Genomic DNA, 72,089 nt, shown 5'->3' on the forward strand with positions numbered 1-72,089 from the left:
CAAAATATAGTTAACGAAGTATTCCCCATTCCAGGTCTTAGTTGGCAAAGAAGTCTTCTCCATAGAAACAGAAACAGCCCCAAGGACAAATTTATGGTTAGAATGGGTAAGATACAATGTACGAGTCCAGAATATCTCTGTAGGATATGTTGCTTGTGCTGCAGCGAATACACATCTATACACACATGCATTGTTTTTTCCTGATGACAATACTACTGTCTGTGTTATGAATCTGTTGAAGGGTTTAAAGCCCACTGATTGCTCAGATTATGTCTCACTAATTCATGAAGCACCTAAACTAAAGGTCCCAGGAGGGATAACCGTATTAGCTGATAATTATACCTGCTATAATTCCCATGACACTACAGGTACATCAGTAGGGGTCTTCAAGACAGGTTTCTGTAAAGAGAACAGTTCCCTGGATACTGATTTCCTAACTAAACATACACAGTATATGTACGACATTTATTGGTTATGTGGAGATGGTAAGCTCCGTCCTAGGTTGCCTAATACCTGGACAGGTCAATGCACCCTTGTTAAACTAGCTATGCAGTTCAAGATTTTACCTTGGGATCCAGAGACACCTGATGAATATACCAGAATGAGGAGAAGTCTTGATCAGCTCCACATGAGTTATGAAGAAGATCCATTGTTATATGTCGATGGCGTTGGAGTGCCAAGGGGGGTGCCTGACCAATTTAAAGCCCAGAACCAGATCTATGCTGGCTTTGCTTCTTTAATCCACAGGTGCAGATTAATAAGAATGTTGATTGGATGAATTACACATATTACAGTGAACAAAGGTTTGTCAATTTTACCTGTGATGCTTTGCAGGGTATAGTTGAGGAGTTGCGCCCTAACACTAGAATGACCCTCCAAAACCGACTAGCCCTTGATATGATCTTAGCTGAGAAAGGAGGAGTCTGTGGGATGGTGGGAGAGGAATGTTGTACCTATATCCCTCAGAACTCTGGGGTAAATGGAAAGACCATGATAGCCCTTAAGAAGATAAATGGGTTAGCAGCAGAATTAAAATCTAATGCAGGAGTAGACACATCTTTCTTTTCCGGTTGGTTGGGTGGGCTCAAAGGATTCCTCCAACAAGCTTGTCTAGTACTGATTGCCCTTCTTGTAGTTGGATCGATAATCCTCTGTTGTGTTATTCCCCTGTATAAAAAGGTTATCACTGAGGCAACTCCGACTGGCACCTTCCCCAACCAAGAAGTAGACCCACCAGAGTACGATGGCACTGATCCAGGGGAAATCTCTAAGTACGCCCCCTCAAGATGTTAGACAATACCCTATACTTTCAGATGATGCAAAGAGATTTAGTTTAGGGACAGCGGGAGAACTCCATGTGAAGCTAGTGAAGGGTTCAGCTGCCTGGAGGCCTCTCACAAGGGGAGAGCTTCTGAGGTGTCTGGATGAAGAAATCCACCTCCCCTTTCCCCATCACATGGACAGTCTCGAAGGATTTTTCTTTTTAGGGAAAAACTTAGTGTTTAGGGGGGATTGTCAAGGTAAAAATATACGTTTTTATACCCTTTTGTACTTTTATATATTCTTATGCTGTGAAACAATAAGTTTTTCCCCTTTGCTTGCTAAATGCAAATTTAACTGTATTTAAGATGGCTGCCAGTGTTCACTTTTGCCTTAGTTTTTGTACTTGCCAAGAATCTACTTTCGTTTCTGAAGCTAAAGTATCGTTTCTGGAGAAATGGAAACTTAACAAGATGTGGACAAAGGAAGATTCAACAGATGATGTCATAGCCAATCAGAGGGACTGAATACTAGATACATTGCTTAAACCCCGCCTAACCCCGCCCTCTGCACACCTTCCCCCAATGGACTATATAATGTTATGTATATGAAATAAACAGTTCAGTTGCTGTGACGTTACACACGAGCGTGCAATGAGTTTGAACCAGCATTGTGTCTGACTCATTCTTCACTTCGGTACCACTGCTTTAAATCTGATTTGGAATGACTGGTGGATGAAGGGTATTGTCGTGACGACCCCGACAGTAGAATCTTGCATTTCTCCTTGTTAAATTCCTTTCTATTCGTCGCTGCCCATTGTTCAAGCTTATCTAGATCCTTCTGAATCCTTTCCTTGTATTCTCTAATGTTGGCTATCCCTCTTGGCTTTGCATTATCTGCAAATTTGATCAGTTTACCTTCAGTTCCCTTATTTAGATAAATTATGAAAATATTGACCAACACTGGGGCCAGTACAGAGCCTTGTGGTACTCCACTTGAAATACTTTTCCAGTTGGATGTGCAACCATCTATTACCACTCTTTGAGTATGATCACTGAGCCAGTTATGAATCCACCTAACTGTAGCCTTTTCAATTCCATACTTGGTCATTATTTCAATAAGGATAGTATGAGATACTTTGCTGAAGTCGATATATACTATATCTACCACATTTCCCTGATCACCCAGTCAGTGATTCCATCAGAGACGAAAATTAGATTAGTCTGGCATGACTTGTTTACTACAAACACATGCTGGTTCTGGTTAATTACTGCATTGTTATCCAGGTACTAACATACATGCTGTTTAATAATTTGTTCTTTTATCTTTCCTGGTATAGAAGTAAGGCTAACTGGCCTGTAATTTCCTGGCTCCATCTTCTTTCCTTTTTTGAAGATAGGGACAACATTTGCTGGAGCGCCCCCAGACACAGGGCCACAGTTCACTCGGTACCGGTCCTTTCTGCTCGGTTCTGGGGCTGTCACGGTGGCTGGACCCGGTCGTGACCCTGCTAAGGGGCGTCCAATGAAAATGGTAGTACAGTCTGTCAGGGGTTCGTGACGCCACCTGTGGTGTTCGGTCAGGGTGACCGACGCTGCGGTGGGGTCCACTGGGGTGATGGAATAGCAGCCGGATGGTATACCTTCCCACAGGTGAAGTAAATCCCCAGGGTTTCCCAGTAGGGTGGATGGAGATGGTGTGAGGTGCAGGCAATAACGAGGACACAGGGTTGCAGTCTCTTTACCTTTTACTGAAGGCTTCAGTACACTCAGTCCAGAGCACGTTCAACTGGGCTATCAGATACCTGCCGGTCCGATGGGCACATCCAGAGTTTCCCTCGCAGATGGAAATCGTGCCTACCAATAGCGCCTGTGTGTTGTAATCCTACCCTGCTGAGCATTCGGAATAGTCCTCACAACTGCTGTTCTCGTTCGTTCATTCTCTACAGCTTCCTCTCTCTCTCTCATTCTTTGGTTCCAGATGTTGCTAGTTTCTAACGTCCCCAGATATGTTATGGCTAGGACGCCACCTGTTTGACGGGAAGGCTTGGAGGTCTTCCGGGACCCTAGAGACGCCCCTCTCCCAATGTTGCCCCCTATGTCTTCGTAGGTGTAGAAGGTAGACAGCCAACCTATGATTAACTGTCCAGCGGAATTTGAAGTAAGGCCTGAAGTCAGTTACTCCTACGGTGATCCGGCCACCGACTACGCGCCTCAGTAAGATGTTGCCTTCCTCTCTCGGCACGACTCTTACTGGCTCTCCTTTGTGCTGATCTCGTTTACACTGTTCCACAATATTCTTCCTTTCGTGTCTCTCTCTTAGGATACCGCCGCAAGGTGTGCAGGCGCGGCTCCATAACGTTCTCTTCTGTTTGCTAGGCACCTGCCAGGTTCCCACACCTGACAGGGACCCCCCTTTGTCTTTTCCCCGCAACACCCCCTGCCACGGGATGTTGCCTGGTTCCAACCCAGTCAGCTTCTAACTAACTTCCTCCCCAGCCCCTAGTTTTACCAGTGTGGGGAGTGGCCCAATAAATGAAGCCTTTTCCTCCCCCTAGTGGCCGGAGTGTGAAGTGTAATGTGTTCTGGTGATACCTGGTCAGGAGAGCTCCTTAGTGCCATCGGACGTACCGCTACTCGCCTTGGGGCCATACTGCAACGACCAGGTCTCTGGGGCGCTGCACTCCCCCCCCGGTTAAATCCAGTACTCCTGGACTGGGAAGAAGAACAACAATATAATGCAGTGAAAGACATACAAAATTTTGAATGCTAAGAACAAGTAAATAGAAAAGGTGCTTCCCTTTATGGGAGGTGAGGACACTTGAATGTTACAAACAAAAATAACAGTTAAATATTTTTAAATAACATTATGACTATAAATAACTCTTAGTACCCAGCCGGGTATGCTACTAAGTGCAAATTTTTGGAACAAACAGCTAACTCTTCCTTTAAGGGCGTATAAACTGAACCCACTAAAGGCCTACTATCAATTACTATAACAACTCAACTTTCTTTTCCGTTCTCACTTCACCAATGCAGGACCACCTAGCTCCTTTTCTGAGCCTACTGCCATTGCGCCGACCATCTTTCTACATCTTCTCAGGAGGACTCTATCTTTAACCCCTACGGGTTCACTTCAAACTTTCCTGTCCTCAATCTTTATTAACATTATTAAACTATCTAAATTCCTCAACATTATTAACGTTTCAACATGTATCAAAGTTATCAAACATTCCCTTTAAGAGGGACCCAAGTCTCTGGTGCAGATTCTCTTTCCAGCAAGCAAGTTCACGGCAAGCAAGTCCTTCTGCAGCAAGTCTTCGCAAAGTCTTCGCAAAGTCTTCCTCGACTTATAAAACCAGTAGGGGGGCACCTTTAAGAAGGTGCAACTATTTACAAAGCCAGTTTGTGAATCATTCACCGTCTATGATTCGGCAGTCTTTAAAACAATGATGAACAGTAGAAAAACAAACAATAGGAAAACAATAGGGATCCCGGGTCAACAAAGGGATCCCTAGAAGTTAACCCTGGACGGGTTGAAGGTAGCAGCAGGAAACAGTTAACTATTTACATATTCAGGTTTTCGAGGTTTAGTGCTGTAATGAGTGACACGACGTCGGCCGGTGGCGACCACATCCCATCCGGGGAAAGCCTGGCTCCGTGTCACCTTCCAGCACTGTCGTATCAGCAGCGATCTGGGTGCGAACGTTGATACCGGTGGCAGACTCCGCAAGCAGAGCACCACACGTCGGGGTGATAGTGCTGGGTCCTATGGGGTCAGGGGTCAGTGGAGTCCCGCCACCAGTTTCAGTCGTGATCGTCGATGGCGCAACCACTAGTGCACAGCGTTTGACTCTCTTGGCATACCACCCTCGCTCACTCCAGTGGCGGGTGTAGGTCACATGGTCCCCTCTGTACAAGTTGCGGAGTGGAGGGACACTGCGGGACTGGGGTTCCACGTTGCAGCTAGTCACATAGACCTCGGTCAACAGCCCTGGCTCTAATATGAAGCCGCAACCCCTCCCCTGGTGGAAGGCCAGCACAATCCCCTGTTTTATCAAACTCTCAGGGCAACAATTGACAAGGGGCACCCGTTCCTCGGGTCGGACGGTCTTTTCCATTCTTTCTCGATCTTCCCATTGCGAGATTAGACTTTGCCTATACTGATCCCAGGTGAGCCTGATGACGTAGGAGCCCTCCTGTCGGGACCCGTCTGGCTGAAACCGGGGGGCATTCCACTCAAAGACCACTCCTCTGGGGCTGATGTTGATCGGTATACCCAGCGGTGTCGGTAGTGGGGGCAGGATCCCCTTCATGGCGTACAGGGCCGCCACCACGATCTCAGTAGCGGGACACCAGTCATCAATGGGCTGGGGAGCGGTCGCCGGAGCCGGAGCGGTCGGTGGGGCAGGGGCGCGGTTGGTACCTGCGTCTGATGTGGTTCCACCTATGTCGGTCGGCTCCGCTGACGAGGACGCTGGAGTCTGCTGCGGCCCGGACCACGGCTTCCCTTGGGCGGCCTTCCAGCACAGCTCTGACTTCCATTTCCTCGCCGTCGCCGACCCCCCGTCTGGAGTCGGGTGGCCCAAGGCCTCCTCCGGCAACTCCAAGGGATCCGGGTCCCCACACGACGGCAAGCTCTGGGTCGGCTCTGCTGGGCTGCGGTGCTCCGGGGTCACTTCGTCGTCGTTCGGGTACCCACTGGTCATCAGCTCCGCTCCTGGGTCTGCAGCACACGCACGAGGCTCCATCGCCTTCGGGGGTTTGAGCTCCTCCATTCCTGAGCTCGTCCTCCTGCAGCCATAGTCGGAGGGGGCGGGTCCTGCTGTTCGCGCCGTTTTCTCGATCTCCTCCCATGACACGCCCTCCTTCTTCTCCTGCGCTCCTCGTGGCGCAGCAATGGCGGCGGTTTTGGCAGGAATCATGCGTCAATAGCAATACACAGTCCTTGCAATAAATCACAGTCCAACACGTTTCAATCACAGTTCCAAGGCACACATGACCCAATTCTTCATGCTTAAGCACGATCCTGTTCGTGACGCCAAGTTGGAGCGCCCCCAGACACAGGGCCACAGTTCACTCGGTACCGGTCCTTTCTGCTCGGTTCTGGGGCTGTCACGGTGGCTGGACCCGGTCGTGACCCTGCTAAGGGGCGTCCAATGAAAATGGTAGTACAGTCTGTCAGGGGTTCGTGACGCCACCTGTGGTGTTCAGTCAGGGTGACCGACGCTGCGGTGGGGTCCACTGGGGTGATGGAATAGCAGCCGGATGGTATACCTTCCCACAGGTGAAGTAAATCCCCAGGGCTTCCCAGTAGAGTGGATGGAGATGGTGTGAGGTGCAGGCAATAACGAGGACACAGGGTTGCAGTCTCTTTACCTTTTACTGAAGGCTTCAGTACACTTAGTCCAGAGCACGTTCAACCGGGCTATCAGAGACCGGCCGGTCCGATGGGCACATCCAGAGTTTCCCTCGCAAATGGAAATCGTTGCCTACCAATAGTGCCTGTGTGCTGTAGTCCTACCCTGCTGAGCATTCGGAATAGTCCTCACAACTGCTGTTCTCGTTCGTTCGTTCTCTACAGCTTCCTCTCTCTCTCTCGTTCTTTGGTTCCAGATGTTGCTAGTTTCTAACGTCCCCCAGATATGTTATGGCTAGGACGCCACCCGTTTGACGGGAAGGCTTGGAGGTCTTCCGGGACCCTAGAGACGCCCCTCTCCCAATGTTGCCCCCTATGTCTTCGTAGGTGTAGAAGGTAGACAGCCAACCTATGATTAACTGTCCAGCGGAATTTGAAGTAAGGCCTGAAGTCAGTTACTCCTATGGTGATCTGACCACCGACTACGCGCCTCAGTAAGATGTTGCCTTCCTCTCTCGGCACGACTCTTACTGGCTCTCCTTTGTGCTGATCTCGTTTACACTGTTCCACAATATTCTTCCCTTCGTGTCTCTCTCTTAGGATACCGCCACAAGGTGTGCAGGCGCGGTTCCGTAACGTTCTCTTCTGTTCGCTAGGCACCTGCCAGGTTCCCACGCCTGACAGGGACCCCCCTGTGTCTTCTCCCCGCAACACCCCCTGCCACGGGATGTTGCCTGGTTCCAACCCAGTCAGCTTCTAACTAACTTCCTCCCCAGCCCCTAGTTTTACCAGAGTGGGGAGTGGCCCAATAAATGAAGCCTTTTCCTCCCTCTAGTGGCCGGAGTGTGAAGTGTAATGTGTTCTGGTGATACCTGGTCAGGAGAGCTCCTTAGTGTCATCGGACGTACCGCTACTCGCCTTGGGGCCATACTGCAACGACCAGGTCTCTGGGGCGCTACATTTGCCCTTCTCCAATCTTCTCCAGTATTTTTCAAAGATTCTGGCTAGTGGTTCCGCAATTTCCTCTGCTAACTCTTTCAGTACCCTAGGTTGTAATTCATCTTGACCACGAGATTTAAATTCATTTAAATTAGCTAAGTGTTTCCTCGCCATCTCTCTGTTCTTTAATGTTATCTTCAAAGGTATCATATTGAAGTACATATGACGCTTTTGATTGCATTTTCTGGCAGAGATGCAGAAACCAAAAAAGCTATTTTGATGTTTAGATTCTTTTTCTTTATGCTGTCTATCTTACAGATATGGCAAATACCAAACATGCTTCTATTTGATTTTTTAAATCTAACCCATTATTCTATTGACTTTGAGTCTATTTAACGTCTTCATTTTTAAATAAATAATTTTTATTTTTGTTCTCTATTTAAAAATGTTGTCCCTGACTCCCTTAATACTCTGTAAATCATGATGTCCGTGGTGACATTTTTTTTAACAAGGGTGCTAATGAGATTGTAGTTTCCTATTCACTTTACTGATACTGTAATATGCCATCTAATATGTTCATGTCTTTTAAATTACCCTTGAATGTGAACTCTCCTCACAACACGGCAGAGAAGCAGAGAAAATATGATTACGCTTATGAGAGAAGTGCAAGTAGCGGGATTTAAGACAGGAGACGTTGGCTGCGGAATAAATTTAATTATGTTCCTAATATTAAAAAGCACATCATTACTGGAGGCAGCCAAGAGATCCAGCTGATAAATTGTATCCCTTTAATTTACAATCAAAGAAGAACAATTTTCTTTGCTGCCAGCTCTGAATCTCCATTGAGTAAAAAACAAGCACAAGCCGCCTTGGCACATACACATGGACCCAGCTGACTGCTCCGCCATATTCCTCTTGATCCGTGTATTATGGCGAGCGGTGGGGGGTGGGGATTTACAACACTGATGAGAGTTTTTTTTTTTTGCCGTCAATTATCCTGGTTTAGTAAAAATCTTTTTTTTTCTTCATGGAATTAATTAATGTTTTTATAACTCGGGGAAAATAAAAAATTGCCATTATTCTGCCTCTGCAGTGGTTATGTATCAATGGCGAGGGGCTGCTTATCTACCGTATGTCCAATGTGGATACCAGATGCATGTTTTCCTTACACACATTAAGGAGCTGCATGCATTAAAAAGGGGTTGTCTGAGGTTAGAGATTTTTTTTAAATTAATCCCTTAATGACTGCCATTCCGCCTTTTTACTGAGCTTTTGAAGTCAAAGAAAAGCACCACCTGACGGCCTGACAGGCAAAAAAGCCGCAGGTTGCAGGCATCTACTATGGAAGACACCCTGTTGCCACAGCCATGTTCCACGTTAGCGCTGATAGTGGTCATTTAACCCTGTATATGCTGCAACAACAGTAACTAATTGGTTAACAGAGGGCTCAGAATGAAAAAATATCAGCACCTCGTTTAGTCTCAAAGGTTGCCATGACCATAAGCTCAGATATCCTAATCGGTTAGGCAATTTTTAAATGGAAAAAAATTACATTTTTAATGTTTTTCACTCCACTTTGCATTCATTCCTGTTAAAGGGAACCTGTCACCATTTTATTCCGATATAACCTACAGCACTCTTTTGACCTTTCCCGGCGTATGTGCGCTGTAGTACTTTGCTCTGCCCACGGCAGGACAGAGAGAAGTGCGCCTGCACAGGAGCATGAAGGAGAACACTGCTCTCCGACTCTCCGCTCAATTGTAATTTTGTGACAGGAGAAACAGAGACCCGCTGAAGAAGCTTTCCCAAATTTAAGAAAAGTGACCCCTGTAAAAAAAAAAAAATCAAATCTACTAATGTTATAATAAGCTTTACGTTTTTACATACTTTTTCTAATCTTAATTAGGGCAGTTAGGGCTAGGTTTAGAATTAGCGCCAGGGTTAAGACTGGTTTTAGGGTAAGGACTAAGTTTAGGATTGCAGCTAAGAAAAGGGTTAGGACTATGCCGAGGATAGGATCAGGGTTAGAATTAGAAATAGTTAAGATAGGGTTAGAGTTCTAACTAGGTTAGGGATAGTGCTAGGGTTAGGGATAGTGCTAAGGTTAGAGTTAGAACTGGGTTAGGGATAGTGCTAGGGTTAGGGATAGTGCTAGGGTTATGGATAGTGCTGGGTTAGGGATAGTGCTAAGGTTAGAATTAGAAATAGGTTAGGGATAGTGCTAGGGTTAGGGACAGTGCTGGGTTAGGGATAGTGCTGGGTTAGAGTTAGAACTAGGTTAGGGATAGTGCTGGGTTAGGGATAGTGCTAGGGCTAGAGATAGTGCTGGGTTACGGATAGTGCTGGGTTAGGGATAGTGCTAAGGTTAGAGTTAGAACTAGGTTAGGGATAGGGTTAGGGATAGTGCTAGGGTTAGGGATAGTGCTGGGTTAGGGATAGTGCTGGGTTACAGTTAGAACTAGGTTAAGGCTAGTGCTGGGTTAGGGATAGTGCTAGGGTTAGAGATAGTGCTGGGTTACGGATAGTGCTGGGTTAGGTATAGTGCTGGGTTAAGGATAGTGCTAGGTTAGGGATAGTGCTAGGGTTAGGAATAGTGCTTGGTTAGGGATAGTGCTGGGTTAGGGATAGTGTTAGGGTTAGGGATAGTGCTGGGTTAGAGATAGTGCTGGGTTATGGATAGTGCTAGGGTTAAGTTAGGGTTAGAGTTATAAATGAATTGCATTAAAAAAATACCAAAATGTAAAGTAAGTAAATTAATAACAGCATAAAACAATATTTAAAAAAAATAATGGCAAATTTAAGCAAAAATGTTATAATGTTATAATAAGCTTTATGTTTTTACATACTTTTTCTAATCTTAATTAGGGCAGTTAGGGCTAGGTTTAGAATTAGCGCCAGGGTTAAGACTGGTTTTAGGGTAAGGACTAAGTTTAGGATTGCAGCTAAGAAAAGGGTTAGGACTATGGCTAGGATAGGATCAGGGTTAGAATTAGAAATAGTTAAGATAGGGTTAGAGTTATAACTAGGTTAGGGATAGTGCTAGGGTTAGGGATAGTGCTAAGGTTAGAGTTAGAACTGGGTTAGGGATAGTGCTAGGGTTAGGGATAGTGCTAGGGTTATGGATAGTGCTGGGTTAGGGATAGTGCTAAGGTTAGAATTAGAAATAGGTTAGGGATAGTGCTAGGGTTAGGGACAGTGCTGGGTTAGGGATAGTGCTGGGTTAGAGTTAGAACTAGGTTAGGGATAGTGCTGGGTTAGGGATAGTGCTAGGGCTAGAGATAGTGCTGGGTTACGGATAGTGATGGGTTAGGGATAGTGCTAAGGTTAGAGTTAGAACTAGGTTAGGGATAGGATTAGGGATAGTGCTAGGGTTAGGGATAGTGCTGGGTTAGGGATAGTGCTGGGTTACAGTTAGAACTAGGTTAAGGATAGTGCTGGGTTAGGGATAGTGCTAGGGTTAGAGATAGTGCTGGGTTACGGATAGTGCTGGGTTAGGGATAGTGCTGGGTTAAGGATAGTGCTAGGTTAGGGATAGTGCTAGGGTTAGGAATAGTGCTTGGTTAGGGATAGTGCTGGGTTAGGGATAGTGTTAGGGTTAGGGATAGTGCTGGGTTAGAGATAGTGCTGGGTTAGGGATAGTGCTAGGGTTAAGTTAGGGTTAGAGTTATAAATGAATTGCATTAAAAAAATACCAAAATGTAAAGTAAGTAAATTAATAACAGCATAAAACAATATTTAAAAAAAAAATAATGTCAAATTTAAGCAAAAAGAAGAAAATAACTAGATGGTCAAAATCTATTTGCATTAGTTTTATATGAAAATACAATACATATGCTTGGAGGAAAAAACATTGAATACAACTAGCGGGTGGAAAGGACCCAGGGAGTACTAATGATCCAAAGGTTACATTGCTCAAAACACTTCTTAACTTGGGCACTGGAAAACCATGCTATGCCACTGGGTGTGTTCTGCCGCCACTATGAACAGCGCTTGTCGCCAATGGGTTAAATTTAAGGAGAGGCTCAACAAACGCCAAGTCAAATGAGTTTACCCTTCTGCAGTAATACCTGAATGCAAGTTTACACTGTAAGGTCTTTTTAGCAAAAGGCGCCACTTATTTATCTGTAGCTGACGGTTCATCAATAATAGCTGTGACCTTACCCCTACTGTGTCTTATAGGAGACGTAGCAAGGTATGTAATAAGGAGACTAATTCCTACCACCATTACATTACCCAGGATAGGAAATCTGTGACTTTGGGCTATGTTACCACAGAGATTTTTTATATGGATTTTGGAACAGATCTCACCTAAAAAACCACATGAGAACCAACTTCCACTATTCATCGAATAAGTGTCCTATTGATTTCAAAGGTAAAATATACCTATAGTGCACATGGCGCTGTTTTTTCAGTGTGGAAAAAGAAGCAATATGTTAATTCTTTTGTAGTTTCTTCATGAAAAAAAGTAGTATTAGATCAGGTGAAATATATATAAAAAGTTCCAGTCACAAAAAAATGTGAAAAAAATTATTTTTTAACCCCTTAGCCCCCCGGGCCATTTTCCGTTTTTTTTTCCAGAGCCACAACTTTTCTATTTTTCCGTCAATATAGCCATGTGAGGGCTTGTTTTTTGCGGGACGAGTTGTACTTTTGAATGACACCATTGGTTTTACCATATCGTGTGCTGGAAAATGGGAAAAAAATTCCAAGTGCTGTGAAATTGCAAAAAAGAGCAATTCCACAGTTGTTTCTTTTTTTTTTTTACCACGTTCACTAAATGCTAAAACTGACCTGCCATTATGATTCTCCATGTCATTATAAGTTCACAGACACCAAACATGTATAGGTTCTTTTTTATTTAAGTGGTGAAAAAAAATCAAACATTTGTTTTAAAAAATGGCATAATTTTCCAAGACATGTAGCGTTTCCATTTTTCGCGATCTTGGGCAGGGTGATGGCTTATTTTTTGTGTACCTAGCTGATGTTTTTATTGATAACACTTTAGTGCAGAATGATCTCCTGTTATTGCATTTTATTGCAATGTTGCAGCAAACAAAAAAATGTAATTCTGGAGTTTTTAATTTTATTCCTGTTATGCCGTTTTAGTGATCGGGTTAATTCTTTTCTTATGTTGATAGATTGGGCAATTCTGAATGTGGCGATGCCAAATATGTGTATATTTGATTTTTTGTATTGTTTTATTTTGAATGGGACGAAAGGGGGGGTGATTTGAACTTTTATATTTTTGTATTTTTTTTTTTTTTAATTTTTTTTTAACTTTTTTCAAATTGTGTGTAGCACAAAATAAGGTTAGAGTTAGAACTAGGTTAGGGATAGTGCTAGGGTTAGGGATAGTGCTAGGGTTATGGATAGTGCTGGGTTAGGGATAGTGCTAAGGTTAGAGTTAGAAATAGGTTAGGGATAAGGCTAGGCCCGTGATCCGTGATGGAGTGACCGATGGGCGGGATAAATGACGCACTTCATGTAAGTGCGAGTTAAATGCCGCTGTCAGAGATTGACAGCGGCATTTAACTAGTTAACAGAAGCGAATGGATCACGACTCCGCCCGCAGCTGTTGTGGGCACATGTCAGCTGTATAGATCAGCTGTCATATGCCTAGAAAGGTGCTGGTTCAGTGGTAGAGCCCGCACGAAACAGGTCACGGATTTTGATTTCTAGGAATAACACAGAATTCCAAATCACAGATTTCAACACTAGTACTACACAAGAGATAATTTATGTCATAGAATGCCCTTGCAAAAAACTGTATGTGGGACGCACAAAAATAAATTAAATAAAAGAATAACTCCGCAATATAAGAAACAAATTTGACGACCACCCATTATCAAAACACTTTATGGCACTTCATGGGGGCCCCTCATGATGTTAAAGTAATGGGCATTCAAATTATACACAAACATTGGTGTAGTGGGGATTTCCTTAAACAGATGTCAAGAGCAGAAAGCTGCTGGATGTTCCAACTGGATACACTGAGACCTAAAGGTCTGAATAATGAAATTGAACTGTTCACTTCTGAGTAATTTACATATGGATGAACTATGGATTTTTAAACCTGTACAAATGCATGTAGGACCATCCCTGATGAAGGAATTCCGAAACGCATTGTTTTTTTGGTCCTCTTCTCACTTCGTACTTTACTGATACCTCGTGACCGCCGGAGTCACGTGTTTGAAGACCTCAGGTCTTAACAGGTCCTGGAAGTACCCCATTGAGTATACTGGCACCTCCGGACGTGATTCATTGAGCACTTGTTACTGGCCGGGACAGTGCTCCTAAGACTACGTTGAAGCCGCTCATCATGCCACCAGCTGACAAGCTTTCACCTCGACCCACTTGGGCATCTATGGTTGCATTTTACCGGGACTTCAGAATCAAGTTCTCCACAGGCACAAACCTCGATACCACCCCACAGTTAACACACTATTATAACTACAACTCTGGTAGTGGGAAACACCCATGTTTTGTATTTTAGTGAAGTAATGATCATTATTGACTGCATTCAGATTTACCCCTGAAGTCGCTTATCACATCATCAGCCGGCGACTTTTTCCCTTAGTATCCATCCATGTATTTACGGCTGTAACTTACCTCACAGAGAACTCAGAGGTCTGCCACAGGCACAAATTCTCTTATATTAATGTAGGTAATCCAATTCAATAGGTCTTAACCTTTTGAATCTGAAACATCTCTATGCACCTTGAATCACAGTGCATCACTTTCTCCTTAAATGGAATCTGTCAGCAAGATTACACACCCCAAACTATGTGCACATGTAGCTCTATATGCTCATGACCCCAAAGATAAAAGTCTACGGGGGTCAGATCGGGAGTCCTTGGAGGCCATTCAACTGGCGCATGACGACCAATTCCCCATATCCACCGTCCTACGCAGATATGGGAAATCAGTCGGTCCAATAGTCGTCAGCGACTCTCCTCTGCCTTCTAGGTCGGATCATTTTCTCTGGAACAGTCTCTTCCGGGGCAACTTCTTCCGGCTCACATTCAAACAAGATCGCCGACCTCCTCTGGTATGCGATAATGTAGGACGTTGCACACAAGGTTTTCTTCTGGACCCCACCTGTTCCAAGGTGGGGTCACTTCCGGCCACTCCACCATCTCTGAGTCAATACACCTACGAGGGGCGTGAACACAGTTGTCGTTCTCCATTTTGGCGCTAGTTTCCGCCATCTTTAAGGTCGCCATCTTGGTCACAAATAAAGTGTCAGTCACATCCAATATACTAGTCACATCTAGGATATCGGTATCTTCATCTTTCACGGCATTCCCACGTTGCAAGGCTGCAGGATCCTGCCACACTACGTCAAGTGTGAAGGGTGGCAGGGCCGTAGTCATGGCATGCAATAACAGCTGCTGGAGCACACCCTGGCCACCCAACACATGAAAACAATGTCCCTTTGTCAGCGTACTTGTCTCTCCATTCTCCGAACCTCTGGTCTGTTGTAGGCTCACTCCCAATGATTGCACACAAATGGAGTCCAGTTCTAACTTTAAAGGGTAGCTTTACTGGTTTCTTTTCTCAGCACATCCAAATCCATTACAGCATCAACATAGGGTTCCACACAGTTTACATCCTTTGTTTTCCCTGTGCTCTCCCTCATGTCCTTCAGCACGTTCCCGGATCGCACTGTCTTGTCCGGTACTGCAGCATCCTCCCTACTCACTACTCTTAGGAGTTCTCCTGTTGGCTTCGCGCAAGACATAAGGGCATCTGCCCACATAGTAAGGTGCCACATGGTAGAGCCACCTGCGTTCCTTTGCTGCTGTGACTTCTGCTGTAATTTCTGCTGTCACTTTTACTGTCACTTCTGCTGTCACTTCTGGCCACTATAGGCCCTGGATGACTGGGCTATCACTTTAACGTTGCGTGGCCCACTGTACAGCCTAGGCTCCCAGGCCACCTGACCTGCCTGGGTTCCTTGGCCCAACTGACTACATTCAGGAAATACTCCTTTCTTACTCACAGTAGGCCCCTCCTATGTTAACTAGTTCCTAACTCTATGTTCCTATCTCTATAGTATTCTAACATACCCCCTCTAGTGGCTAACCTACATAATATGCTTTCTCTATCTGTACAATAGAAAGCATACTTAATAAATGTATACAGTATATATATATATATATATATATATATATATATATCATGCACCCGCACTTGTTAGGGATGTAAGACACATGAGAAAGGAGAGTAAGGCGCAGACCAGTCTTAGTACACCCCTTACGCATGGTTATTAGATCGCCCCTCAGTCGGCTTTTTTTTAGGCTAAATAATCCTAATTTTGCTAATCTCTCTGGGTATTGTAGTTCCCCCATCCCCTTTATTAATTTTATTGCCCTCCTTTGTACTCGCTTTAGTTCCATTATATCCTTCCTGAGCATCAGTGCCCAAAACGGTACACAGTACTCCATGTGCGGTCTAAACAGGGATTTGTACAGAGGCAGTATAATACTCTCATCATGTGTATCCAAACCTCTTTTAATGCACCCCATGATCCTGTTTGCCTTGGCAGCCGCTGCCTGGTACTGGCTGCTCCAGATAAGTTTATCGTTAACTAGGATCCCCAAGTCCTTCTACAAGTCAGATTTACCCAGTGGTAAATCTGACACGTAGAGAGCAAAATCTAATGTAATTCTTTCATTTCTTGATTGTAAAACAAGATACACATGAATTTCTTGCTTTTGGGGATTTGCATATTAAGGTGAGCTTTCTGTAATCCATTAAGTCACATTGAGCAGGTTTCTTAATTGGCTTGAAGATGCTGTGATTTATACTTATCTTTTCCATGGAAGTTCAAGATGCGGAGCATAAATGATGCCACACATGCCAAAAGGCAGAAGATGTTATTATTTACAAATGGATCAGTAGACGGCAAAGTAAGAGAAAGAGTCAAAGCTAGGGGCAAGGATTATGTGCAGCTAAGACACCAACAAAATCAGTGAACAGTCAAAATCTCAAAAATCTATTCCAAACATATAAAATGTTCTAATCACTGATAAAAAAGAGGCCTTTTAATACAAATTTTATATTTTTCCTGCTGCACTGTACAACATATAACTGTTCTAATATTGCCTTTACGTACTAGTATATAACTACTATAATACTAAGTGAATATTAATAGCAGCATTTATACAAACTTCAAAGGTCAATGCTAAAAGCTGCAAAAGGCAATATACACCCCTGGCAGTGTGATTAGTTCAGTATTTTTTGCAAATTTTCTGTCATATGTGTGAATTTCCACTAACACTTTGGTTTAGTGGTAACAATTATAAGTATATATCCAATTAGCGCAGAGGCATGTAATTAATTTGTACTCTAATACTACCGCTACTGTATGTTCAAAAATATAACTACTATAATGCTCCTCCTATAAGAATATAACTACTATAATACTGCCCCTATATACAAGAATATAACTACTATAATACTGCCCCTATGTTCAAGAATATAACTACTATAATATTTCCCCTGTGTACAAGAATATAACTACTATGTATAAGAATATCACTGCTATAATACTGCTCCTATGTACAATGTGAGGCAGTGAGGATAATTATATGTGAGGGATGGTATGTTTCCCCCAGGATGCGCATAGACACATTTTGAGGCCGCTGGAGCACATTGTAGTCACAGACATAGCTGTGGTTGCAGTGCAGGATAACAGTAAGTGTGGACTTGGTCAAGCTATTTGGCCAAGGCAGATTTAAGGAAACCCTGCATGGGCCTTTATTTTTGGAGTGAACTACAGGATGGTAATGGGGCAATTTACTCCCTCCAGCTAGGTCTTACAAGTGGCCCATGGATCTCATTTAAAAACCCTGCAGCAAAGATTGGGTGTGTCAGTGTTGGTTTGCAAGCTGCAGAGCAGGTGGCTCTGCAACACCCGGCTTTTGTGTGAAGTCAACACAGAGCCAAGGAAAGTGAATGCCTGGTGCCCCCTCATGGTGACACGGTGGTGCAGTCACCCACCGCAACCGGTCTCGGATACGGACTGTTTTGACGCCTCGGCTGCGATCTGGAGGATAGCGTTTGCCTTTCATTTGTGAATTTTGGACAATAAAGACATTTGCATTGAACTTTACTTACTGGGTCACTGCCTCATTACTGCACGATGTGAACACCGCCCCACTACAAGAAGAAAATAACTGCTATAATCCTGCCCCTATACACAAGAATATAACTACTATAATACTGATCCCTATATACAACAATATAACTACCATAATACTGCCTCCTATGTACAAGAATATAACTACTACTAGATGGTGGCCCGATTCTAACGCATCGGGTATTCTAGAATTTGCATGTCCACGTAGTATATTGCCCAGCCACTTAGTATATTGCCCAGCTACGTAGTGTATTGCCCAGCTACATAGTATATTGCCCAGCTACGTAGTGTATTGGCCAGTGACGTAATATATTGCCCAGCCACGTAGTATATTGACCAGTCAAGTAGTATATTGCCCAGCCACGTAGTATATTGCCCAGCTACGTAGTATATTGCCCAGTCACGTAGTATATTGCCCAGCCACGTAGTATATTGCCCAGCTACGTAGTATATTGCCCAGCCACGTAGTATATTGCCCAGTTACGTAGTATATTGCCCAGTCACGTAGTATATTGCCCAGTCACGTAGTATATTGCCCAGCCACGTAGTATATTGCCCAGCCACGTAGTATATTGCCCAGCTACGTAGTATATTGCCCAGCTACGTAGTATATTGCCCAGTGACGTAGTATATTGCCCAGTCACGTAGTATATTGCCCAGTCACGTAGTATATTGCCCAACCACGTAGTATATTGCCCAGTCACGTAGTATATTGCCCAGTCACGTAGTATATTGCCCAGCCACGTAGTATATTGCCCAGCTACATAGTATATTGCCCAGTCACGTAGTATATTGCCCAGTTACGTAGTATATTGCCCAGTGACATAGTATATTGCCCAGCCACGTAGTATACAGCACAGAGCCACGTAGTATACAGCAAAGACACGTAGTATATTGGCCAGTCCTGTAGTATATTGCCCAGCTACGTAGTATATTGCCCAGCCACATATGTAACAGGTTAAAAAATAAAAAATAAACATACTCACCTCCTGAAGGGCCCCTTGTAGTCCTCTCGCCTGTGTGCGGTGCACTCGGCAGCTTCCGGTCCCAGGTTTGGTATGAGCGCAGGACCTGTGATGACGTCGTGGTCACATGACCGTGATGTCATGACAGGTCCTTGTCGCATAGCATCCTTAGCACCGGAGCGTGCCGCTTGCACTGCCGAGGACAGGACGACACGTCGGAGGGTGAGAATAACGTTTTTTTTAATACTATTATTATTTGTAACAGTAGATCATTTTACGCATACGCATCATCAATAGTAAAAAGTTGGTCACACAGGGTTAATAGCTGCGTAACCGGAGTGCGTTACACCGCGCTCCGGTAACGCTGGCATTATCCCTGTGTGAGGGCTAACTGGAGGGGAGTACGGAGCGGGCACTGACTACGGGGAGGAAGGAGCGGCCATGTTGCCGCCGGACTGCGCCCATCGCTGATTAGTCGTGGCAATGGTCATGGGCGTTTTGCCATGACCAATCAGCGACTTGGATTTCCATTACAGACAGAGGCCGCGACCAATGAATATCCGTGACAGAAAGACAGACAGAAAGACAGACAGACAGACGGAAGTGACCCTTAGACAATTATATATAGTAGTTAATACTTCCCCCTATATACAAGAATATAACTACTATAATACTGTTCTCTATGTACAAGAATATAACTACTATAATACTGCCCCCTATGTACAAGAATATAACTACTATAATACTGCTCCTATGTACAAGAATATAACTACTATAATACTGTTCTCTATGTACAAGAATATAACTACTATAATACTGCCCCTATGTACAAGAATTTAACTACTATAATACTGCCCCTATGTACAAAAATATAACTACTATAATACTGCTACAAAGTACAAGAATATGACTATTATGCAGGACTGCTTTTGCCATTAGGACAGATAAATATCTTGCCACAGGTGGTGGTCTGAGGTGTCTCTCAGTGGATGGTAAGATGCCACCCCCTGAGATCCCAGCATAAAAACATTGCAGAGCAGGTTAGACTGTTTGGAGTAAGCTCAGAAGCTGGAGCTAAGCTCCAAATGCTCTTGTTAACCATTTAGATGCTGCTGTCAATTTGAATGGTGCAGATTGTCTAATTGTTTGCACACTCTCTTCCATCGACCACCCCATTACGCAATTGCGAAGGACCAATGAGTTCTGATGGCAGCTTGGGTCCTGCTGAAGGTCACCATTGCTGGCTTTTTGCCTCTGCTGTGACGCTCAGTCACAGACTGAACTTCCTAGGGGTCTGTGATTGTCCTATTTAATGCAGTCCAGTAGCATTGTAGTATACAGTCCTGCTAATCGTTATTCGCACTCATGAAGTTTGAGTGTATAAAGTGGAATATCTCCTGAAAAAAATGAATCTAGTTAAAGTTTTTTTGTATAGAGCACGCATGTTAAATACAAAAGAGCAAATGATAAACAATCATTTAAAATAAAAAACAATGGGAGGGAAAAATAGAAAAACCTAAAGCTTGCTGCGACACTGGTATTGGCACCCTTTACATTAAATTAGTATGGAAACACATTTTGACTCACCTGTGGTAAATCACAGATGATTATCACCTGTGATTAATTGTCAGTGCCATGCGATATGAATTAGTCAATGAATGATGACTTCAGTGTTTTAAAAAGCCACCTGTTAAAAAGCCACCTGTTCCTTTGACACAATGATGAAGACAATGAAGACAATCAGAACTGTTATTATTAGCAAACACAAGACTTCCAAAGAGTACAAGGCCATCTCCAAAGGCCTTGGTATCCCAGTTTAAACGATGCGCAATATTATTAAGAAGTTTGCTAAGCATGGGACCGTCAAGAACCTCCGTGAACGTGGGGGAAAGCGGAAAATTGACAAGAGTTGTCTTCGAAGGTTGGCGTGAATGGTGGAAAAAACACCACGTCAAACATCCAAAGACCTGAAGGCCAACCTGGAACAGGCTGGGGTTATGGTTTCAATACGCCACACACTAAACCAAGCAGAGTTTTATGGGCAAAGGCCAAGGAAGAAACCATTGCTGAAGAAAAGACATAAAAAGGAACGACTGATCATTGCCAAAGAGTACCTTGACAAACCGCAATCCTTCTGGGAAATTGTTCTGTAGAAAGATGGAACAAAAATAGAGCTTTTTGGTAATGCAAAGCAACCGTTTGTTTACAGACGGCGCAAAGAAGCTCATAAGGAAAAGAACACCATGCCAACAGTTAAGCATGGTGGAAGATCCATAATACTGTGGGGTTTCTTTGCTGCGTCTGGCACTGGAGGCCTTGATCGTATTACAGGAATAATGAAATCAGAGAATTAACAAGAGATTTTAGAGCGAAACGTCCTACCCGGTGTAAGAAAACTTGATTTGAGCTGAAGATCATGGGTCCTCCTGCAAGACAATGACCCAAAGCACACATCCAAAAGTACACAGGAATGGTTGAAAAATTAAAAAATGGACTGTTTTTAAATGGCCATCATGAGTCCTGACCTCAATCCTATTAAAAATCTTTGGGTTGAGCTGAAATCTGCCATTAGGAAAAAGAACCCTGGAAACATTAAAGGGCTTAAACAAACTGCAAAGGAAGAGTGGGAGAAAATACCAGCTACAAGAAACATTTGGAGGCTGTCATCAATGCTAAAGGGTGTGCAACTGGAGCGCCCCCAGACGCAGGGCCGCGGGTTACTCGGTACCGGACCTCACTGTCTCGGTTCTATGGTTGTCACGGTGGCTGGACCCGGTCCGTGACCCCGCTAAGGGGCGTCCAATAAAAGGGGTGATGAAAGTCGGCTAAGGTTTCGTGACGCCACCTGTGGTGTTCGGTCAAGGTGACCGACGCTGCTTGGGGTCCACTGGGGTGATGTGATGGCAGCTAGATGGTATACCTTCCCACAGGTGAAGTATATCCCCAGGGCTTCCCAGTAGTGTAGGTGGCAATGGTGTGAGGCGCAGTCAATAACAAGGACACAGGGTTGCAGTCTCTTTACGTTTTACTGAAGACTTCAGGATCCGCAATCCAGAGCACTGTTAACAGGGCTGGCTGAGACCGGCCGGTCCGAAGGCACATCCAGAGTTCCCTTTGCAGGTGGAAATCGTTGCCTACCACTAGCGCCTGTGTGTTGTAGTTCTTCCCTGCTGAGCATTCGGGATAGTCCTCACAACTTCTGTTCTCTTTCTTTCTCGCTCTCTCTCTCTCTCCGTCCCCCAAGTTTATCTGGATAGGACGCACCCGTTTGACGGGAAGACTCGGAGCTATTCTGGGACACTAGAGATGCCCCTCTCCACGCTTGCCCCCTATGTCTGCTTAGGTGATGTATGGTAGACAGCCAACCTATAATTAACTGTCCTGCGGTATTTGAAGTAAGGCATAAAGTCAGTTACTTCCTCTGTGTTCCGGTCACCGGCTACGCGCCTCAGTAGGAAGTTACCGTTCTCGGGGCACGACTCCTACTGGCTCTCCTTTGTGCTTGATCTCGTTTCTCACTGTCCACAATATCCTTCTCCTCTTGTCCTTTCTTAGGATACCGCCGCAAGATAGTGCAGGCGCGGTTCCGTTGCTTTCCAATCGTTCTACAAGTCCCCTGTCAGGAACCCACCCCTGACAGGTCCTCCCTGGACTCTCCCCAGGCTGCGTTCTGTTCTAACTTCCTATCCGACCCCTAGTTTTACCAGTGTGAGGAGTGGCCTAATACATAGTGCCTTTTGCTCCCCCTAGTGGCCGGAGTGTGAAGTGTAATGTGTGCTGTGATACCTGGTCAGATGAACTCCTTTAGTGCAATCAGACATAACATCACCCTCCTTAGCGGCAGAGCGACATTACTGCAACGACCAGGTCTCTGGGGCGCTGCACAACCAAGTATTAATTACTGTAGGAGTGCTTTTATTGCTGCACATGCTGCTCATGCTGTTTCTTCTTTGAAATTGCAACATGTAAGTTGAAAGACAATGTTTTATTGTTGTATTACTTTGGATGACTAATTTAAAAATCCTAAGGATATAACTATGATAAATTTTCATTTATTTCTGAAGATATTGTACAGTCTATAAAAAAAAATAAAGGGGTGCCAATAATGGTGAGCAGCAGCACTGTATAGTATGAGAGGATTGGTAGTCACAGGTTCACGTCCTCCTACGGGATTAAAAATTAATGTAGGGGATAAAAAAAGTTTTAACAAATTAGAATTTTCACCCTTATGCACCATTAAAAAGAAAGAAATGAAAACATAAATATAATTGGTCTTGCCACATCTGTAAAGGCTTGGACTATTAAAATTATCAAAATATAAAAGAATGAAACTGTATGATAAATCCTGTAAGAAAAAAAAATGCCAGAATTGTATGTTTTGGGGTTAACTAATTTCTAAAAAAAAAAAAGGCTATCAAAATATTTCATGTAGCTCAAATTGGTATCAATAAAAATATCAGCTCACCACGCAAAAAAAAAACCCTGGGACAGCTCCATGGACAGAAAAATAAAAACACGACAGACCTTAGAATAAGACATCAAAAAATATATATTTTTTAAGACTTCTGAATTTCTTTTTACCACTAAAATAAAAAAGATTGCAGAATTGTCTTAATTCATTGCATATACAATATAACTATTATACGTCTTCTACTGCTTGACTGTCAAGCAGGAAGAACCGTTTCTGGGAGGAGAATAGAGCCGGAGTGACCGAGGCTTCAGATCTACCATAGCTCTTCAGCCTCATTTACTATAAAATGAAATCACTGATTTCTCAGTAATGGAGGAACGGACTGGCCATGTAAAGGTATCGCTGGACTTGTCTTTGAAAGAACTCCATGCACATATATATAATTGATGAGTTGATATCCTGCTAATAGATTGTATTTAATTTTCTTGAAATTAAAAAATGATTTGATGTTGGTTGGTTGTATGACAATATAGGATTGTGGAATATATATAAATCTGCCGATAGCTTCTAACTGAACATCCTACACTTGCATTTCCCCAGGGGCTAAACTGTAGCTGATATAATTGGTCAAGGTCAAAGGTCTCATAACCCAAAACGAGAAGGATCCAAGACACCAATGAATGTACAATCTTACCTCAAACTGAGAGCTGGGACAAGAAGGTGATTCACAGCGCAAATCTGTCGCCTATTTCTGGTTATCCAGCCATTAGCTGCATCTTAGCTCCTTTCATGGGAGCTTATAGTCTAATGCCTATAGGGACGGCTTAAGCCCCACACTCACCCCAAAATTGTTTAATTTATCCTATCAGATCTCATTTCTCTAAAATTATGGAATGCCATTTCCTGCTTTTCTCCATATTCTACCAAACATACATGTTTATTGGGTTATGACGACAGCTTAAACTGATTCACCCCCTTTGAATATTTTGTAAGTCAAATATTATGAGATGCTTAATCTCATATCGGGATTGTGCTTAAAGGGTTTGTCCAAGTTTGAGAGCAAATTCTGCAGTCACTTTTTTTATTTCTGAATCTTGACAGCACGCTATGTGCACGCTGTGCCAATGCATGCATGATTTGCATACATGCGGTCACCTGCCGACTCGTCTCATCCAGCTTCTCTCAATAGAAGTGAATTGAGAGAGGCCGAGCGCGTCTAGTTGGCAAGTGACCGTATGTATGAGATTTACATACATGCGGTGATGTGTCCACTTTATCGCACCAGTAATACCTGTGAATCGAGACAGAGTGTGCATACCTTGATATCTTCGATACAATGTTTTATTCCAGAGAAATCCATACTTTTGTTATATGTAAATGAGCGGTTAAGCTATATGGGCCAGATGCAGATCTATCTGAGAATGTTCCTGCCTGGCAATAAACATATAACGTCTGACACTTTGCTCTTATAATCACACACAGCTCTACAGTGAGATCAGAACTAACACAGCACACCAGAAGTGAGCTGTGTCTCATTACAAACACATTTGCAGTTGTCTTCTCACAGTGCTGCCAACTCGGCTGTACTGCCCCTCCTTCCACAATGGCTGGCTCAGTGATGGAAGCTAACGCACTGTGAGAGAACTGCTGCAAATGTTTTTGGTGTGTTTGTAATTTTGTTTGGTTTAGGGAGACAGATTCCCGTTCATGATAAAAATCTCTCGCTTGCTATCACCACTAGAGGGAGCACACTACTGTTTATATAATAGACAAAGTACATGATGGCTCTTACCTCCCCTAGTGGTTGTTGCACACAGCTACAACTTTATCACTAGAGAGGAATGTGTCAACAAAAAAAGGACCTATTGTTTAAATCAGGTTTTAATGTTAAGTGTATTTTTAAGGTGAACCTGGCAGCTAATACATATTGCTTGCTCCACGAACAGCATGTATCAGACACTGACTGCATGAGTTCAGCTATTTAACTCTGAAATGTTACAGCATTTTAGAGAAAAACCTAGTCTGATAGCTGCTGGGGTCCAAGCCACATTAAAGAGAACCCGTCACCCCCAAAATCGAAGGTGAGCTAAGGCTTCTTTCAGACTTCCGTCGGTACACGGCCGTCGCTAAGCGTCGGTGCGACGTACCGACAGACGTTGAAGTTTTTTAGCACAACGTGGGCAGCGGACGCAGTGTTTCAACGCATCCGCTGCCCATTGTGAAGTCCCAGGGAGGAGGGGGTGGAGTTCCGGCCGCGCCTGCGCAGTTTAAAATGCAGGACCCGACATACGAAAAATGTTCCCTTGAACGTTTTTTTCGATACAGCGGCCCGCCAAATACCGACGCATCCAGTGCACGACGTATGGAACGCGTGTCCATAAGTCGCGATGCGTCGGTAATACAAGTCTATGTGAAAAAAACTCATCCTGCGGGCAACTTTGCAGGATGCGTTTTTTACACAGAACGACGCATTGCGACGTCTTGTAAAAGACGAACGTGTGAAAGTAGCCTTAGCCCACCGCCATCAGGGGCTTATCTACAGCATTCTGGAATGCTGTAGATAAGCCCCCGATGTATCCTGAAAGATGAGAAAAAGTGGTTAGATTATCCTCACCTGGGGCGGTCCCGGTTCTGTTCTGGTCCGATGGGCGTCGCGGTCCGGTCCGGGGCCTCCCATCTTCTTACGATGATGTCCTCTTCTTGTCTTCACGCCGCAGCCCCGGCACAGGCGTATTTTGTCTGCCCTGTTGAGGGCAAAGCAAAGTACTGCAGTTTTGCAGGCGCCGGGCCTCTCTGACCTTTCCCAGTCAGAATGCTGTAGATACGCCCCTGATACCGGTGGGCTTAGCTCACCTTCGATTTTGGGGGTGACAGGTTCCCTTTAAAGACTAGTTGGTCAGGTGGGCCCCTAACGGCTTCTTCTTGCCTTGGATTGACAGGTCTCTCGCTATACATGCACACGGGGAGAGATCTGTCAGTCATTGGCAGAGGGTGGGGAGATGCTGCTGGGTACCTGCCTTCCTTACTAGACTAGACTTCCGCACATCTCAGTCCAGGGTGGCTATTAAACTATGTTTTTCTCGGAAAATTGAACATATGAGGGAGAGAAAACTAATTATAAGGGGAAGAGGGAGAGAGTTCTGGCACCTCCACCTCCTTTGAAGTAGCTGCCCCCTGCAGTGACCACAAAATTAAAACAGGAAATTTGCTGGGAAAAAGACAAGGCTGAGATTTGTTTACGAAGAGAAGGAGAAGTGTGCTTCCAAGGCATAAGCTTGCTATGATCAAAGAAAGACTGGACAATTGCAATAAGACACTTTGTTTCTGGTGTCCAGTTATGAATATTGGGGTTTGCGTTGTTCCAATAATTATGGGAGATACATTTTCAGCGCCATAACAAAGGGAAGAACATAACACATTTATTCACATCACCGTAAGACTGGCAGAACCTATCTGACTTAATATTGATCCAATGATTGGTGCTATCCAGGTCATGTTTGATCTCTATATAAAGGTAAAATCACAATGTAATGATATTACAAATGTGCTCATATTCAAAAGTACCTCCTAGAATTTTCCATTGCTTTACCAGCATATACATGCTTTCCTTCTCCCTATTAGGTCCGTGTAAAGAGCACAAAGTAGCTCTTCCTTTCACTGCCAGCTCCTCCCTCCCCCCTGCATACAGCTGTAATGTGAAACCAGTGTGCTGTGAGCAGGCCTACTGAGCCATGTGTAAAAAGGCATGGTCTGGGGGGGGCATTCTCTTTGTTCTCTTAAACTGGTATATAATTGTGCAGATTAGATCTGGAAGCAGGACAAATACATTTTTTTTACACAGTGCTTTTTCTAAGCTCAGCTCCTGGCAGAATCTGAGAAACGCATTACTGCTTACACGAGTCACATAGCCAAGCCATGTTTAGACTTATATGTAATCTAATTTTGTGAGAAGTCATATAATACGTTCGCCGTCCTTCCACGAGCTTCTCCTCAAGAGATATGAGTAATAGAGTATTTCATAACTGTTCAGAGAGGGGAGTTCCCCAACCACTTAGTGAGTTCAGCACAGTGGGAGTGCCTTAAGTTTGAGCACAGAGGCTGGACTAGAGATCCAGGCTCTCTCTCCCTCTGTCTCTCTTGGCCTGGGAAGTCACCTAGCAGATACTGTGCCTGATGCATTGGGACATATGTTCCTCCACCTCCTTGCCGCATGGCTTACCATGGAATGACATAAGACAAATGTAAGTTTATTTTCATCTTTAATCCCTTTTATTTTGTAATCGTTCTGTATATACTATAATTGTCTCATCTTGTAATATTATAGTTATACCGTTTGTAAACACTGTCTATTTCTTTTTGGAGTAAAAGTTATAATATTTACTAGCTTATTTTTCCTTGCTCTAAAATGTACCTCCAAAGTCCTCTGAAGTTAATTACGCTACTGATTGGGTTGGTTCCTTACCTGCTATTAATCATAGGAATAGGAGCTGATGGCAGCAGAGTGTACTGAGCTTGTTGGGTATAGCGGGTCGTGACGGAAAGGGGTTTATAAGAGTATTGCCCAGCTGTGGCAGGGAATAGGTATATCACCCTCACGGTAGATCACTGAAGAAAGAGCTGGGGCAACCAAACACCCCCGGTTCATGACATATTGGTGGCAGCCGTGGGATAATAAAAAACATCCCCTCTGTGATTCATGACACGCCATTAGGAACATGACAGCAATATATACTGCCTAAGACCTCCAGGGGCGACGATATCCTATAAGTTGGAGAGCATATAAAATTCTAACAGACCTATTAAACAAAAAGGGGATAACCCCATATTGACATGTGCCCGCAATAGCCAAGAATCACGATTCCATCTGCAGCTTTTAACTAGTTAAATGCCGCTGTCAATCTCTGATAGCAGCATTTAACTTGCGCTTACTGGAAGTGTGCTGCTAATCCCGCACATCGGTGACCCCGTCACATGATCGCAGGTCACCAATGGGTTGGCATGACAACCAGAGGTCTGAAGCAGACTTCTAAGGTTGTCATTGCCAGATTGCTATGAGAGCTACCCCGAGGTCGGTGCTCATAGCAAGTGAGCATTTCTGCTACACACAGGTGATCTGATCATCTGATCATTCACCCCATTCAAAATAAAACAATGAAAAAAATCAAATATACATATATTTGGTATCGCCGTGATCAGAATCGCCTGAGCTATCAATATAAAAGAAGAATTAACCCTAACCTTAAACGGCATAACGAGAAAAAATTAAAAAATGTCAGAATTATGTTTTTTTGGTTGCCGCTAAATTGTAATAAAATGCAATAATGGGTGATCAAAAGATTGTATCTACACCAAAATGGTATCAATAGAAATATCAGCTCAGCACACAAAAAATAAGCCCTCACTCAGCGCAAGATCACAAAAAATGGAGACACTACATGTGTCGTGAAATGGTGCCATTTTTTTTTTTACTGAATTTTGGATTTTTTTCACCGCATAAATTAAAAAGAACCTAGACATTTTTGGTGTCTATGAACTCGTAATGACCTGGAGAATCATATTGCCATGTAGCATGTCAGTTTTAGCATTTAGTGAACATGGTAAAAAATAACATACGGTAAATGGAATTGCACTTTTTTAAAATTTCCCCGCACTTCTAATTTTTTTCCCATTTTCCAGGACACGACATGGTAAAATCAATGGTGTCGTTCAAAAGTACATCTTGTCTTATAAAAACAAAGCTATCACATGGCCATTTTGACCGAAAAATAAAAAAAGTTATGGCTTTGGGAAGAAGGAGAGTGCAGCGCCCCAGAGACCTGGTCGTTGCAGTATGGCGCTCTGCCGCTAAGGGGAGCAGCGGTACGTCTGATGGCACTAAGGAGTTCTCCTGACCAGGTATCACCAGAACACATTACACTTCACACTCCGGCCACTAGGGGGAGAAAAAGGCTTTATTTATTGGGCCACTCCTCACATTGGTAAAACTAGGGGCTGGGGAGGAAGTTAGTCAGAAGCTGACTGGGTTGGAACCAGGCAACATCCCGTGACAGGGGGTGTTGCAGGGAAAAGGCACAGGGGGGTCCCTGTCAGGCGTGGGAACCTGGCAGGTGCCTAGCGAACAGAACAGAACGTGACGGAACCGCGCCTGCACACCCTGCGGCGGTATCCTAAGAAAGAGACACGAAGGGAAGGATATTGTGGAACCGTGTAAACGAGATCAAGCACAAAGGAGAGCCAGTAAGAGTCGTGCCGAGAGAGAGAAAGGCAACATCTTACTGAGGCGCGTAGTCAGTGGCCGGAACACTGTAGGAGTAACTGACTTCAGGCCTTACTTCAAACTCCGCTGGACAGTCAGTCATAGGTTGGCTGTCTACCTTCTACACCTACAAAGACATAGGGGGCAACATTGGGAGAGGGGCGTCTCTAGGGTCCCGGAAGACCTCCAAGCCTTCCCGTCATACGGGTGGCGTCCTAGCCATAACATACCTGGGGGACGTTAGAAACTAGTAACATCATCTGGAACCAAAGAACGAGAGAGAGAGAGCTGTTGAGAACGAACGAACGAGAACAGCAGTTGTGAGGACTATTCCGAATGCTCAGCAGGATAGGACTACAACACACAGGCGCTAGTGGTAGTTAACGATTTCCATCTGTGAAGGAAACTCTGGATGTGCCCATCGGACCGGCCGGTCTCTGAAAGCCCTGTTAAACGTACTCTGGATAGAGGATCTTGAAGCCTTCAGTAAAGAGGTAAAGAGACTGCAACCTTGTGTCCTCATTATTGACTGTTCCTCACACCATCACCATCCACCTTACTGGGAAGCCCTGGGGACATACTTCACCTGTGGGAAGGTATACCATCCAGCTGCCATTCCATCACCCCAGTGGACCCCATAGCAGCGTCGGTCACCCTGACCGAACACCACAGGTGGCGTCACGGACCCCTGACAGACTGCAATACTACTTTCATTGGACGCCCCTTAGCAGGGTCGCGGACTGGGTCTGGCCACCGTGACAGCCTCAGAACCGAACCAGAGAGGCCCGGTACCGAAACGCGTGGCCCTGTGTCTGGGGGCGCTCCAACTTGGCGTCACGAACAGGATCGTACTTAAGCCTGAAGAATCAGGTCATGTGTGCCTTGGAACTGTGACTGAACCGTGTTGGACTGTGATTTATTGCAAAGACTGTGTATTGCTATCTGCCGCAAGATTCCCGCCAAAACTGCCGCCATTATAGTGCCACGAGGAGCGCAAGAGAAGAAGAAGGGCGTGGAAGTGGGCGTGAGTAAGCTGGAAAGCGCGAAAGATAATGGCCGCCCAGTCTAAATATTTCTGTACCTCGAGGACGTGTCCGTCAGCAGCAGAGATCCGCCTCCTGATCCTTAGTGGAGGGCGGAGACAAAGGAAGTGAAACCGCCCACGAAGGAGAGAGCGGGAAAAGGACAAGGAGGGGGAAGAAGTGAACCACGTGGGAGACGCCATGACAAACCGCCCGGGATCGGAGCGTGGGGTCGGAGCAGAGGACTCCCCCAGCTACCCAGAGAGATACCGCGGCCAGGCGTCACCTGTTGGCCCCGACTTCCTGCAGGCCGGAGTGGACGAGCTCAGCGATCAACTCTGGCGGACGCAGCTGAGCGCTGAGGCCGGGTGGAAGGAGACCATCATCAGGGGCCTCACCAGACGTCTGTCGGCCGCCTCGTCTGGTCCGGAGCAAGAAAGAAGTTCCAGCACTCCGAAGCCAGAAAGCAAGGCCCTGCCGGAAACCGAGATACTGCAAACAGAGATGACAATGCCACAGCGCAAGGCCCCGCAGTCAGCGTTCCAGATCCCAGCGGAGACGGAGCAGGCCGGCACCGGAGGGACCGCATCTGAAGCAGGTATGAAGAACGACCCTGCCCCAGTGACCAAAGACCTACTGGTAGGCCCCGTAGCAGCGCCACCTGCTGCCGTGACTAAGACTAACTCTGAACTGACAAATCCTAATACTACTACCACAGTGGGCATTATTGCCGCTACTGAACCTACTACCAAAACTGACATTCGAACCCAGATTATACCTGAAAAAACGATTAGTGACATTGATACCGCATCGGATGAGAAAAAAGATATGCAAAGCCATAAGATCCTCATCTGGAGTGAGGGAGCCCCTTATGTGGCACCTGGTAGCTGCCAGTATCCAGCTGGGCTACTCCGGTGCTACCCTCTGAGTTACAGCGCTAAACCTCGAAGAACCGAGTATGTAAATAGTTAACTGTTTCCTGGTTTTGCTGCTTTAAACCCGTCCAGGGTTATTTCTTAAAGGGATCCCTTTGTTTACCCGGGATCCCTATTGTTTTCTATTTCTTTTTCCACTGTTGCACAAAGTCCATCATTGTTTCAAAGACTGCCGGATCATGGACGGTGAATGATTCAGAACTGCTTTGTATATAGTTTGCACCTTCTTAAAGGTGCCCCCTACTGGTTTTACAAGCGAGAGAAGACTTTGCGAAGATGATGCTTCCAGATATGACGCAGAAGGTCTTGCTTTCGGTGGACTGGCAGACAGAGAGAGAATCTGCACTAATTTCTAGAGACTTGGGTCCCTGTTAAAGGGAATGTTTACATGATTGCTTTAATAAAAGTTGAACGTTAATAATGTTAAATTTAGAAAGTTTGATAATGTTAATGAAGATTGAGGACAGGAAAGCTTGAAGTGAACCCGTAGGGGTTAGAGAGAGAGTCCTCCTGAGAGATGTAGAAAGATGGTCGGCACAATGGCAGTAGGCTCAGCCAAGGAGCTAGGCGGTCCTGCATTGGTGAGGTTGGAACGGAAAGAGAAGTTGAGTTATTTAGTATTTTATGGTAGGCCTTTAGTGGGTTCAGCGTATACGCCCTTAAAGGAAAAGTTAACTTAATGTTCAGAATTTGCACTTAGTAGAATACCCGGCTGGGTACTGAGAGTTATTAATAGTCAAAAATGTTATTTAAAAATATTTAATCTTGTTTTTGTTTGTAACGTTCAAGTGTCGGAGGGGGTGTTTACTGAGTCATGGTAAATGACCTTTGTAAGGCTATGTTCACACGTTCAGGATTTCCATCCTTTTTTTTCCTGACTGAAAACGCAGGTCTCTGCAGAAAACGCAGGTGCGTTTTTTGATGCGTTTTTTAGTGCGTTTTTTAGTGCGTTTTTTGATGCAGTTTTGTCTGCAGATTGTCTGTGTTTGACAGAAATAAAGTTTACTGCAGTGGGGGGGGGAAAAAAAAAATGATGTCATTTCCTTGTCCAACCCTTTTCTTCTACCATCCTCCATTTTGGAACTTACACATCAAAATGAGTGGACGTGCTGAGCGTCGTCCAGATGACAGCCCACGGATCCAGCTCCGCACGCCACACCGGATTGCGATCCTGGGGTTGATGCTTCTAATTCTGAATCGACATGCACGTCAGGTAAGCAGATGTCTGTTTGTTTTATATATTGGGTTATGGATACATGTCCACGTTCTGGAAACGCTGTATGTTTGGCGCTGCGTGTGGCCGCAGCGCCAAACATGCAGCGTCCACATGTAACAGCATACTGGAGGTGATGTCATGAAATCACGTGTCCACTGTGTGTCATCTGTCAGCCCTGCGACTCCGGACATGCTGCGCGTCTTTTATGATCACAGCATGTCCGTGTTCCTTGTTGTGAAACTGCGGCTCCGCAATGAATAAAACAGGGCCCTATGCGTCGGGTGTGATGATGCTGGATTTGTACAATGAACACATCTGGCATCATTGCGTCCCAGAATGGGGTGGGCCTTCCTGAATGTGGACACGTACCCTTACATAATCGGCATTGTTTTCCAGGCATGTTTGATATATTTTTCAAATTGTCGTGTTTACAAAAAAATTTTTTATTTTTCTATTTAGCGGCGGCAGAGAAGACGTGTGCAGAAACGAATGTGGGTGCACCCGCTTGTAGAAGAGCGAACTGAGAAGGGGCACTTTCATGTGCTGTACAATGATTTGAGGAGGTAAGTAGAAATATATAGAATGACTAATTTACCTTTTTTGGCTAGCAATACTTGTGAAGTAACCCTTTTTTGTTGTTCTTTTGCAATTTTCAGATATCCTGAAAAATTTATATCGTTTTGTCGGTTACCAATTATTGCCTTTGACAGACTGCTTACCATCCTGGCACCCCATTTAACACTGCAAGACACGGTGATGAGGAAGTCCATCTCTGCAGAGGAAAGGCTGCTCATCACCTTGCGGTAAGTAACAATTTTTTGGGGGGAATGTTGTTAGGTCTGTATTTTACTTGTGTCTGTGTCCAGTATGTGTGATTAAACCCACCCAGTCCTCTTGTTGGACAGGGGGCACACATACATACACACACACACACACACACACACGTGAGATATAAGGCTGAGTGTTGCATGGTAAACCCCGGCCCTGCCGCCTGCACTCTGGAGCGGAGTCTGCACCCACATACCAATACATGGAGCCGCACGCTCCACAACGGAGTGCATGCAGCAGGTCCGGGGATTACCATGCAACACTCGGTCATATCTCGCATGCGTGTGTGCACAAGTCCCATCATGCCTTATTAATGTTTTTAACACACTTTGTGTTGTGCTGGGTGTTAATGCCAGCATTATTGAATGGTGCTGGACGCATATAATAGCGGCCTTAACTTGTGACATGTTGTAATTACCTTTTTGTGTGACATTTCTAATTTTCTTTTTTGTTTCTTTCCAGATTTTTGGCCACAGGAGAGAGCTATACATCCCTGCACCTCCAATTTAGAGTTGGTAAATCTACCATCTCTAACATTGTGAGGTGTACATGTACCGTCATCTGGCAGAAGTTGCAGCCCATGGTGATGCCTTCCCCAACCGAGGAGACTTGGCTGCAGGTTGCAGCAGGCTTTCAGTCTGTGGCCAATTTCCCAAACTGCATAGGTGCAGTCGATGGTAAACATGTTCGGGTTCAGCAGCCACCACGATCAGGATCACGCTTCTTTAATTATAAGAAGTATTTTTCAGTGGTCCTGATGGCGGTGGCTGATGCCCAGTACAAATTTGTTGCCATTGACGTTGGTGCCTATGGTAGTACTGGGGATTCTCGGGTGTTGCGAACGTCACAGATTGGGATGCAAATTCTTCGAGATGGCGGCACGCTCCCAGCCCCACGACCTTTGCCGGGTTCCACACATCCAGTGCCCTTCGTGATGGTATCGGATGAGGCGTTTCCCTTAACGACAACCCTGCTGCGCCCATACCCACGAAGGGGACTGGATGCCCGACGTAGGATTTTTAATTATCGGCTGAGTCGTGCACGCAGATATGTGGAATGCACCTTTGGGATCATGACTAGTCAGTGGAGGATCTTTCACACTGCCATTCAGTTGGACACAGACACCGTTGATGCTGTGATAAAGGCTTGCTGTGTACTCCACAACTATGCTCGTGAGTACAACACTGACGTTGATGTGGAGTACCAGCAGCCAGTATTTAATCCAGTGGTCAACGGGGGTCTGGGTAGGCCGTCCAACTCTGGTGTGCGTGTGAGAGAATCCTTCACTGACTACTTTATGAGTCCTGAAGGTGCCGTGCACTGGCAATACTCCTGTGCTGGTGTTGAGCAGCCTGACCAGCAGAGAAGGATGCATCTACACTGACCCCCCAAAAAATGTTGCCGACATCGCTGATAACAGTTTTGACAACATCCCGAAGAATGAGAAACGCCATCAACCAACACAAAAGTTTGAAAAAAATTTTTTTGTTTCATGTGACCAAAAACAGTTTTAAAAAATTGGTTGTAATATAAATAAAAAATCTATTTGGGTGTAATTTGTTATCTTTTTTTTATGTCTAAAAAATTGTTGGTGTTTTACGAAAATAATAGCAATATGACGTATACAATTGTTAACACATCAACACATAAACCACTAATTGATAGCCCATAAACCCAGGATAGCGGCCTTGTCCGCATTGTAATAAAGAAGAGAATATTTTGTGTGAAATATAATATATTTAAAAGAACACAAATTATTTGTAATCTTTACAAAAGATTTTTCAATTAGAAAAAAAAAAAAAAAACCCCTTTCAAAACCAACAGGCAACTGGAGCTAAAAAAAAAACAAAAAAAACTCTGTGCCACTGAAAACTTTTGCCCACGTTCAATTCAGAAATGTATATTCGGGAGAATAGAGGAAATTTGATCCCTCAGATTGATATGGTGCTGCCCCCATATGCTGCGAACTGCCTCTGTCTCCAGAACTTCCTTGGCTGTGGGCCAAATACTGGGGTCTGGTAGCTGTTGTTTCCGGTGTTCGGTGTCGGGGCCTGAAAAGTCCCAACACCCCCATCAGAACCTCATTGTAGGGAGAAATCGGAGCAGGGTCCTCCAGAGCAGTGAGGGACATCTGGACCATAGACATGAAAAGAGATTGTCTATCCGGTGGCAGGGAGCGTGTTTTTCTTGCGACAGTTTGTGCAAATGAGTCGCAATGGTCATCGGAACTAGATTTTTTAAATAAATCTAACGTGTCACAAGCTATTTGGACAGTTTGGTCATCTTGGTTCTTCTTTGGTTTTTTTTTTTTTTCTCTGCTGCCACCGGATAGACAGCTCTCTTCTCCACTCTCACAGCTTCTGCGGAATCAGATGCTTCAGCAGCTGCTGAACTAGATGTTGATGCAGCAGCTGCTGAAGTGGATGCTGATTCAGCAGAAGCTGTGGGAGTGGAGGTAGAGATGGTCCCTCCCACTCCAGAGGAACTGCCTGCTCCATCCTCTTTGTCGCTGTCCTCCAAATCAGCTACCGACATGTTTCCTTCCGTCCTGTTGGTGAAAAAAAAAATATTAATTTTTCGCACAACATATTATATATAAATAATCATGTGGAGTGGATTTTAACTTACTTTCTCAATGTCCTACTGGTCACAAGAAACTGCAGCTCTTCACTAAAGGGGAATTTACTTTTGCTTGGCGAAGAGCCACTCTTTGAACATTCATTGAGGAACTTTGTAAAACGGTCTCTGATGGAGCGCCAACGTTTCCTCACATCGTTATCTACCAAAAAAAGGTTACAAAATACAACAACATTTTTTGTGAGATCTAAACAAATTATATTTTTAATCTACTCAAGGTTTACTAAATAAATGTAATTAAAATTACCGATTTGCTGCTGTGTACTCCCTGGATATTTGTCCCAATCCGGGATAAGGTCGCGCACTATTTTTGTCCAGGCTAGTTCCCTGAAGTATTTATCCTTGTATGATTCATCGGCTGGGTCCCACAAGGCCGGATAATCACGAACCTACAATAAATACAATAGTGTCATCTCATAATCTATAGCACGACCAAGTAATGTTACACAATTGCTGGAAATATTTCAAAGTAACCCCTAATCATTGAACACAAGCACAAACTGAAAACACAAACACCAATAAAAACGTTTGTGTGCAGTTGTTTTACCACTAGCTCTGTCGCCGTCAATCCTGAGTGGTTCGTGCGACAATCAACAACATTCAGTAAAAAACACACTATAAACTGAAATAGTTAGGGTAGGGTTAGGGCTCATAACCCTAAGCACCCTACCCCAAAAGGGATCCTAAACATAACCCAACCACAAAAGGGATCCTAACCCTAACCCTACCCCTAAAGGGATCCTAACCCTAACCCTACCCCTAAAGGGATCCTAACCCTAACCCTAACCCTACAGGGATCCTAACCCTAACCCTAAAGGGATCCTAACCCTAACCCTAAAGGGATCCTAACCCTAACCCTAAAGGGATCCAAACCCTAACCCTAACCCTACAGGGATCCTAACCCTAACCCTAAAGGGATCCTAACCCTAACCCTAAAGGGATCCTAACCCTAACCCTAACCCTACAGGGATCCTAACCCTAACCCTAACCCTAAAGGGATCCTAACCCTAACCCTAAATGGATCCAAACCCTAACCCTAACCCTAACCCTACAGGGATCCTAACCCTAACCCTAACCCTAAAGGGATCCTAACCCTAACCCTAAAGGGATCCAAACCCTAACCCTACAGGGATCCTAACCCTAACCCTAAAGGGATCCTAACCCTAACCCTAAAGGGATCCAAACCCTAACCCTAACCCTAACCCTACAGGGATCCTAACCCTACCCCTAAAGGGATCCTAACCCTAACCCTACAGGGATCCTAACCCTAACCCTAAAGGGATCCTAACCCTAACCCTAAAGGGATCCAAACCCTAACCCTACAGGGATCCTAACCCTAACCCTAAAGGGATCCAAACCCTAACCCTAACCCTAACCCTACAGGGATCCTATCCCTAACCCTACCCCTAAAGGGATCCTTTAGGCTTGCTATTGTAAGGTGGCATTAAGCACGATTAATAATGGAGAGTCGTCAATAAGACGCCTATCCATTATTAATCCTATTAAAGGGTTACTATAATATATGTGGACCCCCTAAAAAAATACATAGGGTCCCCCTATATTTTTAGTCCAGAAAGGCTAGGCAGACAGCCGTGGGCCAATATTTGAGGCCTGGGAAGGGGTTAAAATACCCATGGCTGTTCCCAGGCTATGAATATTAACCCACAGCTGTCTGCGTAGCATTTCTGGCACTACAATATAGGGGGCCCCTAAAAAAAAACGTGTTGGGGTCCCCCTATATTTTTAGGCCAGAAAGGCTAAGCAGACAGCTGTGGGCCAATATTTGAGGCCCGGGAAGGGGTTAAAATACCCATGGCTGTTCCCAGGCTATGAATATTAACCCACAGCTGTCTGCGTAGCCTTTCTGGCACTAAAATATAGGGGGCCCCTAAAAAAAAAAACGTGTTGGGGTCCCCCTATATTTTTAGGCCAGAAAGGCTACGCAGACAGCCGTGGGCTTATATTCATAGCCTAGGAAAGGGGCCATGGATATTTGCCCCCCCCCCCCCCGGCTACAAATATAAGCCCGCAGCCGCCCCGGAAAAGGCGCATCAAAAAGATGCGCCAATTCCGCCACTTAGCCCCTCTCTTCCCACTACCGTGTAGCGGTGGGATATGGGGTAATGAGGGGTTAATGCCGCCTTGCTATTGTAAGGTGGCATTAAGCCCGGTTAATAATGGAGAGGCGTCAATGAGACGCCTATCCATTATTAAGCCAATGAAAGGGTTAACAAAAAAAAACACAAAGACTAGAAAAAATATTTTAATGAAATAAAGACACCCACTTTTTGACCATATTTTATTTAACGCCTAATCCGTCCTGAAGACCCTCGACCTGAAAAAAAGGCAAAACAAAAAAACAAATTCATACTCCCTGTCCCTGTCCGCAGAAATCCATCGAGGGTCCCACGAAGATCTTCCATGGAGAACAGACACATCCAGAGATGTGTCTGCTCTCCATGACTGCAGAAACACACTGACAGGAGCCATAGTTCCTGTCGGTGTGTTACTGCGCATGCGCGAGCGAGTTTACCGGCGGTCATTGACCCCGGCACTCTCGCTTAACGGCAGTGCTGCGTGGGAAAGTTCAACGCAGCTGTACTGCCGTTAACCGAGACGCCGGCGCCATTGAACTCCGGGACAGTACGCGATACACTGCTAGGAGCTTCGCTCCTGGCAGTGTATCGCCGGAGAGCAGCCGATCGTCGTGGGACAATCGTTTTATGGATTCTGCGGACAGGGAGTATGAATTTGGTTTATTATTTTTGGATTTTTTCCTTGAGGATCGAGGGCTTCGCCTACAAGTGTGGTGTATGGTGAGTATATACTCTATGTTATGTGTTGTATGTACTGTACTGTGTGTGTCATGTATGTGTATTGTGTTTGTGTTTGGTGTAAACTTTAGTATTGTGTAAGTCGCCGGACACAGGGACAACTCTCCCATCCTAAATACCGGATGGGAGTAGTAGTCCCATACGGCGACTTAGCACAATGGAGGCATATCGTCGCATGGGGACGGACACGCAGACATACCAGATCAATCAGACGCCTGACATCGATCCCCATGCGACGGTATGCCTCCATGATGACAGTCTCTTCGGGATACAGTCAGGACCACACACGCCGCCCACGGACTTCCGCCCACGCACTTCCTCCCGCTTCCCCGCACTTCCTGCTGCAGCGGTTCTGCACATCAAACCGCAGTAAAACCCGCAGATATATTTTTGATCTGCGGGTTTTACTGCGATTTTGACCTCACAATGGAGGTCTATGGGTGCAGAACCGCTGCGGTTCAGGAAAAAGAAGTGACATGCTCCTTCTTTTTTGCCGCAGCTATTCTGCGCGGCTTTTTAAACGAAATTACGGACCATGTGCACAGCAGTGACTGTTTTCCATAGGGTTACATTGTTATGTACCCTGCATGGAAAACTGCTGCGGAACCGCAGCGGCAATACCGCTGCGGTTCCGCAGTAAAAAACGCACTGTGTGAACATGGCCTAAGAGGTTAAATGATTAACCATTAAAAGAAAACCCTGGCTGCAATTTGGCAGCTCATAAGGGTATCTTTCACCATGACACTAGTGAACATTAATGTGGGGCATTGATAGATAATGTGTGAACAGCCACGCTACAAGGTGAAAGGATCATGTATATATGTATACTTGGGATAAGGGAGGTACATGAATATGATATAGAAATGACTATAAAATGATATTGCATGTCAGAGTAGGGAAATCAGAATACCGAGACTTCTACTGTGTCTCTAGTGTAGGGACTCAGTCTACTTAAATAATTAAAAGCGTAGTAAGTACTATGTAGAGCGCATATAGATCCCAAATTATGTACCTTTTTCCCTGTTGAGGAGTCTTAGGCTATGTGCACACCTTGAAAACACAAAAAAGCACAGTAAAACCAAAAACACTCTGTTGCAAAAAAATCACAGTGGACAGCAAGTGCTGGTAAAAAGATGGAAAAAACAGGGTATTTGGTTGATACGTTTTTTGCAAAAAATGTATATTAAGCCGCTCTACCAAACGTCAAGGTATACCCGTATCAGAGCAGTCCTAGCTAATGTATGTAATCCCTATCTGATGTATTTAAAACCTGGTCATATGTACAATAACTGTATGAGCAGGATTCAGAAAAGGAATGTCCATGTGGACACGCTGGACAGAACGGCTCCTGTGCGCACAGCTCAAAAAAAGAGGGGTGGAGGCCTCCCCAGTCTTGTGGACACAAGAAAACAATAATGTAAAACCAGAACACATGAGCTGCGCGCACAGTGAACAAGCCCGTAGAGACATGTTCACACCACCAAGAGACTTGAAAACACAAAAAAGCACAGTAAAACCAAAAACACTCTGTTGCAAAAAAATCACAGTGGACAGCAAGTGCTGGTAAAAAGATGGAAAAAACAGGGTATTTGGTTGATACGTTTTTTGCAAAAAATGTATATTAAGCCGCTCTACCAAACGTCAAGGTATACCCGTATCAGAGCAGTCCTAGCTAATGTATGTAATCCCTATCTGATGTATTTAAAACCTGGTCATATGTACAATAACTGTATGAGCAGGATTCAGAAAAGGAATGTCCATGTGGACACGCTGGACAGAACGGCTCCTGTGCGCACAGCTCAAAAAAAGAGGGGTGGAGGCCTCCCCAGTCTTGTGGACACAAGAAAACAATAATGTAAAACCAGAACACATGAGCTGTGCGCACAGTGAACAAGCCCGTAGAGACATGTTCACACCACCAAGAGACTTGAAAACACAAAAAAGCACAGTAAAACCAAAAACACTCTGTTGCAAAAAAATCACAGTGGACAGCAAGTGCTGGTAAAAAGATGGAAAAAACAGGGTATTTGGTTGATACGTTTTTTGCAAAAATTGTATATTAAGCCGCTCTACCAAACGTCAAGGTATACCCGTATCAGAGCAGTCCTAGCTAATGTATGTAATCCCTATCTGATGTATTTAAAACCTGGTCATATGTACAATAACTGTATGAGCAGGATTCAGAAAAGGAATGTCCATGTGGACACGCTGGACAGAACGGCTCCTGTGCGCACAGCTCAAAAAAAGAGGGGTGGAGGCCTCCCCAGTCTTGTGGACACAATAAAACAATAATGTAAAACCAGAACACATGAGCTGCGCGCACAGTGAACAAGCCCGTAGAGACATGTTCACACCACCAAGAGACTTGAAAACACAAAAAAGCACAGTAAAACCAAAAACACTCTGTTGCAAAAAAATCACAGTGGACAGCAAGTGCTGGTAAAAAGATGGAAAAAACAGGGTATTTGGTTGATACGTTATTGTTTTCTTGTGTCCACAAGACTGGGGAGGCCTCCACCCCTCTTTTTTTGAGCTGTGCGCACAGGAGCCGTTCTGTCCAGCGTGTCCACATGGACATTCCTTTTCTGAATCCTGCTCATACAGTTATTGTACATATGACCAGGTTTTAAATACATCAGATAGGGATTACATACATTAGCTAGGACTGCTCTGATACGGGTATACCTTGACGTTTGGTAGAGCGGCTTAATATACGTTTTTTGCAAAAAACGTATCAACCAAATACCCTGTTTTTTCCATCTTTTTACCAGCACTTGCTGTCCACTGTGATTTTTTTGCAACAGAGTGTTTTTGGTTTTACTGTGCTTTTTTGTGTTTTCAAGTCTCTTGGTGGTGTGAACATGTCTCTACGGGCTTGTTCACTGTGCGCGCAGCTCATGTGTTCTGGTTTTACATTATTGTTTTCTTGTGTCCACAAGACTGGGGAGGCCTCCACCCCTCTTTTTTTGAGCTGTGCGCACAGGAGCCGTTCTGTCCAGCGTGTCCACATGGACATTCCTTTTCTGAATCCTGCTCATACAGTTATTGTACATATGACCAGGTTTTAAATACATCAGATAGGGATTACATACATTAGCTAGGACTGCTCTGATACGGGTATACCTTGACGTTTGGTAGAGCGGCTTAATATACATTTTTTGCAAAAAACGTATCAACCAAATACCCTGCTTTTTCCATCTTTTTACCAGCACTTGCTGTCCACTGTGATTTTTTTGCAACAGAGTGTTTTTGGTTTTACTGTGCTTTTTTGTGTTTTCAAGTCTCTTGGTGGTGTGAACATGTCTCTACGGGCTTGTTCACTGTGCGCGCAGCTCATGTGTTCTGGTTTTACATTATTGTTTTCTTGTGTCCACAAGACTGGGGAGGCCTCCACCCCTCTTTTTTTGAGCTGTGCGCACAGGAGCCGTTCTGTCCAGCGTGTCCACATGGACATTCCTTTTCTGAATCCTGCTCATACAGTTATTGTACATATGACCAGGTTTTAAATACATCAGATAGGGATTACATACATTAGCTAGGACTGCTCTGATACGGGTATACCTTGACGTTTGGTAGAGCGGCTTAATATACGTTTTTTGCAAAAAACGTATCAACCAAATACCCTGTTTTTTCCATCTTTTTACCAGCACTTGCTGTCCACTGTGATTTTTTTGCAACAGAGTGTTTTTGGTTTTACTGTGCTTTTTTGTGTTTTCAAGTCTCTTGGTGGTGTGAACATGTCTCTACGGGCTTGTTCACTGTGCGCGCAGCTCATGTGTTCTGGTATTACATATGTGCACACCTTGCGTCGGGTCCCTGCGGGTTCTCCCGCAGCGGATTTGATAAATCTGCAGGGCAAAACAACTGCGGTTCTCCCTGCAGATTTATCGCGGTTTGTTCCGCGTTTTCCGCTGCGGGTTTCCGCCTATACTATTGATGCTGCATATGCAGCAATACGCAGCATCAATAGTAATGTTAAAAATAATAAAAATTGGTTATACTCACCCTCTGATGTCCGGATCTCCTGGGCGCTGCACCCGGCGTTCCGGTTCCAAAGATGCTGTGGGAGAAGGACCCTTCGTGACGTCACGGTCATGTGACCGCGACGTCACCGCAGGTCCTGGTCGCACAGCAACTCTGACCGGACGGCTGCGTGCAGCGCCCAGGAGCTCCGGACATCAGAGGGTGAGTATAACCAGATTTTTTATTTTTTAACCCCAAATATGGTTCCCAGGGCCTGGAGGAGAGTCTCCTCTCCTCCACCCCGGGTACCACCCGCACATTATCCGCTTACTTCCCGCAACGTGGGCACAGCCCCATGCGGGAAGTAAGCAGTTCAATGTATTCCTATGGGTGCAGAATCGCAGCGATTCTGCACAAAGAAGTGACATGCTGCGGGTTGTAAACCGCTGCGTTCCCGCGCGGTTTTTCCCGCAGCATGTGCACAGCGGTTTGCGGTTTCCATAGGGTTTACATGTTACTGTAAACGCTATGGAAACTGCTGCGGACCCGCAGCATCAAAATCGCGGCGGTTCCGCGGAAAAAACCGCTAAGTGTGAATATAGCCTTAATGTCACAGGGTAAAGGATAAAACGCAGGCGCAAGAGATGGCCGGCGCAGAAGACGAACTAGGAACTGCGCTCATAAACTAGCTGATTAATTCAGGGGCGCATGCGCCGGTAAGCGCATTCAGATAACACCGACCAGGACCTGAAGTCAGGTGATAGAGGAGCCGAATAGGCTAAGAGTATGTATGCGCGGTGGCTCTAATACACGGATGTGTATATCTAGGCACATAAAAAGGAACGGGGGACATTGGTGACAGATAAAGTACAATGGGAACATGTACCAAGTCGCCCTAAGAGCGCAAAGATAATGCAATAGCCTGGGATATCCAGGATAGGATTAAGGAGCCGCCGGCTTAAGGGAACATGCGCAGATGCACTATTGCACAGAGTTGTTATTGAGGGACGCTCAATGGTAAAAAGGGCCTTGAAACCATTTAAAATACCGGATAAACTATTCTGAACACAATATCAGATCTTTTTGATAGGTGTTGAAACATTTGAACTAAGTGTATTAGCGCAAATGCACCATTGCACAGAGGTGTTATTGAGGGACGCTCAATGGTAAAAAGGGCCTTGAAACCAATTAAAGAGTATTCCTAACATTATTCTGAACACAATATCAGATTTTTTTGATAGGTGTTGAAACATCTGAACTAAGTGTATGAGCGCAAATGCACCATTGCACAGAGGTGTTATTGAGGGACGCTCAGTGGTAAAAAGGGCCTTGAAACCAATTAAAGAGTATTCCTAACACTATTCTGAACACAATATCAGATCTTTTTGATAGGTGTTGAAACATCTGAACTAAGTGTATGAGCGCAAATGCACCATTGCACAGAGGTGTTATTGAGGGACGCTCAATGGTAAAAAGGGCCTTGAAACCAATTAAAGAGTATTTATAGATCGCTTAAAGTACTGGAAAAACTATTCTGAATGCAATATTAGATCTTTTTGATAGGTTTGAAACATTTGAACCAAGTGTATGATTGACACAAGTTGAAAGGAAGTGATGACAGATTGGAATCTAGGTGCCTCCCCCTCCCTTATTTAATGATAACCAGATTGGACAAGAGAGGGACTGCCTTATCCTCACATGGAGGACGCCGCTGAATGAGGTTATGTCTGCCACTGCAGAATACCTCCACTAACCTGGACATTTAACCTGGACATTTTATTCCCCTGATGAACCCCCGTAACGGGGAGGGAAACGCGTTGGAAAGAGAAAGAGGACATATCATCCAGGGTGGTTATACTAACTAAAGGGCTTCACTAAGTAGGCTCAAACTTGGGGACTGCCCTTGTTAGGGCGGGAGTCTTATACATGGGGCACGACAGGGAAGATAGCTTGAAACCCTTCCCCCCCACCTACCTATATCTTTTTTTTTTTTTTCCTCCCCCCCCATTGGAAAAGGTCTATTGGTCTCCGTCCCACGCCGTGCTCTCAATAAGCACAAGAATCTATAACAAGAAGAGAGACAGCAATTGGGTGAGATCATGCCATTTTTCTTGTCTAGTGCACGTTTAAACATGAGCACCAAATTGTTTTTAAAGTACACATAATTTTAGAGGTATACATATTAAATGTTAAGTTTTAGAGTCTAGTGGCTGGCTATGCTGGGTTGTTTGTTGAACGTTCAAGTGTCCTTACCTCCCATAAAGGGAAGCACCTTTTCTATTTACTTGTTCTAAGCATTCCAAAAATTTGTATGTCTTTTGCTGTATTATATTGTTGTTCTTCTTCCCAGTCCAGGAGTACTGGATTTAATCGGGGGGGGGGGGGAGTGCAGCGCCCCAGAGACCTGGTCGTTGCAGTATGGCGCTCTGCCGCTAAGGGGAGCAGCGGTACGTCTGATGGCACTAAGGAGTTCTCCTGACCAGGTATCACCAGAACACATTACACTTCACACTCCGGCCACTAGGGGGAGAAAAAGGCTTTATTTATTGGGCCACTCCTCACATTGGTAAAACTAGGGGCTGGGGAGGGAGTTAGTCAGAAGCTGACTGGGTTGGAACCAGGCAACATCCCGTGACAGGGGGTGTTGTAGGGAAAAGGCACAGGGGGGTCCCTGTCAGGCGTGGGAACCTGGCAGGTGCCTAGTGAACAGAACAGAACGTGACGGAACCGCGCCTGCACACCCTGCGGCGGTATCCTAAGAAAGAGACACGAAGGGAAGGATATTGTGGAACCGTGTAAACGAGATCAAGCACAAAGGAGAGCCAGTAAGAGTCGTGCCAAGAGAGAGAAAGGCAACATCTTACTGAGGCGCGTAGTCGGTGGCCGGAACACTGTAGGAGTAACTGACTTCAGGCCTTACTTCAAACTCCGCTGGACAGTCAGTCATAGGTTGGCTGTCTACCTTCTAGACCTACGAAGACATAGGAGGCAACATTGGGAGAGGGGCGTCTCTAGGGTCCCGGAAGACCTCCAAGCCTTCCCGTCATACGGGTGGCGTCCTAGCCATAACATACCTGGGGGATGTTAGAAACTAGTAACATCATCTGGAACCAAAGAACGAGAGAGAGAGCTGTAGAGAACGAACGAGAACAGCAGTTGTGAGGACTATTCCGAATGCTCAGCAGGATAGGACTACAACACACAGGCGCTAGTGGTAGGTAACGATTTCCATCTGTGAAGGAAACTCTGGATGTGCCCATCGGACCGGCCGGTCTCTGAAAGCCCTGTTAAACGTACTCTGGATAGAGGATCTTGAAGCCTTCAGTAAAGAGGTAAAGAGACTGCAACCTTGTGTCCTCATTATTGACTGGGAAGCCCTGGGGACATACTTCACCTGTTGGAAGGTATACCATCCAGCTGCCATTCCATCACCCCAGTGGACCCCATAGCGTCTCTTTACCTCTTCACCCTGACCGAACACCACGGGTGGCGTCACGAACCCCTGACAGACTGCAATACTACTTTCATTGGACGCCGCTTAGCAGGGTCGCGGACCGGGTCTAGCCACCGTGACAGCCTCAGAACCGAACCAGAGAGGCCCGGTACCGAAACACGTGGCCCTGTGTCTGGGGGCGCTCCAACTGCAAAAACAAAAAAAACGCAAAAACTGAAATATCTCTGGTCAATAAAGGGGTGTTCCATTGAACAAAGTTAATTTTAAAGTTGATTTTAATCAATAGGTCTTGAAGTAATAATAATTATCACAATTGGATGTTTCGAAAAACTGTTTTTGTGCTGAGATAATCTTCTAAATGTACACCTGCTGTGTACTGCAAAATGGCCGTGTCTGACTGTACAGGAACATGGTCTGATCATATCACATCTCCTGGGCAGGAGAGGAAGCAAAAGAGAGTTTACAGACAGGACAGTATGGGATCACAAGCAACTGATTCTTTTTGTGAGATAAAGCATTTCCCTGCCTGTTTTGAAAAAATGTTTTACATCAAATAAATAATTATTTGCAATCCCATGCTGTAATGGCTGTATCCTCTCTTTTTCTTCCTCCTCTGCCCAGGAGCTGTGCTATGATCAGACCATGTCCCTGCACGGTCAGACACGGCCATTACACAGTACACAGCTGGGGCACATGTATAAGATTATCTCAGCACACGAACATTTTTTTTACCACATTCAATTGTGGAAACTATTCTTCTTCCCAGATCTATTGATTAAAATGAACTTTGTTTATATAAAAATTCTGTTGATTAGGAAGCGCAATGCCTGGTAGAATTATATTATACTGAAGGTTATGTTTTGTTTGTTTGTTTGTATATTTTATTATTGAAGGTATTTTGTCATATCTATGTCAATATTAATGTTGATATATGGATTATTTTGATGTTATGCTAATATATCATATATTTGTTATCTTATTTTGTGGAATCATTCAATAAAAAGAGTTTAAAAAAAAAGAAATTTGTTAGTAGGAAAACAACTTAGGCTGCATGTCCACTGTCCGGCTTGACGGCGCTTTCGACGGAGCGGAAAACTCACTCCGCCCAAAGCGCCGCCCCCTTCTGTACACGCGGTGATTCTGGATGTGTTAATTGCACACATGCGAAATCGCCACACCCCATACATAGGACCCTGTTATGGTGATGGAAAGTTGCCGCAAGGTAAACAGACATGCTGCGTTCTAAAAAGATGCGCCGCATGTCAGGAAACGCAGGGCCGCCGGATGCGTGTTCGCACGCATAGTGGAGACGGGATTTCATAAAATCCCCTCCACTATGCTGAGGTTGTATGCAGCGTTCAATCCGCAGCTAATCCGGATGTAATCCGGCCCGTGGACACATACCCTTAAACTTTTATCTTATTGATTAAAATACACACGAGGTGTAAGCTCGTCATCAATACCATCACACTGACATGGTGCTCTGACGTGATGCTAATGATGACGTGCTCGCACCTTACTGAAGCATATGAGACAGCGGGCTTCTTCAACTGGATGTTTTGGGCTCCGTGCGAAGACTTACACAGCTTCATTACAACATGAATTCGGAGAGCTGACTCTGTTGTTTCCCCTTTTCCCTTACATTTACCTTACTAATAAAAAGCAGTGTTTGGTTTTGGGTCACTTGTTGGTCCTTGAAAGTCACAGCTTGCTATGGGTTTTGTCCATGTTTTTTCCTAATGAGTACCTCCCTCCACTAAGCTCTTAGCCATTTTCGTGACATCAGATTTAGTAATTTAATCTAATTGTATACATATACTGTATATATATGTTTATACATCTATTCTATGTGTATAGGTCTATTCTAACTTTTCTATTATAACCTATTCTATACTGTACGCAGCAGATCATTTGCCGGCTTTTAATCTATCTATCTATCTATCTATCTATCTATCTATCTATCTATCTATCTATCTATCTATCTATCTATCTATCTATCTATTATACGGCTCTGGCAAAAATTAAGAGAGCACCACATCAAAACCCTGTCATGGGCAGCTCAATCTCCAGACCTGAACCCCACTGAAAACCTCTGGAATGTAATCAAGAGGATGATGGATAGTCACAAGCCATCAAAAAAAGAACTGCTTACATTTTTGCGCCAGGAGCAGTGTGAAAGACTGGTGGAAAGCATGCCAAGACGCATGAAAGCTGTGATTAAAAATCATGTTTATTCCACAAAATATTGATTTCTGAACTCTTCCTGAGTTAAAACATTAGTATTGTGTTTCTAAATGATTATGAACTTGTTTTCTTTGCATTATTTGAGGTCTGAAAGCACTGTTTTGTTTTTGTTTTTTTTACCATTTCTCCTTTTCAGAAAAAAAAATACAAAATTTATTGCTTGGAAATTCGGAGACATGCTGTCAGAAGTTTACAGACTAAAATAACAATTTACATCTTACTCAAAAATATACCTTTAAAGAGAAAAATCAGACAAACTGAACATTTTGCAGTGGCCTCTTAATTTTTGCCAGAGCTGTATATCGTATTGTTTTGTTTCCACTTTGTGTCATATTTGCACACTGCCTACCTTTCTGGATTAAATATATAAAATTTAATAGCTCTGTTCATTTTGCTCTGTAAACCGCACCTCTGAAGCCATACACTACCTGTAACAGGTGTCCAATCGGCCTATATTCTTGTAAATGATTGGTGATGGCAGCTAGTAGTTCTTCTGTTATTGTGGATCTGGCAGTGACCATACCGGGATGTATATATTCCATGCATTAGAATCGGAGGAGTTTATACGATACGCTGACTGAGTCCCCTAATAACCGGCCTAGTAGTGGATGCAGCCGTGGTCTCGTCCATCACTCATTAGTCAGTCATGTAATTGTCCTGCTTATTGTAGGCAGTGGAGTTGCGTTCCGCTGACAAACTGGTGGCAGCGGTGTGATCTGGGTGATTTTTCCAGTGTCATTTGTGACAAAGTGGTAACAGTGGGTGGATCTGCGTGACCCCCTGCTTGTTATCCTTGACACGCAGTATTTCAGGATTATACATATTTACAGTAGCTGAACGCAGCCAGGTTCGGATACATGCTGCCACAATGAGTACTGAGCCGTTTATAGACTAAGACTTCATGTTCTCTCAGAAATTCCACATGTACATTAGCAGAAATTGATTGACTTAGATTTCCCTATCTACTATATAATTGTCTAAGGGTCAGTTCCATCTGTCCTTCTGTCTTTCTTTCTGTCTGGCTCGGATATTCATTGGTTGCGGCCTCTGTCTGTCATGGGAATGCAAGTTGCTGATTGGTCTCGCCAGCTGCCTGTCATGGCTGCTGCGACCAATCAGCGACGGCCCCAGTCCGATTAGTCCCTCCCTACTCCCCTGCAGTCAGTGCCCGGCGCCCGCTCCATACTCCCCGCAGTCAGCGCCCGCTCCATACCGCGACATCATCACAGGTTCTGCGCTCATACCAACCCTGGGACCGGAAGCTGCCACGTGCACCGCACAAAAGCGCCAGGGGCCCTCGCAGAGGCGTATCTAGGGTTTCTGGCACCCGGAGCAAGAATTCACTTTGGCGCGCCCCCTCCCCCCAGGACATATGCAATTTTCACACTTAGTCATGTATCGACGAGCTCCTCTCCCCAATGCTCTCAATGATGAGTGAAAAACTGAGAGAAGCAGAAGAGAAGCTCGTTGTCACAGGACCACAAGTATGAAAGTCGCATATGAGTGACGTGTCCATGTGACGACTACTGGAACTTGCAGAGCTGAATCCTGACATCGCAGCTTCTGAATTCTCACAACGCATGCACTGCACACTTTTAGGATTCTCCCTTGCCTGTGGACAGTCATGTCAGCACAAGCATGCGATTTGTATACTTCTGAACACATTACGACTAGACGTGCCCGACCTCGCTCAGTTCATTGAGTGAGGCCGCACATGTCTAGTCAGCACGTGACCGCATGTATCTAAATCGCCAGCATGAGAGAATCCTGACAGTGTGCAGGGCGCACTGTGAGAATTCAGAAATCTGCAGTCACAAAGAATAACTGCAGACTCATTACAAACCTTGACATTCCGTTTAAAGCTCCTAACATAAATAAAAACATGAGAATTAGTTAACATCACACATAACATTTACATCCAGGTACCTTATAGATGACGTCGTCTCTGGAGCCGATCTCCTTTTTTCTTCATCTTGTCCAGACCCCATGATGAGTTTTCTCATCCACAGCCATCTCTGCAGATTTCAATCTTCTCCGTTCTTTTGCAGAAAATCTCCACATGACGCCCTTAAAGATACAAGTGTCATTAAAATGCTCCTGAATAAAAAATTGCCCCTCACTATATTGTCTGCACAAAATATGACCCCCACACTGTCCCTCTTATGGTACATGCTCTTCACACTGACCTCTCCTTTCCATACTGGTCCCCTCTTCACATTGTCCTCTCATACTGTGTTCCCCCTATAGGGCCCAGTATTTATACTGTACTCTATCATCAAACTCCCCCTTCCTGGTATACTGTCCCCTACTGGCTGTGCCCTCACACTGTCCCTCCATGCTACACCCCCACTATTCAGTTTCTATTCTGTGCCCACTCACTTTTGTCCCCCCATACTGTCTCCTCACACTATTCTCCTCCCTCCTTATACTGTCTCCTCTCACATCCCTCCTGTTCACCATACTGTCTCCTCATATATTTACCCCCTCACATTCTATACTGCCTGCTCACCTAACTCCTCATACTGTGTCTGCACACATCCCATCACCCTCACTTCCTGTACTCTGTCCACATAAATTTTTCACATCGCTCTTCATACTGTGCCCTCATTCTCCCATATTGTTTCCTAATACATGCCCCCCATTCCCTCATACTGTTTCCTCATACATGCCCCCAATTCCCCCATACTGTTTCCTCAAACATGCCCCCAATTCCCCCGTACTGTTTCCTCATACATGCCCCCATTCCCCCATACTGTTTCCTCATACATGCCCCAATTCCCCCATAATGTTTCCTCAAACATGCCCCCAATTCCCCCGTACTGTTTCCTCATACATGCCCCCATTCCCCCATACTGTTTCCTCATACATGCCCTCATTCCCCCATACTGTTTCCTCATACATGCCCCCAATTCCCCTGTACTGTTTCCTCATATATGCCCCCCATTGCTCTTCATTTTGTGTCCTCAAGTCTCCCACACACATTAAATCCCCCATCCCCACTACAAATCTCACCCCACACATAATAAATTCCCCCATCTCCAAATTCTCCCCACACATAATGAATCCCACACACATATTATTACCCTCTACCCCACCCCATCATTGTTCTCTTCACCACCTCCATCATTGCCTTCTCCGTCATGCCCATCATTGCCCATTTTACCACCTTCAGCATTTCCTCCCCAGCAATCCCATCATTGCCCTTTCCACCACATCCATCATTTCCTCCTCCTCCACCATCCCCAACCTTGCCTATTCCACCACTTCCATCATTTCCTCCTCCCCCACCATCCCCATCCTTGCCCATTCCACAACTTCCATCATTTCCTCCTCCACCACCATCCCCATCCTTGTCCTTTCTACCACTTCCATCATTTCCTCCTCCACCACCATCCCAATCCTTGCCCATTCCACCACTTCCATCATTTACTCCTCTACCACCATCCCCATCATTGCCCTCTCCTCCCCCTACACACACACACACACCATTTACTTCTCTGCACATTCCCCTGCAGCAACACACACACACACGCATGCACGCACGCGCGCACACAGACACACACACACCCTCTCACCTCTCCTCGTGCTCTGCCGCAGCATCTCCATCGCCTTCCTCTGACACAGCCGGCCGTTGAATGATGACGTCATCCAGCGGCACGTCTGTGTGAGAGGAAGCGCGGGCAGGAAGCAGGAAGACAGATCGTTGCAGCTCCGCTGCTATTTTCTCTTGTAGGCAGCGGAGCTGCAGGGATTTCTCCCTGCCTGCCACAGCCACCCTGCAGGGGCCCCCCTCCACCTCTGCGCCTGTTGGGAGTCGGCGCTCTGCAGCTTCTCTGTGCCGGCTGTCAGCTTGACAGTCGGCACAGAGAACATCTGACTCCCAGACCGGGGGCGGCAGAATGCATCCGCCGGGGAGACGCTGCGGACCGCCACATTAGGCGGCCCGACGGCGCCCCCCTGCCGGCTGCGCCCGGGCACATGCCACGGCTGCCCCCCTAGATATGCCACTGGGCCCTTGGAAGGTGAGTATATGTTTATTTTTTATTTTAAGTCTTTTTTAACCTGTTACATACATGGCTGGGCAATATACTACGTGACTGGGCAATATACTACGTGACTGGGCAGTATACTACGTGTCTGTGCTGTATATTAAGTGGCTCTGTGCTGTATACTACGTCGCTGTGCAATATACTACGTGGCTGGGTAATATAGTACGTGGCTGGGCAATATACTACGTGACTGAGCAATATACTACGTGGCTGGGCAATATACTACGTAGCTGGGCAATATACTACGTAGCTGGGCAATATAGTACATGACTGGGCAATATATTACGTGGCTGGGCAATATACTACGTAGCTGGGCAATATAGTACATGACTGGGCAATATAGTACGTGGCTGGGCAATATACTACGTGGCTGGGCAATATACTACGTGGCTGGGCAATATACTACGTAGCTGGGCAATATACAGTACTACGTAGCTGGGCAATATACTACGTGACTGGGCAATATATTACGTGGCTGGGCAATATACTACGTAGCTGGGCAATATAGTACGTGACTGGGCAATATACTACGTGGCTGGGCAATATACTACGTGGTTGGGCAACATACTACGTGGCTGGGCAATATACTACGTGTTTGGGCAATATACTACGTGGCTGGGCAATATACTACGTGGGCTGCGAAATATACTACGTGGACATGCATATTCTAGAATACCTGATGCGTTAGAATCGGGCCACCATCTAGTCTTTGATATTGAAGCATCTAATGGAGCGTGTGCAAATGGAGGAGCTGGGTCAGTTGTGATATTGCCTATTGTGATTGATGGATCTTGTGTCATCAGTTGTATATAGAGGCGTTTTCTGTCTAGGTAATCCAGCCTCTGCTGATTAAAAGCCTACTGAAAACTTACAGGACGTATGAGTCTAAAATGAAAAAACCCCAGTGGCAGATGAGAAAGATTGCGAAAGTTGTTTTTAAAACAGATTGTGGTATGGAAAAAAATCTGCCTTTTTAAAAAAAAAAAATTTTTTAAAACCAAACCTTGACATGAATAATATTTTAATTTCTGAAGGCACATTTCCTTTAAAGCTATGTCTATACAGCAGATTGGAGGTGTTAATCTAAAGCTCTGAATGTAAAAAAAAACATAAAACTAAAACAACAATCAGCACAGAAAATTCTGCCTAATCAATAAAATTTAAAAAATGGTATTCCAGGGTGAACAATAACTGTAAGATTCAGAATCTACAGTATGTAGGTTTGACTAGATGTTATCTTAATTCTACGTACAGTCCCATGGTGTGGAATTTTGTACTGACTCGGGTCCAAGACCCGGGGTGAGATCAGTTTGCACAGACACACCTTGCCCTGTGCAAATGTCCGTGGGAAGGAATGTACACTATTGACTGAGTTATATAATCCAGGGTAAAGGTATGCAAAGCATGGTTTATCCACAGGGCTACTGTACCTCCCACTGTGGCCTGTCTATAAAATTCCTTATACAGAGAGTCACAGCCTGGAAAATGTGATCAGACACACTGGTATCCTACTGTATATGGACAAATGTTTTGGGACACTCGCTCATACATTACACCTACAGTTTTTATGACCTCCTATTCTAAATCAATGGTCATTAATATGGAGTTGGTCACTTTGCAGCTAAAGGTACCGTCACATTAAGTGACGCTGCAGCGATCTAGACAACGATGCCGATCGCTGCAGCGTCGCTGTTTGGTCGCTGGAGAGCTGTCACACAGACAGCTCTCCAGCGACCAACGATCCCGAAGTCCCCGGGTAACCAGGGTAAACATCGGGTTACTAAGCGCAGGGCCGCGCTTAGTAACCCGATGTTTACCCTGGTTACCATTGTAAAAGTAAAAAAAAAAAAAAAACACTACATACTTACATTCCTGTCGCGTCCCCCAGCGTCAGCTTCCCTGCACTGTGTAAGCGCGCTGGCCGGAAAGCAGAGCGGTGACGTCACCGCTGTGCTCTGCTTTACGGCCGGCCGGCGCTGACACTGGGGGACTCAGGGAAGCTGACACTGAGGAACGTGACAGGAATGTAAGTATGTAGTGTTTTTTTTTTTACTTTTACAATCGTAACCAGGGTAAACATCGGGTTACTAAGCACGGTCCTGCGCTTAGTAACCCGATGTTTACCCTGGTTACCAGTGAAGACATCGCTGAATCGGCGTCACACACGCCGATTCAGCAATGTCAGCGGGTGATCCAGCAGACGAAATAAAGTCCTGGACTTTCCCCAGCGACCAACGTTCTCCCAGCAGGGGCCTGATCGTTGGTCGCTGTCACGCATAACGATTTCGTTAACGATATTGTTGCTACGTCACAAAAAGCAGCGATATCGTTAACGATATCGTTATGTGTGACGGTACCTTAAGGGGGCCGACCCATGAAAAACAACCCCATACCACTATTTATCAACCATCAATCTTTACAAATGGCACAATGTAGTCAGGCAAGTAATGTTTTCCAGTCATTTGCCAAATGCAGACACATCTATCAGACTGCAAAATAAAGACATGCGATTCATCAGTCCACAGAATACGTTCCCATTGCTCCAGAATCTAGTGGTGGCAGGTGACACTTTTTCTGACATTTGGCATTGTGCTTGATGATGAAGGCAGGCATGTAGCTGCTCTGCCATGAAAACCCATGCCATGAAGCTTGCTGGCAAATTTTTTGTTCTGATGTTAATACTAGAGGACTCTGCAGTTATGGAGTCAGCAGAGCGTTGGTCATCTTTATGCACTTTGCTGCTCAGCACTCGGTGACCCCGCTCTGTAACTTTACATGGTCTCCACTTTGTGGCTGAGTTGCTGTGGTTACTTCCACTTTTCCATAATATCACTGTTAACAGGTAGGCAGATGCAATAGTGCAGACAATGAGGAGACAGTGGTACTTCAACCAACGACTATTTATTCAATTAACACAATTAAAGGGGCACCTTCAGCACAATATCATGGGATAGCGCAAACTGTGAAAGTGAAACAAGTTATGTTACAAGAAGAATACAGTAATTCAGATGAACAAGATATTGACACAATGCTATTTACACACTATCGTTCTATTATTTATTACCATTAAATAACTGTTATTGTCAGTGATGCCTTAGGGTACCGTCACACAGTGGCATTTTGATCGTTACGACGGCACGATTTGTGACGTTCCAGCGATATATCCGTGACGTTCCAGCGATCTCGTTGTGTCTGACACGCTCCTGCGATCAGGGACCCCGCTGAGAATCGTACGTCGTAGCAGATCGTTTGAAACTTTCTTTCGTCGTCTAGTGTCCCGCTGTGGCGGCATGATCGCATGGTGTAACAAAGGTGTGCACGATATTGTATACGATGTGCGCATAGTAACCAACGGCTACTACATCGCACATATGTCATGAAATTATCGCTCCAGCGTCGTTCATTGCAAAGTGTGACAGCAGTCTACGACGCTGAAGCGATATTGTTACGATGCTGGAGCGTCAAGGATCGTGCCGTCGTAGCGATCAAAATGCCACTGTGTGACGTACCCTAAGTCCTAATACTCCAATCCATAGGGAGTCACTCTTATTATTGGACCCGTCACCGTCATCACTTTCTGGGCAACGCACAACATCACAGATGTCCTAATGTGAGTGCACGATACTACCAGCTAGGCTGCAAGTCTCAAGTTGGTGAGTTACTCAGTACACTCGTCACCTGGCCTCTTTCTTTCCCTGGAGCACTGCCCCGGTCTCCACTATGTTCCATACGTCTACACTGGAAGTGACGGCTCACATGAACGTTCCTCCGCTGCAGCCTAGTCGTCTCTCTCTCAGCTCTGACTCTGCTCACTCGGTTCAGCACTCCCAGTTCTGGTCTGTTTCAGGTCTGGTCTCTCTAGGGCCTTCATTCGGGTCTGGTCTCTCTCAGAACTTGTCTCTCATGGGTATTAATTTGGTTCTGGTCTCTCGATTTCTTTACTCAGATCTGGTCTCTTGACTTCTTTATTTGGATCTATTCCCTCATAATGGTGGCTAAAAGCCAGCTTGCTGTTGTAGTTATGCCTAAACGACACCACCGGCCAGGACCCAAATACGGTACAGTAGACTAGGAGGCAGAAACAAAAAGACAAAGGATTATATGCTGGAAAATAAGACTAACTGTCATTGTAATGATTATAGCAACAATAGGTACAAAGAGAGATAGCTGGAGCGTGTCACTCAAGCTGCGCTCCAGCTATGACAATGCAAAGTTCAATACAAACAGTATAAACAGTATAAACAATGTCTACAAACTACTCTCTTCTAACTTCCTACCTGACTTCCAATAATTAGGCCGATCTGCTTCAGCACCCTAGCTAAGAACCCTGCTCTACACCGTATCTGTCACGATCCATGTTTGGATCTGTGGCAGATCTGGCTTCCCTCTGATTTAAACCTTTCTTCCTTTCTGGTCATTGGGGGTTATTGCAGTTCTCCCCCCCCCCCCCGGTGGCCGCTAGTGTTATTGCATTGCATTGCTGCTGGGTCAGCTGATGTCCACTCCCACCATCCTTTATAAGGTCACCTGGTGCATCAGCTGACTGTTGGTTATACAGGTCCTTTGGATACCAATCTTGCTACAATAGGAGCTTGCTGAGTGCTGTTGTTCTACAGCTGAATACTTATTCCTGGTGCCTTACTCTGCTGTGTGGTGCATTGCAGCAGAGAAAGCTAAGTGTGGTGTTATTGTTTCTTTGTCCCTTTGTTGTTTGTAACTTTCCCAGTGTTGTATTAGTGCAGCGGTGGGACCAGTGCTCTCACCTGCCAGTTCCCTACAAGCAAGATCAGGGCACAACCTCAGGTGAGTGCAGGGGGTACCCATTCCCCGTTCCCTACCGCCAGGGCCCACCGTTGTTAAAGTGTCCCCGTTGTACCCTTGTGTGTTTCGACGTTTTGTGACTGACCACCTGCCAAGTCGTGTCACACCAGGACAGTCACATCGTGACATTATAACCAACCATTCCTTTTTTTCTGGTGAGCCATGGCCCAAATGCAGGCCTTTGCCCAATTGCTACAAACTCTCACCGAGGAGTGTAAGGTGCTGCGTGGTGAGGTGGTGCAGCAGCTGCAGCAATTGTTGGGGTTTTGGGCCTCAGTTCAGGTACAGGCTCAACCAGAACTCAAGATATTTCTCCCAGACATGTTCTCTGGAGCAGTGTTTTTCAACCTTTTTTGAGCCGCGGCACACTTTTTATACTTAAAAAATCCCGAGGCACACCACCAACCAAAATGGCACAAAATGGTGCGTCCAGGTTTGAGATGAAAGTCTGCAGTCATTCTATGTGACTGCAGGCTTCTGAATTCTCACAGCGCAAGCACTGCACACTTTCAGGATTCTCCCTTGCCGGTGGCCAGAGTGGACGGTCATGACAGCACAAGTATGTGATTTGGATACTTCTGGTCACATTCTAACTAGACGTGTCCGGCCTCAGTCAATTCATTTTCATTGAATGAGGCCACACATGTCTAGTCAGCACGTGACCGCATGTATGTAAATCACCAACATCAGAGAATTATGATAGCAGTGTGCACTGTGAGAATTCAGAAGTCTGCAGTCACATAGTATGACTGCAGACTCATCACAACCTTGGACATCCCCTTTAATGTTCCTAACAAATAAAAATGAGAATTAGTATCACAAAAAAAACACATTTACATCCAGGTACCTGATAGATGACGTTGTTTGTGGAGTCGCCTCTTTCTTTTCATCTTCACCTTGTCCAGATGCCATGATGACTCTTCTCTTCCACCGGCAGAGCTCGTTTCTGCAGACTTCCATCTTCTCCTGTCTTCTGCAGCACATCCCGACACAACACCCTTAAAGATAGCAGTGTTATTATAATGCTCCGGAATAACAATATCTGCCCTAGGCTGAGCCCCTGAGTAAATAATTGCCCCTCACTTTATTCCCAGCACATAATATGACCCTCACTGTCCCTCTTATGGTACATGCCATCCACACTACCCTCTCTCTCTTTTCCATACTTCACACTGCCTTCTCATACTGTGTCCCTCCTAGAGAGCCCAGTCTCTCTACTGTGCCCCTTCATTACACTCCTCCTACTTGGCATACTGTCTCCTCCTGGCTGTTACCCTCACACTACTCAGTATCTATTATGTGTCCACTCACACTTTCATCCCCCCATACTGTCTGCACACATTTCTAATAGCCTCCTCCTGTACATCCCCCCTGCTAACATACCCCTTTGCTCTCTCCATATTTCCTCCTCACACATTCCCCCCTCACACATTCCCCCGACTCCCCATACTGTCCTCACACATCCCATCACCGTTGCTCCCAGTACTGTCAGCACACATTTTTCCCCTCGCTACTGTGTCCACCCCCATCTTCCCACTCACCCCCACAGAATATATCCACTGCCCTTCCGATAGAATAAATCCATCCCCTTCCACAGAATAAATGCACCCTGCCCCACACATGCTAAATAAATTCCAGCCCCCCCCCACGTACACACTGAATAAATCCCCCCCATACACTGAATAAATCCCCCCACACACTGAATAAATCCCCCCACTCACTGAATAAATCCCCCCCATACACTGAATAAATCCCCCCACTCACTGAATAAATTCCCACACACACTGAATAAATCCCCCCCACACACTGAATAAATCCCCCCCCACACACTGAATAAATCCCCCCCACACACTGAATAAATCCCCCCCACACACTGAATAAATCCCCCCCACACACTGAATAAATCCCCCCACACACTTAATAAATCCCCCACATACTCTCCATAAACCCACCCCACGCTGAATAAATCCCCCCACACTTAATAAATCCCCCCACACACTTAATAAATCCCCCCACATACTCCCCATAAACCCACCCCACGCTGAATAAATCCCCCCACACTTAATAAATCCCCCCACACACTTAATAAATCCCCCCACATACTCCCCATAAACCCACCCCACGCTGAATCTTCGGTGTCTTCAGCTCCACAGCACAGGAGCACTTACCACCAAGTGTCTTCTGTCCCCTGCGCGCCGGATAGTGACGTCAGCAGCGTGATCACATGACTCGATCACGCTGCTGGCGTCGCTCTGACCCAGCGGTCAGAGCCTCAATTGTACTCGCAGCTGGTAGATGTCTGCGAGTACAATTGATCTCCGCGAGCCGGCGCACTGCAGCTTCTCTGTGCCGGCTGTCAGCTTGACAGTCGGCACAGAGAACAGCTGACTCCCGTTCCCCCGCGGCACACCCGACCATGTGTCGCGGCACACTAGTGTGCCGCGGCACACTGGTTGAAAAACACTGCTCTGGAGGGAGAGATACATTTTTGGTTTTTAAGGAGGCCTGCAAGTTGTACTTCAGGCTCCGCCCTCGTTCATCAGGGAGTGAGGAACAACGGGTGGGTATCATTGTTTCCCTTCTCAAGGGTGATCCCCAATCCTGGGCCTTCTCCCTGTCGACCGGTTCACCATCCCTACGGTCAGTGGACGAGTTTTTTACGGCTCTGGTGTATGGTGATCCAGATTGCGTCTCCCTGGCGGAATCCCGACTCCGTAAAATCAAGCAGGGGGGTCGGCCGGCTGAGGAGTACTGTTCAGAGTTCAGCAGGTGGGCCACAGACACACAGTGGAATAACCCTGCCCTTAGGAGCCATTTTGTGCAGGGTCTGTCCCCTAGGTTGCAAGATACTCTGGTGCAGTACGCAGCCCCCAGGTCGTTGGAGGCCGCTATGTCCCTTGCCATCCGGGTAAATAGACGCTTGAGGGAGAGGCATACACCAAATGTGCCCCCTATAGTCCTTGCTAGGGAGGAGGACACACCTGGGCAGGCAGACGAACCCATGCTGGTGGGAGGAGTTGGTTCCCAAACTGGGTTGCCTGTGGTTCGCCGTGGAGTGGGGGCATGTTTCTACTGTGGGCAGACCGGTCATTTTATCAATGTCTGCCCAGCGCGTGCCAAAGTACCTGCACCATCTAAAGAGCCGTGTCCTCCTGGTCGTGTGGATGGAGGCGACCAGGGTGTGTATATTTCCTCCATTTTTTCGTCTCAGTGTACCTTACCTGCTGAAGTGGTTATTGGTGAGGTAACTGAGAATATTCCGGTGCTTGTGGACAGTGGAGCAGGAGTCAGTTTGGTGGATGCTCATTTTGTCCAGACCCATGGCCTGATGAGTAGGATGCTAGCGAAACCCTTAAGCGTCCAGGCCATTGACTCTGCTCCGCTCAGCCAGGGGAGCATTACACAAGTCGTAGACAGCATACATCTGCGTATAGGGGCTTGTCATGAAGAGTATTTATCATGCTATGTCTTGGAGGGCATACCAACTCCCATGGTTTTAGGACTCCGTTGGTTGAAAGGACATAACCCGGTCATAGACTGGCGGTCCAGGGAAGTAGTCAGCTGTGGTCAGTCGTGTAAGGACTGCTGCCTGGGAGCTATGATCTCTGCCATTCTTCTAAAATTTACCCCTTCCCCTTCAGTGGGGGCAGCAGAGGTGCTGCCAGGGACTAGAGGCAAGACTTTACCCTCACTACAGGTTTACCCGGTGGGTCAGAGACCTCTTAGGAGGAGGGGTCAGATGAGGGTGGTGGTTCCCTCGGAGCATTGTGGGGGTGTGAGTGTAGTGACACAGGGGGACGCCTCTATTGTCAATTCCTCAAAGAATTCTCCGTCCTGTGGCAAACGTTTGCATGGAAATAACGATCAGGTCCGGACCTGTGTGTGAATGAGTACGTATGGGTGTCCACCAAAAACATCAGGTGGAAGTGTGCAACTGGGACCTGGAGTTCCAGGGTGATTGGGTCATATCGGGTGTCGGCCATTCTCAGCCTGGGGACTTTTCAATTGGAGTTACCCCCAGTTATACATGTACATAACTCATTCCCCAGGTCGGCCCTCTGGAGGTTTGTGGCGCCTTCGTTGGTGGTATTTTCATCAGGTAGCGTTTGCCATAAACCTGAGAGTCAGGTGCCTGATGAGGTGAACTCTGGTGGACCATTGCTCTCACCTGCCAGTTCCCTACCTAGGGATTAGAGCAGGGCAAGTGAGGGACTAGGTATCCTGGTCGGCGACGGGTTGAAAGAACCCATATAGGGACGGTAGCAAGATCAGGGCACAGCCTCAGGTGAGTGCAGGAGGTTCCCATTCCCCGTTCCCTACCGACAGGGCCCACCGTTGTTAAAGTGTCCCCGGTGTACCCTTGTGTGTTTCGCCGTTTTGTGACCGACTACCTGCCAGGTCGTGTCACACCAGGACAATCACATCGTGACAGTATCACAGTTGAACACTGGTGTACGCTCACAGTTCTGTAGCACTTAGAAGATCTGGTAGCTCCTGATGTAGTAGAGCCGAGTTTGTTGTGTTGAGCTCTTCCTTCAGGTTAACTGATCCGTCTTCTTTCGGATCCAGGCAAGTCTTGTTCCCACTTTCAATACTAAGAAATTACTGGTACCATAGCAGGTTACAGGTGCGATGCAACTCTTTCTTTCTGACACGGGCCTGGTGATCAATCCTACGGTAACCGGGCACTATCCTCTCCCTTGAAGCTGTTAGTTCATTTACACGTCTCTCTTTGTTAGGACAAACTTATAGTCCTGCCTGTGTCTCACAGGCAAGAGGCTCCTTCTCCTCTTCCTGAACCGTCACTTCCTGTTTCTTGTTCAAAACCAATGCACAGCAAGCTGTAGGGGAGAAAGGACACACAAATCAGAAGGTATGGTGGTCTCTTAAAGTCTTAGTGTAATCAAGTTCTTAGCAGGGTCTGACCCCTTACATGCCTCCCCACTTAAAGGCGGCCATCCTCAGCTTTGCTTTATAGTCCAGGAAGAAAGATAAAAGATTTTATGCAACTGTTTACACAGCAGTGGTCCATTGCCCACAATGCATACAGGTGGACTACATGAACTGATCAGCATTGTACCTATTTGATGGAACCCCTGCAATAGGCATACTGGATCTCTGAAAATCTTGACTATCTTCAATGGGAACAGTAATGGTAGGGCTGTCCTCTTCAGCAAAAAGTTCAGACAGAGTCTGGGGTTCCTCTCCTCTGCAAAGTGTCAATGGATCTGTGTCAGGAATGACAGAAAAACGACTGGCACATCCAAACTAGTGTGAATAAGTGCATACCAGGAGCAGCTACCTCCATATATAATATACAAAAAAAGGTTGCACTCTATCGTGCCAAAACACATCAAATATGAAATACATGAAATATGAATAGCAAAATGGCTTTTTGAACATTAGGAAAACATTTTTGAGATGCTTAGCACAGAATGAAGGAAAGAACAGGTATAGCTACTCTCTGGACAGATGTGGGATCTTCAGATCGGCATGGATGTAACATATTCGTGTGTAGAGATCTTGGATCAGATTCCTCATTTCATCTTGTACTTCATGCCTTTGGGACATCTTTCCCACACCAGCACCCGGTCTTCAGGCTGGAGTGGAATTAAACATCCTGAATTAGAGGATAGCTTTTATAAATCTTCTCTTGCAACTGCTAACCTGCTAGCCAGTGGATGGTTTGGAGCCATCGCTGATGTTCTTTCATCCATAAGGTGTTAGACTGTTTGAATAGATCCTCTGACTGCTCCTTATTTAGTTTGACAATTTCTTGGCCAGCTCTACAAAACAGTTTATATATGGGGTATAAACCGTGGTGGTGTGGACCGATTGTTATTGGTCCAGACAAATTCGGGCACGTAGTCTTCCTCTTAAGTTCACAACATTTGAAGCAGAGTCTGGTTAAAGCGCTCACAGGCCCCATTCCCTTTGGGATGATATGAGGTTGTCCTGGACCTTTTTGATGCCGTACAGTTCTTTCATCACTTTACCCTGAAAATACACTCCCTGGTCTGAGTGGATCCACTTCGGACACCTGTAGACCCGGATGAAATTTTGCCAGCGGACTCAGATGTCTGGTCCTAAGTTGGGGTGACCACTGCAAACTTGGTGAAGTGGTCACATTGATGACCAGGCAGTACTGTGGACCTCTAATCGATTGTCCCATAAGGAGGTTGTCTATCATTAACACTTCAAGTGGTTCTCTGGTCTGTATGGTCTGTACGGGTGCACTCTTTTCTGTGCTTTTGGTAAGGTTACACACTCGACACTGTAGGCAAACTTCCTCAACCGTGACTTCCAGCTGAGAGCAATATATGTAACACTGCAGCCACTGGTAGGTCTTTCCTGGTCTGAAGTTGGTTTCGAACTCATGAGCTTCTTTATCAATTTCTCGTGCCATGCTTCCGGGGACTACTACTTGCTAAATTGCCTCTAAGTCAGCAGGCTGTTGCCTCTTACGGTATAGAACGGTTCCGCTAACCCCCAGCCTATACCACTGGTGCATCGCGGACTCCATCTTGGCATCTAGGTCAGCACTTTCTTTCTTGTCGTGTACTTTTCTCTGGGTTCAGCCTTTCATTTGCTGCAAACCTGCATCTTCATCTTGTAATCAACCCCATTCTTCATTAGTTCTCCCTAGTGATTGGGTAGAGAGCGGGTGTAACGGGGTCTACCAAGCTGGGGTACCTCTTTCATTACCACCCCGCTTTTCAGGAGGTCCACTCTGCTGTGGTTGGAGTCTGAATGAAGGACGCTGGCTGGAATTGCTTAGTTACATGGGCGCATATAAAAGATCACTGCTTCTCCACGTATTTCCAGTCTGACAAAACTTTACTCACAGAACACAGAATATATCACACAGAAACAGAGGGCAGACCAATAGAAAAGCGGCAGGCCAGACATACATTACAATAGCCGCAGGTGGCCGGAGCCTGCTGATATTTACTGTGGGAATTACAAAGGTGGGGGGAGGACAAAAGGGGAATATCGTGTCCCCTCTGCCCAGGAGCACAGCCTGTGGGCTGATGCATTAGGGACATGCATCCCACATGGAACCTATCATACATACATATAACTGCACAACATATTCTGGGTGCTGACTGGTTCCGTAACACGTAACACGGCTCCCCTTTTCAGCGACGCGATCGGCATACACAGTCTGATCCTTAACGGATCGGTTTGGGGATGACCGAAGTTTATGGGGTTGGTACAAGTTCCGTTTGTCAACTTAGTCCATCGGCATTACCGTTTTGTTTGCAGGTCTGTAGTGGATGGTGAAGTCCAGAGGTTGTAGGGCTAAACTCCACCGCAGCAATCTGATGTTGTCTCCGGAGACCCGATTAAGCCAGACTAGGGGATTATGGTCCGTTAGGAGGGAAAACTGTTGTCCATACAAATATGGATGCAACTTTTTGAGTGCCCATACTACCACCAGGCACTCCTTCTCGATGGTCGCATAGCTTGCTTCACGGTTTCCGACTCAGGTAAGCTACTGGGTGTTCTTGGCCGTCCGGCCCGACTTGGCTCAGTACTGCCCCCAATCCAAACATAAAAGCGTCTGTGTGAACAAGGAAACGTTTAGTTGGATAGGATGTGGCCAATACAGGGGTATTGGTGAGGGCGTCCTTTAGTTGGCGGAAGGCTTCCTCACACTCTGGGGTGCAGGTTACCTGGCGGGGTTGGTTCTTACGGGTCAGATCAGTGAGGGGCTTGGCTATGCTGCTGTAATTGGGAGCGAATTTCCTGTAATACCCCGCTGTCCCTAGAAACACCATGACCTGGATTTTAGTGCGTGGGGTGGGCCATTTGGCTATGGCCTCAATCTTGGCAGGTTCTGGTCGCTGTTTCCCACTTCCCACCCAATGCCCTAAATACTGAACCTCTGCTTTGCCCACGTGACACTTTTTTGGGTTCAGGGTGATTCCGGCCTTGTGGATCCTGTCCAATACTGTCTCTAGGTGATTTAGATGCTCTTCCCATGTCGCACTGTAGATGGCGATGTCGTCCAGGTAGGCACAAGCATAGTCCTGGAGACCATGCAGAAGCCGGTCAGCCAGCCTCTGGAAGGTCGCCGGGGCATTCTCATCCCGAATGGCATAACTCGAAACTGGAATAAGCTGTCACGCTCGCGCCCTGACTGGTGGGCGTGAGCTCGGGGGGTTTGTGGCCCCACTGTGCCACAAACCAGACTACCCTGGAAGGGGCGTGACTATGACAGCTGCCTGGGTTTTCACTGGAGCCTCTGATGGTGAGGTCAGGCTTGTGCAGCAGGCAGCTGCCAGGTGATACTCCAGGGTGGTGTGTGGCTGTGGCTGCTGATCCCACTTGGGAGACAGGAACACCAGGATTGGTGCGGGCATTAGGCAGGACTGGCAGAAGAGCACGGCTGGAACTCAGACGAGTAGGCTGGCACGGCTGAGACAGAGCTGGCAGAGACACGGCAGAGAACACAGGGCTGGCAGAGACACGGCAGGAAACAGGACTGGCTAGGACAGCAGGAACACAGGACTGGAAGGCAGGGCAGGAACGGCAGGACTGTCAGGAACACAGGATTGGGAGGCACTGCAGAGAACACAGGACTGGAAGGCAGGGCAGGACTGGCAGGAACACAGGATTGGTTGATGTGGTATATGAAGGAACAGGTAGGGGCCTGTTCACACTGGAGGTGCAGGTACAGATATGTAGTTTGGAGGAACAGGTAGGGGCCTGTTCACACTGGAGGTGCAGGTACAGATATGTAGTTTGGAGGAACAGGTAGGGACCTGTTCACACTGGAGGTGCAGGAACAGATATGTAGTTTGGAGGAACAGGTAGGGACCTGTTCACACTGGAGAGGAGTGCAAGACTGCAGATAGGAGTGGAAAAGCAGCAAGAGATAACGTAGCAACAAAAGCTGAGCAGAGCCACAAAGAATGTGGAGAGAAGCTGCAGCAAGAGATACTGCAGAAGCTAAGCAGAGTGGAACCGCAAGAATTGCAGAAAGAGGTTTCTGCAGCAACGGGAGCGGAGCAGAGTAGAACGGAGCAGAACCGCAGGAGTGCGGAGCAGCGGTAAAGCTACCAAGATACAGGGCAGGCAGAGCCGCAAGAGTGCGGAGTGTAAGCAGACTGAGAACACAAGGAAAGACACAGCAGGGAAGAAAGCCACAGACAAGGAGACAGATAAGACTAAGTACAGACAAGGCAAAGGAACAAGACACAAGGACAAAGACACAGGGACCAGGATATTCTGCCTCCTGGAGGGCGGACTACAAGATAAAGGCAATAGCACAGAGAAAAGCCTCCAGAGAGGGAGTAACTCAGAGCAAGGCCAGGCAAACTCAGCAGCGAAACACTAACTGAGCTAACACATTGCACAGGCCCAGACCACAGGGTGGAGCTGCACTATATACAGGAGGCCTCTTGATAATTGGTCAGGAACTGATTAGACAGATGCACCTGATTCCTATAAGAACCAGAGAGTTCAGGCACCGTCCCCCTATACACACAGCCATGAGGCATGCAGAGAGCAGAGACACAGAACATGGAGCTGGCATGAAACAGAAACCACATCATGACCTGGAGCAGTGGGTAAGATAGTGTGAGAGATGTGAGGCCATGACGTGATGCCAGCAGAGTTGTTACATAAGCCAAACGGGGTGACAAATGCCGACTTGGGAATAGCGTAAGGACTAAGGGGAATCTGCCAGTAGCCTTTGCATAGATCGATGGTGGTCAAATACTTTGCCCCCGCCAGCCGGTCTAACAACTCATCCACATGCGGTATGGGATATGCATCCGTCGCTGTTTTCTCATTGAGCTTACGATAGTCTACACAAAACCGTGTAGTCCCATCCTTCTTGGGCACTAACACTACGGGGGATGCCCAGGGACTATCTGACTCTTCAATGACCCCTAGGGTTTTTGTCGCAGTGGGGTCTGATCCTGGGTCTCAACCTTGTGTTGTGCCGGGCGAGTGTACCCTGGTCTCCCCGAAAACATCCTCTGTCGCTGCCTCAACAACTCCTCCGCCTGCTGTCTCTCCCGGGGACTTAGGTCTTCACCCAAGTGTACCTGGTCCCATGTTTTAGACTGAGTCCTTTCCCCTAAGACATCCGGCAAGGGAAGTCCGGCTAAATCTTCTGCTTCAGGTGCACAGATGGCCACTACCTCTTCAGGGCGCTCCCGGTAGGGCTTCAGCATATTCACGTGGAACATGCGGATAACCCTGGGGTTGTCACAATCGGGGACATTATAGGTCGTGTCGGCTATTTTCCCCACTACCTGGTAGGGCCCCTGCCATGCAGTTTGGAACTTGTTCTGCCTAGTGGGCTCTAACACCAGGACCTTCTGTTCTATTTCCAAGGTGCGCTCTCTGGCCCTCCAATCGTACCATACACGCTGGCGCCGCTGGGTCACCTGCATGTTCTCACGTACAGCCTGGGTCAGCTCCTGTAGGCGGTCCCGGAATTCCAGCACACAGGGTACAATAGGTACCCCTTCTATGAGGCCCTCCCCTTCCCAGTGTTCTAGCACTAAGTCTAGGGGCCCCCTTACCCGTCTCCCGTATACCAGCTCGAACGGGGAGAACCCCGTGGATTCTTGGGGCACCTCCCGATAGGCAAACAGGAGGTGTGGCAAGAATTTCTCCCAGTCCCTGTAGGTCCTGGTAAAAGTCCCAATGAGTTGTTTTAACGTCCCGTTAAAGCGTTCACACAACCCATTGGTGTGCGGTGGTACGGGGCGCTTCTAATGGACTTTATGCTGCACAGCTTCCACAGTTGGTTGGTCACCTCTGCTGTAAACTGGGTACCCTGGTCCGAGATAATCTCCCGGGGAAATCCAACCCGTGAGAAAACCTGGAGCAGGGCGGCCGCCACCGTCTCTGCCAGTATGTTAGGTAATGCAACCGCCTCTGGATACCATGTGGCATAATCTACCACTGTCAATATATACCTTTTCCCTGACGGACTGGGTTTAGCTAACGGCCCTATCAGATCGACCGCTACTCGGCTAAATGGTTTGGAGGGGGCATAATTTGGCCTTGCATCGATCTCCCCTCTTGCCAATGCACTGGCAACTGTCACAGGTCTGGCAGTACTGACAAACATCATAGGTTACCCCCGGCCAAAAGAAGTTTTGTGTCAGATGATGCCTGGTGCGACTGACGCCAAAGTGCCCGGCCAAGGGTATGTCATGAGAGATTCGCAGTAACTCCTGCCTATACTTCTTGGGAACTACCAGCTGTCGATTTATAGTGGGGCTCGTACCTGTGTGGTGCTGCTCTGTGATCCGGTAGAGGAGTCCCTGCTTCCATACAACTGTTCCCCTTCCAGTACCCCTCTCCCCTCCTGTGCCTTCCCACGATATCCCTCCAATGAAGGATCCTCAAGTAACTCCCTCTTAAATTCATCTGGGGTGGCCCAAGAAATGTATTAAGAAAAAAGGAGCGCACTCAGCTATCTTAGGTTGGTGCTGGCTGTACTTGGGAGAAACCCAACAACAAGTCCAATATAGAAAAATCAGCCGCACTCTTATGGTATATCTTTGCAAAAATGTGATGTATTTATTCACATGTGTTGAGACAAAATTTTCATATATATACACACACAGCAGGGAGTATAAACGGAGTAGTAACGTTTCGACCCTGCCTCGGGTCTTTCTCAAACTGCGTTTTCTAGATAGTGTGAAAAAAATAAGAAGTGTAAGGGGAGGTAGATGTTAGGTTACTGATACAACCACGGTATTCAGGTTACACATGGATCAGAGGCCTGGGAAATTAAGTATGTAACGTTGGTACTGTTTGGATGATTGGCATACTTTATACGGCCACGGATACCAGGCAAAACATGGATGCGGGTGCTTTACATTGATCACCCCTGAATAATCCCGCAGCATCAAACGTATTGCAAACTACCTCGTAAGCCCACATATGAGGATACTAGTCTGTTTTAGTAGCTACGGTTGTTGTGGCTATCACAGATTTCTGTGATTTACCAGTGTCTATTTGAGTATTATTTTAAAATTGTACAGTATCTTCTTAGGACATCAATATGATGTAAATTAGCACAAGTGTGAGCTAATTGCTTTAGTAATCTGGGCTACCAGGTGATGACTCAAGCCATGGCCCTATCTTTGGCGTGAACTGTGGTGGAAGTATTTTTTCAGCATGCTTTAGGCTTAAAGCACAGTATAGTGTGTAGATATCTTCTGTGGAAAATTTTCCCTAGTCTAAATTTAGGCTTAAGGCTTCTGTGGACTTTTAAGATGTCTGTTATGCAATAATGATTTTTACCTAATATTTTTGCCTATAATACTTCTAACTATCTTGAAACTTGCATATTTGGAATTCTATTTTGTGCGTGTTGCATGTACTTACCTGCCGGTATTACGATTTCTGTGGTTCAGAGGCACTATTTTATTATATGTTGTATGTCTGATTTAAATAAAGTTATAACTTTTTATCAAAAAAATAATCACACTTTTCTGAGTCGGCTTAGTTTAATTACCCATGCTTGACTTATATGTTGATATAATTATAAAAGTGTTACCTGTTCCAGTGTAGAGGAAATGGGTTTGGGTTATATGTTGACATACTGTTGAAGGTACCTGGTCGAAGGCCAGAGCTCCCCCTGCTCGCCGACTCTCCTCTCTCCGCTCTGCCATCTCCATCTTGGCCAGCTCCACTTTGGTCCCCTCTGCCATCTCCATCTTGGCTAGCTCTATCCTGGTCCGCTCGGCCATCTTTTCCTTCAGATCAGTACGCACATCAGCCATCACCTCTCGTATGATCTCTACTGCAGGGTTTGGGCCATAGAACGCCAGTCTGTTCTTTTCCTCCCTCTGGAATTCAGTCTCCTCAACGTTCACATTGGGGGGTGCTGCACTGTTGTGTTCCATGATGGCTGCTATCAAATCCGCTTTTGTTTTGTTGCTGGCGATCAACCCTCGGGCTTCCACCAGATCTTTTAATGTAGTCCTCTTTAACTTCTGGTAGTTGTCTTCCTTTCATTCCTTTCCTCCTGTAGAAGGGGTATCATATCCCACTGCTGCCACCAGTGTAACGGGGTCTACCAAAATGGGGTACCTCTTTCAGTACCACCCCGCGTTTCAGGAGGTCCACTCTATTGTGGTTGGAGTCTGAATGAAGGACACTGGCTGGAATTGCTTGGTTACATGGGCGCATATAAAAAATCACTACTTCTCCACGTATTTCCAGTCTGACAAAACTTTACTCACAGGACACAGAATATATCACACAGATACAGAGGGCAGGCCAATAGAAAAGCGGCAGGGCAGACATACATTACAGTAGCCGCAGGTGGCCAGAGCCCAGTGTCGGGCTGGAGCACCTTGGGCCCACCAGAGAAAATCATTCTTGGGACCCACTATGTAGCTACATAGAAATAGATACAAGACCACCAATTGTGTGGTAAAAAGCGCTAATATCAAGGTATAATATAAGGTAGTTCACGTCTTAATAATGTAGCAAGGGTTGGGGTAGCCCCTCACAAAATATAATGTAGTCCCCTGAGAGAATGCAGTTCCACCACAGAATATAATGCAGCCCCCCCATAGAGTATACTGTAGCCCCCCATAATATAATGTAGTACCCTGAGTATAATGCAGTCCCCCCACAGAATATAATGTAGCCCCCCAGGGCCGTATTTAGATTTTCTGCTGCCCTAGGCACTTTTAGTGCTGCCTCCCCCTTTGGTGAGTATGACACTATCGGCAGTGACTTTGGCAAGAATCGCTGATGTGAAAGTCGCCTTTTGCAGCAGGTCGGGCAGTTTTTCTGCATCTGCCGTGTAACAGATCACTTACAGGTAACCTGCATTCGGCCTCATTCATTCCCTATGGGATTTGCGGCACTTGCTGTGATGTGGCAAATGTGGTACCATACCTCCCAACTTTTGAAGAAGGGAAGGAGGTATAAAGTTTGCAGCGCGTGTAGTGCACTGCGGCAAATTTTAGGCCACGCCTGACCACACCCATTTCACAACTAGTCACACCCATATCCACGTGCCAACCACAGCCATTTAGCACTGCTGATCACACTGTTTTATATACAATAATTATAAACAAAAAGAAATATGGCCACACATAATAGCCACACATGATGCTCCATACTGTATAATCGCCACACAGTTCTCCATACTGTATAATGGCCACACATGATGCTCCATAGTGTATAATGGCCACACATGATGCTCCATACTGTATAATGGCCACACAGTGCTCCATACTGTATAATGGCCACACATGATGCTCCATAATGTATAAAGGCCACACAGTGCTCCATACTGTATAATGGCCACACATAGCGCTCCATACTGTTTAATGGCCACACAGTGCTCCATACTGTATAATGATCCCACATGATGCTCAATACTGTATAATGGCCACACATGTTGCTCCATACTGTACAACGGCCACACATGATGCTTCATACTGTATAATGGCCACACATGATGTTCCACACTGTATAATCGCCACACATGATGCTTCATACTGTATAATGGCCACACATGATGTTCCACACTGTATAATGGCCACACATGATGTTCCATACTGTATAACGGCCACACATGATGCTCAATACTGTATAATGGCCACACAGTTCTCCATACTGTATAATGATCCCACATGATGCTCAATACTGTATAATGACACCCCCCCCCCTCCTGTATGCATGGCGGCTCATATCCCTCCTTCCTGTATGCATGGCTCATATTCCCCCCTCCTGAATGCATGGCTCATATTCCC

At 45.8% G+C, this 72,089-nt stretch overlaps 1 protein-coding gene and 1 long non-coding RNA gene across 2 annotated transcripts; one reads left to right on the forward strand and one right to left on the reverse strand.

Annotated features, from left to right (window-relative positions):
- Positions 1-32,256: 32,256 nt before the first annotated feature.
- LOC138664466 (uncharacterized) lies at positions 32,257-34,890 on the forward strand. The gene is made up of 4 exons (XM_069751191.1): positions 32,257-32,503; positions 32,966-33,069; positions 33,163-33,309; positions 33,797-34,890. The coding sequence occupies exons 1-4, from the start codon at positions 32,321-32,323 to the stop codon at positions 34,716-34,718; spliced, it is 1,356 nt and encodes a 451-aa protein (XP_069607292.1). The 5' UTR covers positions 32,257-32,320; the 3' UTR covers positions 34,719-34,890.
- A 410-nt stretch (positions 34,891-35,300) lies between these two features.
- Positions 35,301-36,654, reverse strand: LOC138667490 (uncharacterized). The gene is made up of 3 exons (XR_011318787.1): positions 36,219-36,654; positions 35,963-36,113; positions 35,301-35,882 (listed from the first exon to the last, which is right to left on the reverse strand). It is a non-coding gene; the product is annotated as an uncharacterized lncRNA (long non-coding RNA).
- Between the last annotated feature and the right edge of the window lie 35,435 nt (positions 36,655-72,089).

The sequence above is a fragment of the Ranitomeya imitator genome, chromosome 2 (assembly GCF_032444005.1).
Source record: "Ranitomeya imitator isolate aRanImi1 chromosome 2, aRanImi1.pri, whole genome shotgun sequence".
Taxonomy (NCBI): Eukaryota; Metazoa; Chordata; class Amphibia; order Anura; family Dendrobatidae; genus Ranitomeya; species Ranitomeya imitator.

Bases quoted from the DNA above. Each gene is read 5' to 3' on its own strand.
- LOC138664466 (XM_069751191.1), top strand. From the start codon at position 32,321: ATGATGTCATTTCCTTGTCCAACCCTTTTCTTCTACCATCCTCCATTT. The intron at 33,070-33,162 runs GTAAGTAGAAAT...TGCAATTTTCAG, and splicing joins CTGTACAATGATTTGAGGAG to ATATCCTGAAAAATTTATAT. The intron at 33,310-33,796 runs GTAAGTAACAAT...GTTTCTTTCCAG, and splicing joins AGGCTGCTCATCACCTTGCG to ATTTTTGGCCACAGGAGAGA.